This window comes from Ciconia boyciana, chromosome 19 (genome assembly GCF_034638445.1).
Source record: "Ciconia boyciana chromosome 19, ASM3463844v1, whole genome shotgun sequence".
Lineage (NCBI taxonomy): Eukaryota > Metazoa > Chordata > Aves > Ciconiiformes > Ciconiidae > Ciconia > Ciconia boyciana.
The window spans coordinates 6162811-6232423 of record NC_132952.1 but is presented as its reverse complement, the minus strand read 5'-3'; the positions used below and the strand labels follow the sequence as shown (position 1 = coordinate 6232423).

The following is a 69613-nucleotide window of genomic DNA, read 5'->3' as shown; positions in this document are numbered from 1 at the left end:
CATTGCTGTAACGTTGTCTTTGTTGGTTTAATTTTCTAATAACATATTTCATCGAGCGATGCAGCCAGACTGGAGCCATAACGCAGAACAGCAGCTGGCATGAAAAACTCTACTGTATTTCTGACACTAGGGTCTTTTATAGCCAGGGTATGATGGTTTCAGCACCAGTGCAATTGCAACCGAGTATTAAATATCCCAATTAGCGCAATTCGCAGTTATCGACAACACTGTTTTCTTTCCAACATTCCCCAAGGACAAGAAAATGTTCTGTGTGAACCTGAAAGCTTCAGAAAGAGGAGGCGTTCATCAGTAGGCTGCTGCAGTGTTTAACATATGGATCTCCAGAGCTGATTTGGGGCTGGGCAGAGGTAACACATGAGCTTTCTTAGGCAGCCAAGGTAAAATAGACTCAACAGCCCTAATCCACCATGGAATGGGGGCATCCATGGAGGAACAGGCATTGTAGCAAATGGCATTTGTTGGACTCTTGCTTGCAAACAGCAGAGCTGAGGAACAAGAAGACGGTAGGCCTGAACTAGAACACATTTGCCCAGCAGAAGTCTGTATTGCTCCAGCATCTGCACAAGCCTCCAAACACAGGCATTTATTTTGCATTTCCACCTGCTTTGCGGAAATGAGAAGAAGAAAGCTCTGAAAGATAGTCTTTGTAGCCACAAAACGTTCAAGGGCAAAGCACAATAATATTAAAAGTTTCTCCAGTTCAGACTGTCAATCCAGGTGCGTTTCTGGCTGTGCTCTTGAGGGCTCTAGTCCCTGCCAAACTTGTGCTACCATCTTCCATTGACTGTTACCCAATACAGCTACATTAAAATGCTGTTTGCCCAAGCTCATTTCACTAGTTTGTTCTAGATCTGCCCAGGAAAAAAAAGGGAAAAAAACCCATTCCTCACATTTCCTTCCCTCTGACCTGGCTATCTAATGTCATTCACAAATAAGGGCACGATCCTCTGAATGCAGGTGTGTGCACTCGTATTAAGCACCCAGTGCCAGTGAAATGCAGGATTGACTTCTGCAGGACTGACTCCCACGAATCAATGAGCACTAAATGATCATTTTATCCCAGTTTCTATCTTTAATTATTTTGTTTTCAGTGTCTTGCTCTGTAAAGCCAGAGAGGGAAACAACACAGCTGCAGAAAGATGCTGGATTTCAAGAGTTAAAAAATGACATTAAAAAAAAAATCATAACTGCCTTTTAAATAAACATCAGTGTTACTGATCCAGTTGTTTATGACTCTCTGTTCCAGCCCATTTCACTGACAAAAGCCAACTGAAATTAGTGTTTGATGCCTGAAAAGAAATGGAAAGCCATAGGCCTCACATGAAAGGGGAAGCAGTGAAGTAAACAAACTCTGATTACATGGAAGAGGTTGCGTGTTTGCTTAGAAAGAAATCAGTGAATCACAGGTTGTTTTCAGTCAGGAGGAGAAAGAACACATTCTGAATAATTCAAGGAATGGGGACACTGAGACACTTCAAGACCTCGGTGCTGCTGCGCAGCCTAAGGACAGATGCCACAGCAGCTTGGGGACCGAGTAGGACCGCAAAAACATGGCCCAGTTCTTTGATTTTGCTCCTGACCAGCAGCAAGTCCCTTGTGCTCTGTTAACTCTTGGGGCTGGGAGTCTGAGCTGATCATCTTGAGTTCAGCATCATGCTAACATGGGTATAATGTCTTCCTGAGGCAGCTGCCTTCTATCCTGCTTGTAGAGTAGGAGACCAAGCTTGGATCTGAGGGATGATGTATAGTTGTCATCTTGGTCTCCCTGTGCCTCAGCTCCCCTCTGAAATTACTCCATAGCACTAGCCTTTTCAGTAGAGATACTGTGAGGATAGGTCGAGCCTGGGAAGTTCTCTGGTAATGGGAGCCCCATTTCGTATCGGAGCTAAATGGAAGTAGCTCCCTTCAGCTCCTAGTGTTCACAGAAGAACTGGCCTAGCACTTCTAATCCTGTCTGCAAGGACAGCACCTTCCAACTAGCTTCATACTGGTTTAGTAATATCTCTGAACCTGTCTGTGTTCTTGACTCTTAATAATCCTACTCGAACTGCTGCTAACTCAGCCTCTTACAATTCCCCAATCAAGGAATCTGCAGCCACTTCCAACCTGCTCCTGGCTTGTGCCTGTTCTTTTGCTAGGGGTTCTTCAAAACTGCACTTCCCATGCCATGAAGAAATCCCTGGTCATTATGAACCCTAGCCTGAACGTTGAAGAGGAATGCAGTGGGAGGGAAGGAAATTAGGGCCTTTGATCTCTTATTTCATCTGCAAGGCATTGAGAGCCAAATGCTCTGGAATAAACAAGCTGTCAGAGGTAGGGAGTGAACGGATCCACATGGATTGGGTGGGGTGCTCTCTGCACGAGCCGACGTGAAACTGATGTAAGGCAAGTGATGGGATGTTTCCCAAGCATTCTCCTGCCTGGTGATGTAATCTCTCATTTGTCATGTGCCCTGGCTAAGGCTGATCTCTACGCATGCCAAGGATGAGTGGAGGCAGACTTGCTGTCAATCCTAGGATAATTAACGTTGGAAGAGACCTCTGGAGGTCTCTAGTCCAATCTACTGCTCAAAGTGGGGTCAGCTTTGGGGGCAGACCAGGTTACTCAGGGCTTTATCCAGTTGGGTTTTGCAAACCTCCATAGTTGGAGACTGCACAACCTCTCTGGGCAAGATGTTCCAATAATTGACTGTTTGCGTGATGAAAAAAAATTTCTTTTAATCCAGTTTGAACCTCTCTTATTTCAACATGCCCATTGTCTCTTGTCCTCCTGCCATACACCAGCATGCAGAGCCTGGATATGTCTCCTTGCTAACTTCTCACAGGTACTGTAAGCTTGCTATTAGCCTCCCCACAACTTTTCTTCTCCAGGCTACACAAGTCCAGCTCCCTGGGCCCTTGACCATATTGCTTCTCAGTAGCTTGTGTTTGGAAAGAGGCAGCTGAAGGCATGCCCCGCTTCCTTGGTGGTGCAGGGAGTGTGTTCTGGGGTCCTCAGACAAGGATATATAGGCCTATGGGCAGGTTAAGGCAACTACAATGGGTGATCAATGCACCAAACAAGAAGTAGAGGAAGGAATTCTCAAACCAGGGCACCCATTTGCATGACCCGCAGGTGGCCGGGTGCTGTGTAGCACCCAGGAATTGCACAGCTCATAACATAGGAAGTGGGCTTCTGAGATCACATTGCCTTTAGTCACTAGCCTTCCTTCTTCTTCCCAGGGTAAGTACCTCCTGCCAGCCAAATAAACATAATTCTCCCCCACTCCCAATCCCGCCATGTCCCTGCCAGGATCATGCAAAATTTACCCCTACTAGTCTCACTAGTCTTCACCCTGGTGATCTTTGACGTTATCTGTATAGCTCACTTGGAACCACTGCCTGGGGATCAGGTCCCCAGCTGGGAGACGCTGCCTTCACTCTGGCATTGCCCACTTCTACAGGCTCCTACCCATCACCCCAGAGCAACTCCCTGGCCTAAACATGGCTCTGGGTCTTTTGCGGTTGTGCCCTGCTCTTTTCCAAAAGCAGATGGAGCAGAGAGCTGTTGCTGGTGCACTGTAGTGAGGATAAAGTTCCTCTTGTCACAGCTGGAATTAAAATCAAGATCATTTTACCCCTCCAAGTTCCTCCTTTTCATCTCAGTCCTTTCCCAAACAGGCATCTGTCTCTTCTTTAGTGACCCCAGCACTTAGGACAACTGGGACAGGACATCCCTGCCTAGTGGCTGATTCCACCCAGTTGCAATATTTATGTATTTCTTGCTGTCTCTCGCTCTTAGGGACCCTGCAGCTTCCTGATCACTGCATTTCATTTGTCTCAGGTTTTAGAATTTATTTCGGTGACTCCAGTCCTGATGTCTGAGACTGGCTGAAAATAGTAACTCAGTCTGATCTTATCTGCAGCCATTAGAGACTTCAATTATATCCTCCCGGGACTATCTGTTACTCCTAAGAAATTAGATCTTGGTTATTGTTTTCTTACCCCTCTCCCTGTCCTCATAAACCTTCCAGCTACGGGTTTTGCTTTGATGAAGCTTTTCAGGAGCCAGATTGGACTTTCACAAAGTGTAAAATAATCAGGCACTTCCCTAAGTCCAGCCATGCCTGGATCCCAAAGGCCTTTGATAGCTTCACTTCACAATGCCCGGAGAAGAGGTAACGTTATCATCAGTTTACTGAGGGAGAAACTGAGGCATGGAGTAGTTATTCGTTTCATTTTAAGAACTGTTTCCACTGGATTCTGTTGGAATAATGGATGCACAGCACATTAAGAACTCAGGGCGTTGCAGACCATGGTTTGGCAGGCCTGCCCATGGCTACAGACTAATCTGATGGTAGGCTCCAGGAGCCCTGACTACAATTAATTTTTCAGTTCTTCCTTTTATAATGAAAAGGTGACCAGCCTTGCAGGCTGCATTAACCAATGTTCAGCACCAATATCTTACTGCTCCAGCACTCAAGAGCAGATGTTACTTTGCAATTCCAGGAGGAAGAGGGTTCCAGGAGTAACTGCATCTTCCAGCACCGGGTTAAGGAGCTGGCTAACCTACTCTTTAAATCTGAAAGTGTGGAGCAGGCTGTCCTCTCCAGTCACAGTGCATCGCCAGTAGCTCTTCTCCCTTTTGCCAATGCCAGTGCCTCTTGCTAACGCACCCTTTGCCATTCAGTCACGTCTCCTTGAGGGAATCTCTCCTCTCTGTCTCTCTACAGCCTTCCACTGCCCTGGCGAGCCATCCATTGCTCGCTGCTATAGGGCAAGAAGAAGCAGCTGAGTGACCCACCACCCTGACAAGCTTTGCAGAATAGTATGCTAGAAGGCCAGTCAGAGAAAAAAGGTAAAACCCCACCAAACATCTTACTAGCCAGGAGTCCCTGTGAAATCAGGGATTAGGAATGGTAAAGAAAGCCAGAATAGCTAGAACTTTTCTAATTTCCTGTGTGCAGCACCTCATATTTGGGAAAATCCCTGTATGGCTGAAGATTCCCCTAACGTTCTTTGCAGCCAAACTCAGCAAGATTTATTTTTAGGAAGGGACACGGCGTAGCATTCACAGAGAAGCCACTTGCTAGGGACTGTGAGAGACGAGCTGCAAATTAAGGCAGAGACAGCTGAGAAAATTGTATGCACAAGTGCGCAACGTGTAAACATCTGAGGAACTACAAAAGATACCGAAATTAATCTAAGTCTGGGTTACCTCCTGGCCTCCTTGATCTTAGCGGAGCCATAGATTCAGGCCTGGAGCTCAGCACAGCACATTTATAGGGACGGTTTTTCCAGTGCGTAGAACGCTTGTTTTATTGAGGTCAAGGCATGGAAAGAAAGACAAATATATTAGACAAGATAAGATCAGAAAGATTAGACCCAAAACTCCGGCTCTTAGCACCTCAATTGCTGGTATGTTTGCAATCAAGATCTACTATCTCTGGCTTGAGTCCTTCCCTAAAGTAAATATATAAAGTAAATATTTGTAACTCTTGTGGCTAGGATCTGTTCTGGATAAATGTTTTTGCAGTGTCTTGCGCTATGATGCTTCAAAGCCAACTGGAGCCATTTGGCACTATCCCAAGCCAATTGATCACTGGCAACAACAACAACCTTTTCCTTTATTTAAAAAAGACAGTGTTATTAATTTTCCAGTCCCCTCTGTTGCTTACGCGTGGTGCACTTTGCACTAGAGGCTCTTTGTGTGGAGCTTCTCTACTTGTCCAACACTTTAGATTGCAATACTGCACATCAGCCTGCTGCCTGGAAAATAAACAGATGCTGTAACAGGACTGGCATTCCCTGGGTCTTGGCTGTCAAGCAAAGCAGGGAATGACATGGGCCACCAGAAGGTGGGGCTTGTGGCCTTAAATGACTAGACGTTCTTTGCCCTCCCTGCCAACTTGCTAAAGCACGCTGCTGAGCCGGGCAGAGGCGATTGCCTTGGCATCTCCAGAAATCAGGGCCAGAGCGATCATCAAATAGCGGGCAGCAGGGAGTGGATGTGCGGGCTTGTGGCTTTTTGGGTTTTCATCAAAACATGAATCAGTGTCTAGATTTTTCCACATTTTTTTCCATGTTTTCATTGAAACCGATAATAAAAAAAAAGAGAGAAAGAGGAGAGGATGTGGAAAGTATGGCTGAAGTTTGGATTTTACGCAATGTTTGTGACCTGGGTATAAAAGCATAAGGCTATGACAGCTCGACAACAGTGCAGGAACGAGGCCAGAGCTGTACCACTCCATACCCACTGAGACAGAAATAAGTATCCCTGCAGTACGGCCTGCACGGACAGAAACCCTGGCTGGTGCGAGCGGGACCCTAGGCAGTGCTAGAACCACGTTGGGACACTGCGTGGAACCCCACCGTGGCTCCACTTTGCCTGGCGTGCTCCAGAGTTCACATATCCACGCAGCAGCATAGGCAAGTCCGGAGACAGGGCCCGATTCTCAGAGCTGCTCGGTATTTCCCTGGAAGTGCTGTTGCGCTCACAGGGGAATTGTTTTACCGAGGGGGGGCTGTTCAGAATTAATAAAGCCTTTGGAATCTGACTCAGAAAAAAATATCTATTTCCCCTGCAATAACACCTAAGTATTGATAACTCATTCCTTAACTCCGCTTTTCCAAAATTCTTTTTACACTCCCTAAATTTCAGCATCAAATGCCAGGTGAATGCCTTAATCAAAGATCATGAGTAATTAGCTCCCTATCCCACAAAAGACTTACCTGAGATGCTCCTAGATTCGATCAGTGTGCTGATAATTTTTAATAGGTCTCATTTCTACATATTCTTTAATCAATCCAAAAGTTCAAGGAGTCATACATAGACGTTTTTTGGAACTGAATTCTTCTTTGAATATTTTTTTTTTGGGGGGGGGGGGTCCCTTAAGAAAACTAAATTTGACAACTCAAATCAATTGTATTTTCAGCTCATGGAACCACAGAAAAACTTGACTGAAGGTGTGGGGGGGGGGAGCGCAGGGGGACTGGAGGTTTTGGTTTGTTTTGGCTCGTTCTATAAAAAATGTCCACTTCATTGAAAAGTTATTTTTCTTCTGCCTGCCAACCCTCCCCCAACAACAACAAAGTCCTTTGATGTCAAATTTGTGGCCAGTTTTACCACAAACATACACAGACAATAAAAAGTCATCCAAAGATTTTGGCAAATCATAGCTGCATTTTTTTCCATAACAGGCGCGGTTAGTTATCTTTCCATAATCCCGAGTTATTGTAGCTCCCAAATGGTGTCTGAACTTCATTGTCGTACTGACCAAAATGCGGCTCATCATTTTTAGTTAATTTGCTTTCTCCATTTTGGGGGGCTTTGTGGGCTTCTACAAAGGTTTGTTTTTGAAATCTGGGTATGCATTACCGATCACTAATTACATGGAACAATCTGCTGGCTCCATCCTCAATAATTCCTTCAGAATTCCATGTCTGAATTGGAAAACTTTTTTTTCCTTTTCTCCCCGATCATCCACTTGAGTCTGTGTTAAACAGCGGATATTTATTAGAGAACATAGCAAGATTTTAGTCATAAACAACTGTCAACACTGCTTAGGTTCCTGCTTTGATGCTTTTTAAAGTGCTCGGAAGGGCACAGGGTGACATCTAGTGACTGAATTCTAGAGGGCAAGCGAACGGGAGGGCTGCAAATGGCTTCCCTTGCTTCAAAAGTCTGCTTCAGTAACAAATGTGAAAGTTATTTTGAATTATTTATGAAAAAAAAAAGGAAGAAAAGTCTTATTTTAAATCTTCGTGGCAAAGATGCAAAAAGAAGTGAGTTCACTATATGTGCGTGAAAGGTTTTAATTTGGATGAAAATGCATTTTTAAAAAATGGCAATACGCATTTTAGTAGTATCAGGGAAAACGGACAATTTTCCTTTGTGGAAAATTGTGGAAAATGGACTTTGCACAATTTTCCTTTGTGGAAAATGGACTTTCCCTCCTAGTGTCAGGAAGATGGACAATACCCACGTGGGGATGTCCCCTTACAATAGTTGGGCCAATCTGCATCTGTAGCTGATTTGTTGCTTCCCAGCTGATTCCCTGAGGTCAATAATAAGGTGAAGACCAACTGGTCTTCATAAAAGCAGCGAGAATAGCCCTGTGGGGTTTTTTGGTGTGGGCTGTGATAATGGACATCATCCTGTGGAAGTCACGTTGGGTAAGTGGCTTTTATTTGCAATCTTCCTGGAAAAAAGGTAAGGTAGATAGTTGAAAGGCTTGTTTTGGCTTTCGGGCAGAAGGTCTTTGAACAGTGCTCCTCTAACAATAGTTGGGCTGTTGCAAAAGAGGGGTTTGGATTTAGAGGAGAGGTAATGTATTGCTTGTCTATTCTGGAGTCCTGTGTTATGGGGGAAAAAAAACCTTTCATGCTTCTCTGAAAACTTACATTGAGTAGCTGGTGTTGTGCATTAACTGCAAACCTGCAGCTGATGAGACTGATTTAGCCCTATCTTGCTTGCTTCTCTTTTGCTATGTAAGAACTTGCTTTGGGGTTAATAATCCCAGCACTTGATGAAAAGCCATCCGAAGGGCTAATCTGTTTAGATTTAAAGGCTGGCAATTACTACTGTAACTCATTGCAATCTGCTACGAGTGCCTAGATATCCCCAACTTGGGGAAGTTACAGATGGAAACAAAACTGATGATAAAAACAAGGGACAGTTAGATGGCTTAGTTCTGTTGTCACAAACAGGATGAAAATCTGTCAGATTTGTATGGTTCTGGCACGTTTCTTTTGAAAGGAAGAATTTATGATTAGCTTGTGTGTAAGATTTGGGATGCTATCATCAGCTTTCTCCTTAGTGAGAGGAGGGCGTTAGCCTGACAGCACCAATGACTAGCTTCTAGCTTCTGATCTGTTGCCAGCTTCCCATGCAATCTTGGACAAGTCACTTCACCTCTGAGCAGACTTGTTTTCACTGTAAAACTGAAACACTGTGTGCCCTTGGACACTGATCGTCTCTGTATTTTTCTATAATCCATGAATTCTATTTTTAGGCAACTTGCTTGGTTGCTGGCAGAAATTTTTATATATATCTTCTTTGGTTGATGACCTGAGCAGCCTGTTTTGAATTAGCTCCCTTGACTTCCATTATTTGTCAGTCTTCTCCTTATGCTATCCTTAAATAGCAATTGGATCATTTGTGTTGGAACTAAAACATCTAACATCATGTAGCAAAATAACTCATCTTAGATTCAAGGTCTTATACACGTGCTTTTATTTACTTTAGATTGCTTGGCCTTGGAATAATTTCTGAACTAGCGTTCTTTGGAATTGGATGACTGAGTTTGAAATAAGATTCGAGCACTGAAAACTTGCTGTGTCCCTGTTGTGGTTTAGCCCCAGCCGGCAACTAAGCCCCACCAGCCGCTTGCTCACTCCCCCCCGGTGGGATGGGGGAGAGAATCGGAAGAGTAAAAGTGAGAAAACGCATGGGTTGAGATAAAGACAGTTCAATAGGGAAAGCAAAAGCCGCGCACGCAAGCAAAGCAAAGCAAGGCATTCCTTCACCCCTTCCCATGGGCAGGCAGGGGTTCAGCCATCTCCAGGACAGCAGGGCTCCATCACGCGTAACGGTGACTTGGGAAGACAAACGCCATCACTCCGAACATCTCCCCCTTCCTTCTTCTTCCCCAGTTTCTATGCTGAGCACGACGCCCTATGGTATGGAATGTCCCTTTGGGCAGTTGGGGTCAGCTGTCCTGGCTGTGCCCCCTCCCAGCTTCTTGTGCCCCCCAGCCCACTCGCTGGTGGGGTGAGGAGCAGCAAAGGCCTCGACTGTGTGTAAGCACTGCTCAGCAGGAACGAAAACAGCGCTGGGTTATCAACGCTGTTTCCAGCACAAATCCAAAACGTAGCCCCATACTAGCTACTGTGGAGAAAATTAACTCTATCCCAGCCAAAACCAGCACAGTCCCAGAGACAATAATTTAAAGATATAGGGTGGCTAGGTCCTAAGTAGAGCAAATGATGCATAATTCATGGTGCCTCCGGCAACCTTGGGTGTAGGGAGAAAAGGAACAAAACCAACAAATCTGGTCCAATCCACTTGCTCTGGTTTCTTCAGAAACTTGTAGGAATTGATAGGGACTGATAATGAAAGATTATTCTTTTACTATGACTCTAGGCACCAAGTGGGGTGAATACATAGCTCAGAAAAGGAGAATAAAAAGTTTTGTCCTGACCTTGAGTTGGGGTCAAAAGCTCATTTCCCTGTTCTTGCACTGATGTGGCCGTCTCCTTGCTACTTAAGAAGCGGCAGAAGAAATACTGATGGCTCGAAGTCTAGATTCTGTTTGAGGTACACCACCCCTTCATCCCAGCGCAGTGGCAAAGCAAGGGTAAGGGGTGTTGTATGGCCCTCTCTCCCTGGGGCATGCTGGCACAGCAGGACTGAACACACTTTTACTTCCATTAGGAATATCCTCCTCAGTACTCTGCTCTGCTCTCCCTCTTTCACGGCTGAGAAACCGCTGAGGTAGAGGAATAATAAGAGTTTCCCACTGAATGTTTTTTTAGTTTTACCTAAGAGTATGCTTGGGCACTTTGTGACCATAGTGCTTAGCTGGATGTGATTATTGCAAAGACTCTGACTAGGGTGCAGTATTGCTGAAGGCAAATTTCCTTATGCCCTCTTACTGATACATAAATTGCTTTTTGTCCAAATGTAGATTAAAGCTGAGTTTGTATTGTGACCTAGACATTCCAAACCATGTACAGATTAGGAGTAAACTGGGAGGAGAATCCAGCACCATTTCTGTGGCTCTGGTTTTCTCCTACCTTAGATACTGCTGGGGAGCAGGAGCACTACTGGTGACAGAGCCTTTAAAATGATACTGCGTCTGATTAACTAGGTGTAGAAGGGGACTATTTTACTATGGTAGCCCAGAAAAAAGGGGAAACCCTGAGATACATGACGAGCCAGATTGAAATAGCTGTCTTGTTGACTTGTTTAAAACAGATTCTTCTCTTCTCTGTACTCTGCTAATTAGTAGACCAATATCCCTGCCATGGCTAGAGCAGAACCAACACACTTAAATTGCTTCTCTGGCTGTGCATGGAAGTATTAACTACGTTGAATCCTTTGGTGTTTTCAGTATCTTGCATATAACCAGAAAATAACTTTTCTTTATATTGTAACAGGCTACATGGTATGATCTCTTGCAAGCTATTAGTGATGTCTTGTTTTTCAAATACTCTAAGGAATTGCAAAAAAAAAAAAGATTGAAACCACTTCAGTACAAAGTCGCTACATGAGTAAAAAAGTAATACGGCATCTGCTGACTTATATTTGTTGGCCCCAAAGTCTATGTAGTGTACCCAGGGTTACTAATGAGGACAGGTTAGAGCTGTTCAAGTGTGGTTTTAATGTTTAACCTCGGCATTTGTAATTGACAAGAGCTCTTTAACTTGATTTACCATCGGCCTTACTGTTTCAGTAAAAGAGGAGACTGCATGTAGTATTTGGCAATCGTAGTGCTTTATGAATTTTAATTAAAGCTCAATACCACTGCTGCTGGAATGAGGCGCGTATGAAATTTTGAATTTAATTATGGCCTACGGGCCAGGGTGCAAGCATGGAATCCAAACCCCCTGCTCCGTATGGTCACTTGGCTGGTCTTAAAAATTCCAGAGCATTGAAATACTTCCTTGTTCCAGCCTCTGTAGATGAGGAATTTCAGACTTGCACTTCTCTTCTTAAAATGAACATGCATGCATTTACCTAGCACCATCTCTATAAATACCTTACAAGACACAAATCTCACTATTTGGCTTACCACAGTGCTGAATTCTACTACGTGCATCCAACAACACCCGTTACTCTAAATGAGAACGCTCCTACTGCCTGCAACTTCAGTGCTCCGTTTCAAGGGAACGGTACTCTGGATACTTCCTCTCCTCACTTAAACTACTGAGATACGGCTTTTCAGCTATGCCGTATCTTCTCCTACCTTCTGCAGAAAGAACATCAGGGATGACACCTAGACACTTGAAAAAGGCTGGTGTTTCTCACAGGCTTCCGCACAGTGGAAAAATACAAATCATAAGCTGCTTAAGATGTGCTAATTTTAGAGGTTAGATGCATCCTTACTGTGAATTTCTAAGTATGTGGACCCCGAGATGTCTTTGATTTCAGTGAAACAGCAGCAAAAACATTGCGTTGCAATCTTAATTCTAGTTTAAATAAATCTTCATCAGACCTTAGTGTCTTTAAATTACTAATGCACTGGAGAAGTGTTTTTATTATTACTTCTCTGTGCCTCAGCAAATACAGCAATATAAATACTTAATACAAATGTCAGTGAGCAGGTGAGTTAAATGCTCACGATGGGCTAGGTAAGAAGCGTACCTTTTGCTCTTCACTTAGGAACTAATCAATGCGGCTAGCCATGTATTAAATTTGCCAAAGCTTTCCATGTGTCAGAGGTGACTGTGACGCTTTGAGATCATAGTATTAAAAGGGAAAATTACTGCTGGTTTTCTGGTTAGAGTGTACTTTGTTACAAACACCTCCAAGAAAAATCTTAATAGGTAATTGAAGAACTGCTAGTGAGAACCATGACACTTCTGATCCGAAGTAACAACTTGCTCTTACTCAAGAATCGTTTTGTGCTTCTGGGTTCAAATAGATTGGTTTATTTAGCTAAAAACAGAGGTGTTTCTCTGGGCTAGAGCCCAAAATGTGCTTCCAAGGTTTTGGCAGAAGAAGCAGCAGCAAGAACATACTAATTTTAAAGAGAATGGACTAGCTACTTCATTGGCAGAAAGTTCGTGTTATTTAAACTGCTCGAAGTGTTGAAATGATTTAAACAGACGTTATATTGAAAATATTTTTGTTTCTTTGTCAGAATGTTGCTAGTATTTTGGGTTTTTAACATAAAACAGGACTATAGCCAACGGTGTTTATGAATGTCTAACTGCTTAAAATACTTCTTAGCTGAGACTAGAATCAATACACTTTTTAGTCAGGGAAACTCTTTTTCTGACTATATTACAGTTTAAGTCCTGCCCTATATTGCTACCAATGTAAAATTAGGATGAACAGGTACACGTATTTATGTATACACGTGCGGCCCAGTGGCATTCCTTCCAGGCCACTAGCTACGTCAGGGTTCTGGTGTGCTGTTCAGTCATTATTACTGACATTATCAGAAGCATTTTTGTGCAATTGCTGAAGACTGAGCCAATCCTCTGTGCCTCTCAGTGGCATAATAAAACAAAAATAACCACACTTGTATCTTTTCTTACATAGAACAAGCAATCGCCTGTACAGCAAAAGTCTTTTAATAAAAATCACAGCACACTGATCCTTTGGCCAATAAAGGCATACATGAAAGGACATAAATACATTTACAATACGCTTACGCAATTACCAAGAGTTTTCATCATCGGATAGCTTCAGGTTTCTAGCAGTTTATTTCCTATACAAATGCTGAGCAAATAAACTGTGTGCCACCCCCACCCCCCCAATGGTAAAGTTATGTGGCTGCAAAAAATGTGCAATTTCATTCAGTTGTTTAAAACATACTCAGCACAGTTCCCCACGCTAATTCTGTTTCATAAAGGCACACTTATGTAGTATCCTTCAGCTTCAGATAGGCTATAAGCAACAGACTGATCTGTTTCCAAGATTTACTAGACATTACCTAAATAGTCTGTATTAGAAAGTAATAACTGGCACATTACGTTGGCATAAAGTAGTTCCAGTTCCAAGGTAACAGCATATCTTACACAGGTACATGTAGCAACAGATTTGAGTCTTGCAGGCAGTGTGTTCTAAATAAAATAGAGAGTAGTGTAGGTGTTGACAGTTTGTCAGGCATACAGCAACACCAAAAACATATTTCAGCTCTGATGCTGGAGCTGAACAGAAACCAACAGAAATGCAACTCTTAATCACCTTCCCGTGCTGCCGGGCTTTTAATCAAATCTGCAAAGCTAACATCTTGGCCCCCAACACATTAGCGTTAACAGATATGAACTACAAATTTAAATGCTCAAAAATGAGGCATTTCAACTACAGAAAATGTACTATTTGGCAAAAGTATGACACATAGAAGCTGTATTTGAGCAAACTTCACATGAACAAGGCTAGACATTCAGAAAAGAAAGTATTCAGTTCTAGGAATAGTAATTTCTAAGTTGGGTTTGGTTTTTTAAAAATCTTGAACTGACTATAGGAATTGTTGGAAGCTTGAGGGTTTTTCACGGGGAACTGTTAGTTATTTAGTATGGCAATTAATGTTTTAGCTATTTTTACACACTAAAGTAAGTCATGTTGCACATAACTTAAAAATCACTGGAAAATAAAATCAACTTTCTAGTTGAGTTTATGCCATTGTCAGCTTTAAATACTTCAGTATCAAGTCTTAGCTATGATCATGGAGAGGACACGTCATGAACAATTAATTTCTCTGCTGCATTTATTAGCTCTGGTAGAATGCTAAATACCTGATTTAAAAAATAATTTTTAAAAAAAGCTGTAAATAATAACAGAAAGCTCAACAGTGTTACAGATCAACTCAATGGTAGTTCTGAATGGATCCTAACATAAGCTTATAGATGACACAGTTGCCTAATTTATAGTGCGTAACACACTGATATCTAGAAAAGCTAAGGTGATAATTTTTCCCCATACTAACAATAATATTAAAAATGCAAAGTATTTATGAAGGGAAACTTGGAAACCAGCAGAAACACTATTTAAAAAAATAAAAAGCCCAACATATTGCTAACCTATTGCCACTAAGAATGGCTACAAAAAATAAGATAAATCTGTTCCTGGACAGTTTTGTTTTCACTAAGGCCCACAACAAAACTTTCCACTCTAATATAGCTGCTAAAAAGACCAAAACCCGCTTATTTCTCAGCAGCACTTAAACATCCTCCCAAATGCTGGACCCACTGGAGTCAGACTTCTCGCCCTGACTTTCGAGAGAGAAAGATTAACATTGTGGTTTTCAGGTATAAAACCATCATATACTAGACTTCTGAGATGATGTCAGGAAATATGGAACCTGTTCCTGAGAAGGTATGAAAGATAGCCTTTAATTACTACTTTTAAAATATTCAATTCCTATGTTGTTCAAAATGTGCTTTACATTTTGCTTTAGAAAAACTGGGCTCAAAAATGAACTGTGGACTGAAACTTTAAGTTTTAAAACTTCTGTGACTCACTCATGCAATACACAGATGTTTCTTGATTATTCAAAATAACATCAAAAGGTCTTTCACATGCAAATTCTTTCTAGTAAAATATATATTAAAAAAACCCTGTACTAGTTAATGTTTTTCTGGGGTTTTCCACACAAGATGTGGGATGTCTGCTCTCTCCCAAATGATTCAATTTGCTTTTAAAATACCAAAAAAGTCTAAAATCTTCATCTCTTACTTTTGTGGAATTTCCCAGTTAATTGGGATTGAAATCGAAGCGCTCTATTTGCAGTAAGGGGGCGTCTACTAAGAAAACTAAAACCACTTACCAAAGGACAAGAATCTGTCAAGCCTTCCATGTTAATTTGTTTTGCAACTAGGGCAAAACATGGGTAACCTTAACAGAAAAGGGTATAACAAAACTGTGTCAGACCCAGATATCAAGAATGTAAGAGCGGTCACCATTGTTTCTGAGCTTCACCTTGCAAGTGTGCACCTAGGCAGGCAACGGGCAGCGCTCCTGTCAAGAGATCTGCTCTGCTAGGTACGTCAGGGTGCACGCTGTATTCCTGACACTTGCGTAAGAAACTCTTCCAAGAGTATATCTTAACTATTAAGTATTTGTATGCATAATGCCTTCCATGGGGTCAGATATCAGATCGAGGTCCAGCATTTCTCTGCCATTAATTTTGCCAGCAATGAAAAATGGTTTTTTTATTTTGGGGGGGTGGGGATGGGGGTTGTGGGCAGGGAGAGTCAAAGTCAATAATGTAAACAACTTCCATGAACACAGTTATTGGTAGAAATGGATTAACAGTACATTCTTACTAGCTTGAGAGACATGCAGCAGACTTTTGATCTGCAGTTCGGATCCCAGTACTTTAAATAATGGCTTGTACACCAATAAATTCAAGCACTGCTTGATATGTAATTCTCATGGATGTTACAGTACCTCCTTAAACAAATTTAAAATTACATTTAACTACCCTATTTTTCCTATACATAATACATTTTCAATAATTATAAATAAATACTCACATTACAAGCATTTAATCACATATATACACACAATACTGGGGAACCCCAAATGGCAAATAGATTTTTTTTTTTAAATGCTAAAACCAATTTAAATTTCCTGCAATCTTGTTAAATTCTTGTTTTGGAATAGTATACCTTGCTGAAAAGCACATCTGCCTATCTGGCAGTACATAAGCATGCATTAGAACGGACACATGCTAAAATAACTTTTTTTTTCAGTATCTTAATTTAACTTTGTTTTAGAAGGAAGTCAAAGATTTGTTCATATTTTCAAAATAGAGAATTATTAGCCTCTGCAGAAGACTCTTCTTAATCCTCAATAATTTAATCAAAACAAGAGAAGAATAACAAAAAAATCATACTGGATTCCTTTGGTATGAATTGCTAACTTGCTAATTTAAGAAGCAAAAAATACAGAGATACTGGCACCTTTTTTTTTTTTCTTTGCCATTTGTCTCTTCCTGCAGGTGGGAACAGACACTGATCTAGGGAGAGGAGGAAATGAAATTGTATGAAAGTGCAGTGTGCAACAAACAGTAAAACTGATAATTAAGAATGCCCTTCAGGCATAAAAGTAAAAACTCTGTTTATACTGAAAGATCTGTAGCTGACAAAGGTTACTGGAAGTCAGTAGCTCTGTACTAGTACTGGAAAAAAAGTATTTCTGTGTATTAGAGCACCTGCCATTCAAAAAATGTTTGATTAACAGGTTTACCTAAAGGTTTGAAGTAACACGGTGAAATTGTGTAAGTGATCTGTTCCACGGCCAAGAACGTCCTGTCTGCATTTACTGTTCAATACTGCATCTGATGCTGACAAGCTCTGTCAGTACTAGAATTATTTGTAGTGTAGACAGGACTAAGGGACATAATCCCATTTAGTGACATATCACTTGAACAATTAACTTAGACCGCCTGTAAAATTATTTTTAGTTCCACTACAAGGTGCTATTGGAGAGGAGGGAATCCACAGTCTATCTTCGGGCATCTAAATGTGACTGTTGGGGGATTAGTCTCCTTAGATTGCAATATAGCTCCTGAAAAGAGAGACAAGGTTCTCCTCAAACAGGAATTTGCGGGGTGGAGGAACCTATTTCTCTTGACTACACACAGAGTTTACTTTCTTAGCTGAGGTACCCATGTGAGGGCAATCTTGTTTGAACTCTGAATAGCTTCCACTGATCTAATCCTGCTAATTTACATTTTACAGAATTAATCCAGAACAATATAAATCTGAAGCCTACAATGTCTGACCTTGTAGTAGTCAGTGAGATTACTTACTGTTGGGAGGGGAAATGTTTCTTCATACAGTGTGTTTGGAGGATAAGCTAAGAACAACACCTATGCCTAACAAATGAAGGCTAGCTTTGTAGCATAACTATTTGCCCCCAAAATAATATATTCTATATCTGCCAAATACCATAACTCATCCACCTTTCTAAATATAGACTTACTCCGTAGCTGCCAGATAACTTATGTACACGATGTCCTTAAAACAACAAAAAGCTTAGAGACAAGTTACACAGAAAGTCTAATAATTCCATTCTTGTAATTCAGAGCACTTGCCAAAGAACATACTCTTTCTCCCTCCTCTAACGTGAACATCCTAGGTAAAATTGTTCCCTTTACTTGACTGCTTGTGTCAATAACCAGCCACCTGTTCCCACTGGCAACAGCAACTGATTGGCGGCCCCATTAGAATCTTCAAACCTTGCCAAACTGACACTTGTTCTGTGCCAAGAAATAAACAGCAGATGCTAGTTTCACAATCTTATAGATAGCATAAAGGCCTGTCATGATCTTTAGCAAATAAATCTTAGAAGCTGTTAAAAATCTTCCAGCAACTTTTCATCCAAGTTCTCCCCCCCAAATTTTCTGTACTATCTGTATTTTGCAACCTATTATTTGCCTTCAATCCTGTCATATGAGCCTTTCCATGCTTTTTGTCATCTATTTCTTTTTTTTTTTTAAACACCTCTACATCATGCCACACCAGTAGCTCTTAGGAGTTTCAGGGTTTCATTGATTGTGACATAATGAATCGTGCAAAATCTTTTGAGTAATTTTTAAGCCCTAGTTACTGGGATTCTTCCCAAGTAGCAGTAACCAAGCTCAGAGAGTCTATCAACATTCTGCCTTTTCCTTCCTCAGACTTTCATGGGATGCCATCCTTCCTTTGGCAACACTGTGAAGGAGGCACTCCCCAGTCATACATGTAGGAAAGCCTGAGCTTAACCTCCTCCTTACAGAGCTTTCCTTCTTTAGCCAGGGTCTGGTGCTTTTCCAGCATGTCCTCAATGCTTTGCTTATGAGTTACTATGTACTTATTGTTGCAACCTCGGGACTTGTACTCAGTGTCAAAACGAGGGTCGTGCACTCTCTTCACATCGATGGGAGCCAGCCACACCCCCAGGGAGACATCTTCACTCTGCCACATGTTCAGGTAGTCTCTGCTAAGACGCAAATAGTGCACCAGATCTGCAGAAATCACATAACCACCACCCAGAGCATATGGTAGATAGTAGTCACAGAGCACCCAGGCGCTCTCTTTCCATTTGCCGCCAGATTTCACTCGACCGCGGCCAGAAAAGAAGCCCCAATAGAGGCGACGCGGCTCCTTGGCTCTCAGCTCTTCCACGAGCACATCCAAGCGTACGAAGGTATCGTCATCGGCCTTCAGGGCAAACTGGAAGTCCAGGTGCAGATCCAGCCAGACGTACGTGGCCAGGACTTTAGCAGTCAGGTTCTCGTAGGAATCCCGCAGCTCTGGCAGAAGGAGGAGGTCTCTGTGGCGGCTCTGCTCTAGCTCCAGGCTACGAAGCTCCTCTGCCCCGAGCCCGCTTGTGCCGATCACGAAGCGGCTCCAGATGTCATCGTGAGGGCTGCGCCCGGCGGCCGAGAGCCACGTGCTGCGGATGATGCTGCGACGCTCGCTGTACTTGGGGCCGCTCGTGATGAGCACGGCCAGGAAGGCGGTCTCCTCAGGGGAGGGTGGCGGGGCCGCTGGGGGATGCGGCCCCCTGGCACCCCGCGGCAGCAGGGCCGCAGGCTGGTTGTGCGGCAGCCCGTGGGGGGCTGGCAGGGGCCGGAGGCCCTCGGAGGTGCACTTGGCCAGGTAAAGCAGGACCACGGCGAAGAGCGACAGGCCGCCCAGGCCCAGGGCCGTCTTGTGGCGGCACAGCAGGCGCAGCAGCTTCATGGCCGCGGGGCCTCGACGGGGCGAGCGGGCCCGGCCGGAGCCCCCTCCCTTCCAGGCCGCGAGGCCCCGCCCCTCGAAGATTTAGGCGGGAACGGCAGGAGTCCCGCCCCCAGAGGTTGGAACGGCTTACGGCCGCCGAGAGGGGACAAGCTTCCTGTGGGAACCCTCACCGCGCTTCGCCGTCCCTCAAAGGTGGTTTCATGTCTCCTTGCTGCCTTTCCTCCTTCTCCTCCGGGAAGCGCCGGCTCGGGCCGGGAGAAGGAGCGGCTCCGTCCCTGCCGACCTGCTGGGCCTCCGGCGCGGCCCCGCTGTGTGCAGCGGCCGCCGCTTCGCTCGCCGCCTGCCTTGTGGGGGAAGGGGCAGGAGGAGTGGCCGCGCCCTGCACCACCTGACCGCACACGACGGCGCCTTGCGGCGGCCATCTTGCAGCAGGGCATGCGAAGCCGAGGCGCCGCCATTTTGGTTGCGGGCGTGCCGGCCGCTGTTACGGGTCAGGGCAAGGGAAGCCGCGCAAGTGGGCGGAGGGCCCTTGAGCCGAGCGAGGGCCGGCGGCTGGGCTGGCTGCGCTTCCAGCCCCAATGGAAGCTGTGGTGCACGGCGGTGCCGCCTCGTTGTGGCACAGCAGAGCACGTAGTCTTGTGAAAGTAGTCGCGTTAGCTAGCTGTTGTGATTTCATAAGGATTGCTAGCGGCGTGTTACGTACAAAAGGCAGCATTTTAAGGGCTCCCAAGCAAAACAGATGAATCATAAGCACAAAGCTAGAGATGTACGTATAGCCAGGAGAAGGGACCTGACAGGGAGTTTTCCCGACAGGGAAAAAAGGTTCCTTCACGCTTAGAGGAAGTCTGCTTTATTATTAATTGAGGTAAGGAAGAGCACGTGAGCAAATACGTTCAAATTTTTAGCACCCGGAGTTTTGTCTCCCCTTTTCAGCGGGTCACGGCACCTGCACGGCGCTGCCAGCTGCGACGAGTCCGCAAGGACCCGCTCTGAGGGAAAATGGCTGCCGCGAGCGGCACAGGGCGCCTTCCTGCCCTACTCCAAGATGGCCGCTCCCCGCCCCTCACGCACGCACTGCGTTTTGACGACATTCCTACGCAGCGCTGGCTCGCCTCGGTCTCCTCCCTCCGGCTGTGCCTCTGGGGCGGGAGTGGGCCCGGGGTCCTCCGCGCCGCCTGACGTCTTTCCGTGAGGAGCCGCCGTGGCCCGCACAGGGAGCGGGGCGAGGGGCAGCGAGGCTGAGGCTGGGGCCTCCCCGCGGCCTGTCACGGTTCTGGGAGGCTGCGTCCCTCTCCTGAGCGGGAAGGAGTACCGCGAGTGCCCCGCAGCTCTCGGTGAGTGCCTGTGGCCTTTCCTGGAGCGGGGTCGGGACCGCCACTGCCCTTCGAGTCGGGCAAGGGCAGGGCAGCCCCGGCCCGGCTCCCCCCGCTCTGCGGTGGAGAGTTAGCCCTCGCCGCTGGGTCTGTGACTCCTGCCGCGAGCTGGGCGGGTTCTCCCCGCCCCAGGCTCCGCTGTGCCTCGCGGGGCTGTGGATTTTGTGCTCCTCGACGCCCTGTCTGTCGGGCTGTGGTCCTTTTCCCTGTCCCTGCGGTCTGCGAACTAGTCTGTGGCAGCGATTTTCACTCCCCAGCAAGCAGGTGACAGGTCCGCCCCTGGGGTTGCTTTTCCTGCCGGCTGTTTCCTGTGTGTTTCCAGCTCCGCTTTATGCGATGGTGTTTGTAATTGTTTTTCCCGCAGTCATCTCTTTCCAAAAAGACCTTTAAGTCTTTCAGCTTTTCTAAAGAGGTGGTATGTTGAGATCTCTGGTAAACTGTTGTGCTGTCGTGGCTTTTTCTGCAGCTCGCTGGGAAGTGCAGTGCTAGTTGTAGGGACATTGCCACAGCTGAGCTTGGGCTGCACGTTGGGACAGTTGATGGGTTGACTTCTCAGTAGAGAAGTCCTCTACTGAGTCCTCTACTGAGTCAAGCACTCAGAGAAACTGAATGCTTGGGTTTCAGTTGTCAGGTCAGCTCACGCCATAACCCCTGAAGACAGTTTTCGGAGCAGAACTAGGCCACTTAAAGGATGTTATCATCCAGAATCCTCTGACAGAGATTACAATTGTGCAGACTGAAAACTAAGACAAATTAATTTCTTGTCATGTATTTATTATTTAACAGGCTTTTCTATTCTTTCACAGCAAATACTTGTGTGTGTGTGTAGGTTCTTCTGAATTTTAGAAGATGTTTTATTAGTGACATAATGTTCTAGAGTTTAATTTGCATGTGTGTTTTTCTTTTTGTTTTTAGAATATTTAATCCATCCACAGTAATTCGATCAGCCAATATTTTGAATAAAAAGGAAAAAATGATGTCAAGACAGGCCTTTCTCTGCAGTTTGGGATCTCTGTATTTGTTCCTCCTGTTTGTATTTCTTCTAATGGATGTTTATGCAAGGCCTGCAAATAATTCAGCCCTCAAAGAAAAACCAGCTGACAGTAAAGATGAGAATGAGATCTTGCCGCCAGATCACTTGAATGGGGTCAAAATGGAGATGGATGGACACCTTAACAAAGAATTTCATCAAGAAGTCTTTCTAGGAAAAGATATGGAAGAGTTTGAGGAAGATTCAGAACCCAGAAAAAATAGAAAGAAGCTCATGGTCATCTTTTCAAAGTAAGTTATGTACATTGCCAAGAACAGTGCAGCCTCTTTCTCTGATCTTCAGAGTAAAACTTTTCTGTAATATTTAAAAATTGCAATGATGACGGGGAAAGCATCATGCTATAAGCACTGTGTTTGTGTTATTAAGGTATTAACATACCTGTATAAACCATTCTCAGGAGTGAGAATGCATATGTTGAGAGTCATGATCAGTATACAGGGTTGGTGCTGTGGTCTAGTAAAATTTATGACAAAACATAGTGTTTCTATGTGAAAAAACCTACGTAGCCTCTCGAGGTATGAAAATTAACATTACTTTTCCCTGGTTTCCTGGCTCAATGAATAATCACACTTGTATTTTAGATCAAGGAATTAGTAAGGAAGGGCTGGATGCCCATGCAATGAATTGGGAGGGTGGGAGTTTGTTCCAGTTTTGTTCTAGCAGTAGTATGCTCTATTGCTTTGCTGTAAGTTTGGTTTCAATTGGCAATGTAAGTTTCTTATTTATTGTTTGGTCTTATATTCCATATGGATCTTGGTTTTGTTTCTATTGTGACTTCCGCAAATAAGTGCGGAGGAAAAACACTGAAAAGTCAGTAGTAAAGGCAGAAGGGAAGAAAAGGGACGGACAAACAATGGGGTAAGAGTGTGGTAGACAAACTAGCAGTTGCTTTCTGTTCATAAAACTTTCTAGTAGATGCTAGGTGTCTAAAATTTGAGTGTTTCAAATGAAATACATGAAGGTTAAAAATAATTATGCCTAACTGCAGGTACCAAGAATTCAGAAACTGACATGATAGTTAGCTGTGTTGTTACCAAAACATTTACTTCCTGGGAGTTTAGAAAAAGAGAATGAGAATAGGAAGATTAAATTTTTCTTGTGTAGCCTTTTTGAAAACTTCATCTAGCTCTTTACCTGGTGTAAAAATATTAACTTTACTTTTAGACATTAAAGCATTTTTCCTTTTATAAAGCACTTCTTGTGCTAGATAAGGTTTGTGTCAGCTAATAAACTGTCAGTAAACATGATGGAAATGAAAATCAGTGCATACTTTTAGACACTGGGCGGCAGAATTGGCTTTAGTTGCATTTTTGCAATGGAGGATTAATTTTATGAGAACAGCTTAAATTACATTGGTGCTCTTAATGCTGATGATGGTGTGGGGATGCGCATATACTTGAGATAAAATGACAAGGCTTAACAAAGCTTTTTTTTCTGCAAACTTTTCATTAACAGGGAAAAAATATCAATAATAACATTGGATTTTTTTCCTGGTGTTCTCCTGAGTAAAGGTAGCTAAAGCAAATAGGCAAACCAGGGTGCCTGTTTCATTTAGGGTAGAATCCTTTTTATTACTGTGTCTGCTATTCAGACCACTCACTTCATTGGTAGGATACATACAAATATTAAGATTGTGCTTAGAAGGTTTCATTTTCTTTATTACTATATGTTTATTGCAAATGTTCAACTGGTGGTTAGTAAATTGTCATTCACAAATTGCCTGTTTGTTATGAAAGAGGTTGTCTTATGATGCTTAAAGCAATTGGATTGAAGATCAACTTCACTCAGATACTTGCTTAAAATTACATTCCGTCAGATGATCAGATCAGAAATGTAGAAAAGCATTCTGAGGAATTTGGTTGCTTTCTAGACATACTCTTAAAGGCTGAGGCAAAAGAGAAATACTATGAACTTCTGTGAAAAGCTAGTAAGTCACAGGCTTCCAGATGCTTTGGAAATATTTTCTTTGAAGACATAAAGAAAACGCACAATGTGTTTTTAATTAATGAAAGCTGAGATTCTGTGGTGTTGCCAGTATGAGATAAAGTAGTCAATTCAAAGCATAAATTCTTGTCTAATAGGATTACTGAAAATAAAGTTGAAACATGGAAGAAAAGCTCCCAAATGATGTTTTTCTAGGCAAGCAAGCTATATGTGACTGAAGAAACAAGTGGCATTTCATAATTCTGTATTTCAGTTTCTGAAGTCACTCTTTAGTGGGAGGACAAGCCTCACTTGTCTACAGAAGTGGTTTTTTACAAGTTAACCAGTACTTCCACTTTGCCCTGTGAAATTAGGGCATGGTGCGAAAATCCTGGGTGCATCTTTTTAGTCTTCATTTCCTGCCAAGCCTAAGTGTTCAGGTACCTTCAGGTCAAGAACATTTGTGAGAGGGGCTTACTTGACATCCTTCCTTCTTGTACTTCTCATAATTGCAAAAAACCCCATTTGCTGTAGTATCCATGTAAATAGTTTAAATTTAAGCACTACTTAGCAACAACTAAAACATCAGTGTGTTATCACATTATTCTCATTCTAAACCCAAAACACAGCACTATACCAGCTACTAGGAGGAAAATTAACTCTATCCCAGCCCAAACCAGGACAATTACAGATTCGTATTATTCAGTTAAAAAACAGTTCATGCTGCATGCCATTGGAAGGTTTTAAGTAGCGTGTGCACCCTGATTTGTGTTTTTCCTAATCTGTACATCTAAATATACATCTAAGAAATTTTGCATGCCTCCTACTGTGTAAAGCAGAGCTTTGCTTTGGTTTCTGTTATTAAAAATTGTTTTCTGGATCTGTTTTTCATTATTTGGGTGAAACGGAAACCAGCTCTAAAGTGATGTGCATTACGTGCTCAAGGAAATGGTTATCTTTAGTCCTTTAGGTAAGAACTGCCTTCCTGCTCCTTCCAGTAGCTCAGGCAGCATTGCAGTGCTGTGATTTAGGAACCTGAAAACATGAAACTGAAAACCTAAGTGGCCAGTGTTTATTGATAATATTTTCAGATGTGGACCTTTTGAAAGGTGGCCACAAAAATTTATTTTTAATGGCTTGTGGTTGAGAAACTGGGCTGAAGCATTTAAAACCTGTTCTTCCAGGCTTCACGTCTATGTTCAATGCAGCCCTTACTATAGGCTTTTGTTAAGGAAAAATTTACAATTATCCTACAAAGTAGCATACATCCTTGTTTCTTACTCAAAGGTAGTATTAACACTTAGGCTGTGAATAGATAATGAAATATAGTTTGAATAGTCAGTGAAGAGTTAACTTTGAACTTAAACATTATAAGGAGCTGTTACATCTGATGCTGCCCATAACTGAAATGTATTAATACTAATGGTATTTATCACATTGCATCAACTGTCTGGGCTGTGGTGTATCTATAATTTTCTTTGTATGAGACAGGTCAGAAGTAAGGTAAGTTGCTCTCTGTAGTCTGTTTTTTAATTCAAATTTACGCTAACAGTAGTCCCTGCTTTTACAAAAACTTTCTTTGCTGTCAGTTCAGGAAGTACTACATCATATACCTAAGTTTCTACAAATCTGAGGTAGCACTCTCTAGCAGAAAACTATGCTTCTTGTAGAAAAAGAGCAATCAATCAAGTGTTGGTTTTTTTTTTTTTTTTTTTGAGCTGGTATGTGATGACGTTTGAGAAATCGTCACAAGATTTCTATATACAGATTGCCAAGGAAGGTTTGAGCAAAGCTGTAATCTGGGATGATATTATTGCTTGGATTCATCTTGTTTTCTTGAACTTAAATTCTTTCTTGCCAGTACTTGTTCTTTGGCAATTTTTTAAAGTGCGTTAGAATGTACCACTCTTTACTAACATCTTTTGAGTCTTCAGGCTTATCTGCCTCAGAAAACTGATTGCTGATCACCGTGTTATAAAATCAGTTTTCTGTGACTTACCAGTATTAGGATGTTTGGCAACACATAATTATCTAAGCTGGTCATTATTAGTGGAAATGTTTTCAGTAGTCCATTCTGAATGAGATAGTTACCTAAGGAAGCATGGGCAGTCTTTTTTGTTTATCGCCTTAGGTGATAACCTCACAGCAGGACCCTATCTTACACTTCATACAGTTGTAAATATTCCTCTCAGAAGCGGAAGTGCTGTTTATGGACACTGAGAGGATTTCAGCTCACCCTGCACAGGGGATGCCAGCTAGTTCATGAAAATCTGAGTCATTGGAGACTTCTTCTGAACTGTGGTAGCAGAACAAAGGTGTACTTTTGTGAGCTAGAAGAGCAATAAATGGGATGTTTGTTACCTTTCTCCCTAGTTACAGTGTGATTTAGATGGAAAGTACAGCTTGGAAGTAGTAAGTTTGATAGCTTTGATCTAAAGAAACTAGAATGTTAAATGTTGAGGGGAAAATGCTCTATTTTTCCTTCTCATTTTTGATAGTACCTATTCCATATCAAAACCCACATTTGTTCACCTGGTAAGTCCAAGGTGGCGTGAATGGAACATGACCATTTTACTGGTCTTGCCATTGATACAGAACAGTTGCTAATACTGAGCCTGTGCATATATATGTGGAAAGTTGTGACACTATTTAAAACCACTAATACTGCATTTATTAATACAGCTAAGTGTTGTAGAAGATTAGGTGCTAGAGTTGTTATTTTGCTTAAGCTTTTAACATTTAGTTGACATTTAAAGGCAAATCACATATTTAATAACTTGAGTTTCAGTGATAACAGTTCAGTACTGTTAAGACAGTGATACAAACAGATAAAAACGTTACAGTCAAGCTGGGGGTTTTTGTTGTGTTTTTTTTGTTGTTGTTGGTTGTTTTTTTTTTTAATTGAACAAGAGTTGTTTTGGTATGCTTTGAATAGAATCTTGCCTCCTAAATGTTAGTGATGTCTTTTCAGTTTTAAATATTGTTATATCCTTTTTGAATAAATACTTAATGATATGCTCAAAAAACCTTAGAGTGGCATGTTATTTTTTTTGTATTTGTTCTTCAACTGAATTTTTATATTAACTGCTTTTTAATGAAATAAGTATTAACGGAATTGATGGTATGGCAGTGTATCTTAATACAATAAAGCAGTATTGGTAGTACATTAAGGAGAACAGTGGATTGTCAGATTGGATGTTTACTGATAATTTTAGTCAGGTAGAAAAAGTTTAGTTCCATAGCTCAATAGCACTGAGCACAGGCATATCCTTTGACAAAGCAAAGCGAGCCTGAAACTCAGAAACCTAATGGAGAACAAATGTATGTGCAGAACTTTTAAATGTGTTAAAAATTAAAAACTGTTAGCTGTTACGTGTTACCAGAGATCAAGGTATAATAGAGGAAACTTGGTTTGTTTGGGTTTTTTTCCCCTGCTTACAAGTACTACAGTCAAAGTATTAAACAGTTTGAAAGTCCTTGCACCAAGTTTATGCACATTATGTTTTCATTGTTTTTATTGGTCACGACAGTTCTGATGTGATCTAGGCAGACACAGAGAGGCAGCTGATCAGTAAACTTCAGAGATCTTGGAAGATCAAGGTAAAAAGGACTTGGAACGATAAATTGAGAGGCAGTTAATGGTTTGAGAGAATGTTACAGAAGAAATATTTCAAAGTAGTGAAAGTCTGCAGCAGCTGGCAGTTGACAATTCTGAACCAATAGGAAATGAGCTTATATGCCATGAGTGGTGTTTGTGGTTTTCTCTACTTTAAAAATTTACTCAAAAACATAATATTGAAGTGAGTTAACTTACAGCAAAGTGAAGTATGGCTGAATGTTTTTCACTGAGTAGTAACCTAGATGTTGTAGCTACTTAAATTTAATTATGAAATAAATGGCCAACTTGCTACTTGTTTATTCTGTAGTTCAAAGAATGTACAACTTCTCAGAGAGGGTTGTAAGTACACTCTTTTCTGTAGCAACCTATGTTTGTTATTGTTGAATAAAGTAATTAATTTAGAATCTAAAAATATACCACAATTCCTCCCCATCCCCAAATCTAAATCTTGTTTGCTATTCATCCATAGGGTGGATATAAATAATGATAAAAAGATAGGTGCGAAAGAGATGCAGCGCTGGATCATGGAAAAGACAGCTGAACATTTCCAGGAAGCTGTGGAAGAGAATAAAATGCACTTCCGAGCTGTGGACCCTGATGGTGACGGTAAGATGAACGATTCCTCCATCTCCTGATGACATCTTAAGTCAGTTGCTAGTAGCCAAAGCTACTGGCTGCTCTTCAGATGTGCTGTGGCAAAATCCAAGTTCCTTTGGACTGCATGTAATCACAACGGTTTTGATCCATACGGAAGACAATAGAGCAAAGAAGTAATGTGCTTCAGTCAGCATTGTAGTTCTGTGTTGACTGCTATGTTATTTCACTTGTGGTCATAGGAAATTGTAACAAGTTAAGTGGCTCTGCCAGGCATGAGGTGAGGACGGAGACATAAATAGGTTATTTTCACAATGCCTGTCTGGGCTAAAGAAACATAAAAGTGAATCAGGTGATAGTTTTCATATTGCCTTTCATAAGGTTAGTGTGATGGTTATAGTGCTGAACCAAAAGATTTTAGCACATACTGTTTTAAGTAATGAGACCAAAAGTTCATAGTTTAAGCATACTATGTCATGTCTGAGATACGGCTCTTTCTTACAGGCCATGTGTCCTGGGATGAATATAAAATTAAATTTTTGGCAAGCAAGGGCTTTAATGAAAAAGAGATTGCAGAGAAGATCAGAAACAATGAAGAGTTGAAAATAGATGAAGAAAGTAAGTGCAGACCGTTGGTGTGTGTCAGTTTTTCTTTAACTTTCCTAAAACCTGAATGTCAAAACTGTTCTTAATATAACATGAATGTTTTAGTTGTTCTTCTGCTTCTACACAATGTAGAATGTGTATGTCATAAGACAGAAATACTAGATTTGTTTCCAACTCAAATCTGCCTTCCCAGTGCTCTTGATGTAAATATTTAACACTGAAAAATCTTGGTTGCGTATTTGTTACTGCCTGTTTGAATAGTTTTCAGTTATTTATGTTTAACAGTCTGCTAAAATTTGTCAGAGTTGTGTTGCCTGTGGACCATTGGATTGTTAATGCGGGAACCAGGTCCCCTGTTGCTCCAAATAAAAGGGACCTGCTATACCTGACTCCTGTTCTAAAATGGAGGAGGGGTGTATGTGCTACCAAACAGCGTTGTGTTTAAATAGGTACGTGCTTAGGCACTGCGAAGCATACTAGAAGTTCATAGCAGAAGGTTGCCTAACAATTGTTCCATGTTTCATCTAAGTCCTCTGTAGAGAGAGATTGGTACTTTAGGTTAGTGAGATTGATCATTTCTTCCTTATTACTTTTGAAACTTTCATTTGAATCTGGCTTGGTATAAACATGGCAACTCTTAACAGAGTAAACTCCCTGCTCTGCCCCATCTAAAAATGTTTAACTTTACTGTTAAGTAAAACACGAAGCCTTAGCCTTTCCTTGCAGGAATTAGTCATTTAAAAGTGGGTTATGTTATATTTTCCATTTATCAAAAAGCAACTAAAATGCAAATGGACCTTTGAATTTTATGGCAGGGAAAACACCTGTGCAGCGTGTTCTATGGCAGTGTGGTTAACTACAGTTTACAGGAATGCTCATCAGATAAAAGATTTGCTGAATAAGGGAAGTGTGTACATAATCATTTTTCTACCTAGGTAACAAGCCTTGTTTGGGAAAATCAAATTAGTTATCTACTGCTTCTTGAGGATGATAGGCAAAACTTATTTTCATATTCTAGTGCAGTGTAAAAATAGTCTTTTTTTTTTGGTCTATATAATAAAAAATAACTGAATGTGTGGATCTTAAGGCATGTTCTGAGTCTTGCGCAGAAGCACACTATGGTTTGGATGCCAGGCCAAAACTAGGGACACAACTTTATTTAGCTTATGCAGCTAATGACAGTTTCAACTGATGACTGACAGTTGAGTTTCATTTAAGACTAAAAGGTAGGCAAAGGGAGATGGACTTGTGACTTCTAACATTTGGGGCTGGCTAGTGCACATTAAAAATACACTGGAAAACCATAAGCAAGTGATTTGATTATTCTGTGTTTACTTGTGTCCTTGATATAACTAAAACTTGCAAACTTGCCCAACTCCTACAAACTTGCCCTAAAATTCATGTTAAGACTCTGAAGGATTTCTTTACTCTTCACAAAAAAACATTCACTGAAGACTTAATTGCAACTAGCAGTTCAAAAATGTTAATGTGACTGTTGGTTTGGTTTTTTTTTTTCCCTCTTGTAACTCAACAACCAAAAGCATGCAGGGGCTATTTAAGAAAGTTTATTAAATTTAAAAAAAAAGTTTATTGTCTGAAGACTGTAGTCTTTCAGAGTGTTTTAAACTTGTGAAAAGCAAATGCTTCAGATTTGTGTGTGTTAGTGTATTTTGCAGATAGCAGTGTGTGCTGCAGGCAGTATTTTTTCCAGTGTGTCATTTAGAAAATGCCTACACCAGAAAAAGAATACTCTATGCAGGTATTTTTTTCCTGTTTGGTTACGTTCAGGACCACTAGGTGCACATAATACTCATGTTGTGTGTTGCAGGGTGTTTTTTTCTTCAAATCAGATGCATGGTTTTAGCGGAAACTCATGTACAAATTATGATTCTCAGTTGAGTTTAGGAGAAATCACTTAAAAAGTGCTTGTCTGCATGGTGTAAGATGAAACGAAAGAAGTGGAAATGTAAAGTGATTTTGGTGCTGATGTATGTTAGTACACGTGTACTTCAACTTGTGTTTGCTCCTTGCAGCAAAAGTATTTCCTTTATTAAATTATAGTGATAACTAAAACATATGCAGGGTTTAGGTCTGAAGTCAGAATGCTTTCTGATATAGTATAGACAAGGTAGCTAAAAGGAATAATAAGTACTTGTATCCTTAAGTAACTGAAAACTAAATGCATTTCTTGGTGCTTAGCTTAGCATCTGTTCTTGATGTTTCCAAACTTTCTTTTGTAGAGCTACCCTCTTAAATCTCTCATAGTTCCAACAAATCACATTTTTAGGCTGAAATACTGGATGATGTATCTGAGTCTAAGGATATAAGTTCTCTCTGGGTAGACGATTCTTTTAAATTCTGAGCGTTTGACAGGGTAATGGAAGAAGGGAGGAGCAGAGGCAGGGCTGAAGTCTCTTCATAGCTTTCCTAGTCCTCTGCTTTATGGCTTTGCTTATACTGCCTTTTCAGTTAGATGCTTTGTAAAGAACAGCTGTCCATTGAAATGTTTTGTTGATTGCTGTAAAAACTAGGCTTTGATTTTTTTTTTTTCTTTTTTATAATCTGTTTAATACAATTCTTAAGCTTAATTCATATATGTAGTTTTGTGGAGGGTGAGGGTGCTATCTGGAATTGCGGTGTGACTGGAGAAAAAATCTCTGCACTTAATGTGCACTAGCACAATGGTGCGTCCCCTCAGCACCCGCTTTCCCTGGGAGTTGAACTGTAAAATAACTGGTTCATAGGTCATCCTTGTTTAAACAATTAAATAACAGGGGAAGGTATATTCTAAGAACTTTAAAAATGTGATAGCTTAAATATTTTTCTTAAATTTCTAGCACAGGAAGTTTTAGATAACCTGAAGGATCGGTGGTACCAAGCTGACAACCCACCTCCTGATCTGTTGTTGAATGAAGAAGAATTCTTGTCCTTTCTTCATCCAGAGCATAGTAGGGCAATGCTGAAGTTCATGGTGAAAGAAATCATCCGAGATTTGGGTATGCCATTTTGAAACACGTTTTCTGGGAGTCGTTTACTTGCAAACCATTTTATTGGGTAGATGTTGTTAGGTCATTGCACTGTCATGGGTCAATGTGAAATTTTGGCACATCTTGTTTGCTCTGTTCTACACGTCTTCCAGTGTGATGAGTAAGAAAAACAAACTGTTAGCACAAATGCTGGCATCTCTATGTAGACATCTCTATGTCTGTGCAGCTCTCGAGACTAAATTTAGTCTCTGGTTGTTAAAGAACAGCACAATGTTACATGTTAGAAAGATACTCTGAGTACTTCATACAAAGAAGATCAGCTGACACTACTTCATGCTGAAGTGCTGCTGCATTGTAGGGTTACTGTAGCAATAGGAGGAAAGGTTTGATGAATAGTAAAATACTATAAAATACATTGATGTGAATGTTCCGTGAGGAGGGCATTAACTGCTTTGTACTTCCCCAGTACAGCAGCCATGTAAGAATCGTGACGTATGGTCATGAAAGTGGAAATAAATGGTTGAGGTTTCTAAGAAAATAAATTTTTTTTTAATTCATAAGTATTGGCACACACGTTTTTGTCTATTGAGTCAATAGTAATGCATATTTAAAACTGCTAGAACACCTGGATTAAAAAAGAAGATAACTATGACTTTGCTAGTTGTTAGCTTAATAAATATGAAGAGTTTTCAGTTATACTTGAGCGTGTGACACATTCAGACAGAACAACTCCAGTACGCGGTCTTTTGAGGGTTAATTTACCTGAATGCTAATACAAGGGGAGACTGGATACCGCTGTAAGAAAATTTCTGTTGCAGAAGCTTGTTGAAAAAATAAACAGCAACAATTAAAAAAAAAAAAAAGCCCAGCTTGCCAGCTGGTGTGTCTTTCAGGACCAGTAAAATTGTTTTTGTTTAGTATATTGATGAGTGTACATTTTTTAGCCTTCTAAAACATTGTGTGTACCATAATAACAGCGAGTATTTGGCTAACAAAAGATATAAATGGTAGCTATTCTTCTCTGCTAGCGTCAGGATTGTGGACTGCTGAAATCAGGCAGACTGTACCAGTGACGTGTCTGACATGAAGGAATTTCTCATTTTTAATGGGCATTAAGCAAATACTTTTCAGTTACTATGTACTTCTGTTGTAGATCAAGATGGAGATAAGAAACTTACTCTTTCGGAGTTCATTTCGTTACCTGTTGGTACTGTAGAGAACCAGCAAGCTCAAGATATTGATGATGACTGGGTGAAAGACAGAAGGAAGGAATTTCAGGAGGTCATTGATGCTAACCACGATGGTATTGTCACAATGGAAGAGCTGCAGGTAAGTCTTCCTCCGATAGTTCATTCTAGTGTTTTTAAAACCAATAGTTTGTTTTTAAATACAGGATTGAAACTGCTTGAGAGAATATGAAGTAATTAAAAAATATTTGAATTAACAGTACGGTGTGTGTGTGTCTGCTTTACATAACTTTGAATTATAGTATTGTTCTGTAGTGCTTGCAGATAGTGTTGTTACGCTTTTTGTTAAAGAGGAGGGGGAGTTTTCCTAGCATAACTGTTGTTCATAGGTATGCTTTTAGGGGTTTTTGTCACATAGACACTTGTATGGATATGGAGTGCATGAAAGCAAGTCACAGACTTCATTAGGTGCACTGGTTAATGGGACAATGAGTCATATTTTCAGTTGCAAAAGGAGTAACTGGCAACCTATATATTCATTAAAAAAAAAAACAAACCCAAACCAAAAAAACCCAACGACCAACAAACCCTGGGGCCCCAGTAGCCTAGAAAATAGCAGAGTTCTCTTGACTTTCAGCGTGTTTTTCTTTTTTTTTTAAAAAAACCCAAATTATTATTTTTAAGTGTGCATTCTAGTTTGTGGCCTTTTTGGACTTTGGTTTGCAGATGTAAGGCTTTCTTCTAATAATTCTGTCTGCAGAAGAGTCTACCAAACAAGATGAAATATTTTGCACCCTATAGTTGTTGCAGTTTTGTGGCCAATGGAAGAGGCTCATGGGTCATTTCTGTTTTTTTTTTTTTTTTTCCTTTCTGGATGTAAGAATGTACTTTGACTAGCAAATTCAAACTGCAGCATAGGCAGTGTGAAAGGAGAACCTCTAAAATGTTGGCCTTCTCCCCGAGACAGGATGAATGTTAAAGCTCCTACCTTCTTAGTATGCAAATATGCGGGTCTGAACAATAGTGGATAAACAGTTATATTGTGACATAGACAATGGCCTTTTTACTGAGAATTTTCTTTTAAAAATAGCCGTTTTATCTGTGAAATCTTTGTATACGTATACACACAAAGGTGCACGCTCATATATGTCACATCTTCTGGGAAAAATTGGAAGATAATCTTGAGTCTTCTATGTCATGAACTAAAGTGCGCTGCTTGGAAAGTTTTAATCTATTTCAAGTTAGGTGAAGGAGCAAAAGGCTTTGTTTCTGAGACTTCTGACCTCTGTAATGTCTGCCTGGTGGTTTAAAATGGAATAAGAAAGTTCTAAATTGAACATGTTCTAAAAAGATTATCTCAGAAGCAAGAAAATTTAGGTCATACAGATCAATAGTGTGCCACTTTTTAATTTTGAATTGATATTTCTTCACAAAAAGCACCAGATTTGATAGTGAGTTTAGTTTGCAACCAAAATGTCAAAAATATTTTTATTGTAGACACTGGCAGAAGCTGAGAAAATCTGGATTTCTGTTAGAACAGCCAAGGAAGCAGTGAATGGAAAAATAGCTAGGGGAGAGATGTAAGCCTGTTAAAAAGATGTGCTAACACCTTTTTCCATGACTTATGTTCACTTCTGGATGGCTTATGTTGGTCTCATAATTGCTGAAGCTTTCATAATTCTGATATGTGAAAATATGTGCTTAGTGATTGAAAATTATTTTCTTACTTGTTTTAGGAATATATGGATCCTATGAATGAATACAATGCCCTAAATGAAGCGAAGCAAATGATAGCAGTAGCAGATGAAAATCAAAACCATCACTTAGAGCTGGAGGAGATCCTGAAATATAGTGAATACTTCACAGGGAGCAAGCTTATGGATTATGCACGTAACGTCCATGAGGAGTTCTGATCCTGCTCACTTTTCCAGAGCTCTGAAGCACTTTCTTGCTTTCAAAAAAAAAAGAAAAAAAGAAAAAAAAATCCAACCCCCAAACAGACAGGAAGTTACTTTGCTGCTATCTGTGTTGTATGCCTACAGTGTGTTGTCCTAGACTTAAAAAAAAACTTCCGTCCATACATAAGATCTACAGCTCTGTTGCCTTCGGTATGAGGGGGGGAAAAAAAAGGTCCATAAATAATGGACAGTTACTGGACTACATCAGTTCACCCTGATTTGTACAGTTAATTGAGCTGAAGTTTCAGCTGCTTTTGGCTAATCATATTTGGAGGCTTCTTAAATATTTAACTCTTCTTGTTGCCCTCATAGCTGCTGATCCATGGAAATCACAAATAACACTGAAAGATGTTGGCTTTTGTAAAGGGGATTGTGGTTCAAATACGTGTGTTCTGACCTCATGAGAATATTCATACATAGACTGATTGGCTAATCTTCCAGTATTTTTCTCAATGCATCTCAACCTACTTATGTATTGTTGAGAATTTAATGCAAGTTCTCCCTCCACTGCTGAACTATTTTCACGAGCTGTGGGGAAGAACTTATTCTAAATGTTATAGAGAAACTCTTCTGCATCTACTTCAAAAAGAAAACTGGTTATAGTGTGACAGGTTTGTGTTTGCAGCTGCACTGGGAATGTGAGAGACTTGAGATTGCTTATGTCTTAAAAAAATCAAATTTCATTCTAAAATGAAACAATGAGGAAGGTTTCTTTGTGGACTTAAAGATGTTGGACAGAACAGTGGGATTTACCTAGGTGTATGGTTACTACTTAGCTGAAATTCATTGTTAAAACTAGTATAATTACTTGCCTCTGTGCGAAGTAAAGATGCTGATGAACTCATGAATGATGAAGCTGGAGGAAATACAGGCTTTGCTTTTGAACTGCTTTTACCAGAGCAATGTACAGTCAGCACTTGGGAAGCTTTTTTTATCAGTCTGGTTTTGGGTAATCTCTGAAAGCATCTTGCAACACAAGGGTCATATCCACTACTGTCTAAAATAGAAAACTTATTTTTACTCTGGTTCCATCTTTACTGTAAAAACCCCTCTTTCTGAAGGGTTGCCTGAAAATCCAAGTGAGATGTTATATTTGATTAAATTTATTCTCTTAATATAATGTAAATATAAGTATTGCTGTCTGTTTCTGTTCAGTATTCCCCCTCTCCTTTTTTTTTTTTTTTGTTAAATGGCTTGTATCAGAGTCTCTTTATATACATATATCTTTTTTCATTAAATATTTTTCTCCATGCTTTGGAAATGTTGCTGTTTTTAGGTTTGCCAGTGAGTGGGAAAAATTGAAACTCTTAAGAGGACAGACAAAGTGAAATAGGATTTTGAAAGAACTGTAAGAGAGGGATAAATTCAATTGATAATCTCATGTTAAAATGAGCTTAGAATGTCTGCCACGTTAGCCCCCACTCCCTTCCACCCCCTACCAACGTCCCACATGTATTTGATTGCAGCGTAGTGAGCTTTTAATAGGGCTAGAATCTGGAGATGTTCAAAACAAAATCCCATGTCTAAAAATGTGGTGCTTAGCCGAAGTGATAGGTATGGCTGTTTTAGATTGGCTGGCAAAAGGTCTAGGTTTTGCTTTGCTGTTGTTTTAACTAAGGCTTCATAAATATGCAATGACTGGCACTTTGAACTAACACAAAATTATACATGTAAACATACAGTTTTGCAATGTGGTTGTTCTCAGTCTAGTTAAGACAAAAGTTTTAGCAATATTAGTTGATAATTGTATAAATGTCCTGACTGCATTCTTGTATTATACTCTAGTTGTTTGTACAATTCAATTATTTAGATATAATTTGAGTGGACAAGTTCTATCTTGTCACACCTCATGCTCAGAAAGCAACTGCTAATTTGCAGAGGGGTTCTTGAGCAGCTGAAATACGATGATGAAATTTGGAACTTTATCTATCAATAGAGGCAGAGATTATGCATACACAGTCTTAGTTTAATCTTCTGATAATGTGAGCATGGAATCCCTTGAAAATTACGAGGTAACACAGTATTTAGCTAGCACCTGCAAGAATATTCAAGTCTGTACTGTTGTTGCAGTATTTGCCACACACCTGATAAATCTGAAACTTGACGAACAACTGCAAAAAATTCACTTTTAATGTATGGATGGAATTCTGCACCTTAATGCATTTTGTTTTTCTCTGCCAGAAATCAGGATCATGTGTTAACTAACAGCTGTAAGGATAAAGTGGACTGCATGGTGAGATTTGGACATACATGAGATTATTCCTGTCTTGGAATTTTAGCAGTTCAAACTATTCTAGTTTGTCCATAGACTTATTTATTTTTAAAAATTCTTCAAGTATTTTATATGCACTCAATCTTTCTCAGATTTTGTAGGTCCTTTCCCATAGGGGAACCTTTACTTGCCTGTAATCCCTAAGGAATCTAGTGACTTTTTCTTTAAAGCCTTTTATTAAGCACTGGTTTTGAGTTCCATGTTCTTTTGTTTGTGTGGGTTTTTTTGTTTTTTTTTTTTCTTCCCCATGTACACAAGCAATCTGCCTGTTAACAGGACTTGGTATCTGAGTACTACTATCTCATGGACATGTTTCATCTTTCCAGAATTGAAAACTTTGGATAGAATATCTAGGATAAGCATCTGTAGTAAAAAATGATACATGTATATTAAATAAAAGCAGAACGGGGTCTTATTTCTGACCCATAGCATGGCTCAACTCACCACTCTGAAGCTCTCCTCTCCTATTACAACCGGAGTAGCTGCATCCAGGCTGTTTTTTGGGAGCAGCCTGTGGCACCTGCGATCCCCACGGCAATGCCAAGCAGCACTTGGGAGAGGTTAATTTGTGTTGGTGAAAATCCAGCCAAGGAGTGTGCTAGCTGCGAAATGCTATGGGATAATTGCTCTGTTCTCTCCCTGTTCTATTTACTTGCATAATATGGCCACGTAAAGGAACCTGGCAATGTCGAGCCTGGTAACACTTAAGGATGCCATCCATAAAAGTTGAATTCTCAAGATGGTATATGAAGTTTGTGTGCTAACTGCTTTTATTAATTGAGCATTTAATTTGTATTAAAGTATCCTTAACAAGAATATCAATGCTTCATCATCACTGCTCTAGTAATTTGGGAGTTTTCAGTTTAAATGTATGTAGCAGAATTTTAACCTTACCTTGTTCGTGAGCATCATAGGAATTTGCATTGTCAGGTTCTTACTGAATAATAATTGACTTAGTGAATAGGTAAAGTCTGCTACTGTTTGTGAGAGAGAATGGGGGAAAAAATATCTGGCTAAATATTGCTGAGGGAACGACTGAGTCATGAGGCATAAAGCCACTTAAATGGCATTGAGTGTGATGCTACAGTGGGAAGAGATTTGGATATTTCCTGCATGCAGGTACTGAGTGTGAAGGTAGTTGAAGTTCAGCTGGTATGGGGTTTACTTGCTCTGTCAGCTTTGCTCCCTTTTGGAAAGAATGGCTTTAAGGTATAACTTCTTTTCCATAGTGGTTGTTTTCCAGAATACTTGGAAAATAGGAGAAGTAGAAAAATAGTTACTATTTTACCTCACTTTTGTCTCCCCTTCCACTCTTAAACAGTCTTACAGAAATTTAAGAAATGGAAAGCAGCAGTTCTGAGTAAAACATGCCACGATACTGCTGTTCAGTCCTCCCAAGTACTGCAGGGTAATTGGGATGCCAAATGTACTTCTGTTCCAGTCAAATCTCCTTTTGCATTTAGATGTAAATTGACTGTAGATCTGCTTTGTCTGGGAAGTCTGGCTATGTTTTTTAACTAACATAAATAAAACATCTTTGATTACTGTAGGACGTCTTGTTTACTTGGGCCTTTGCATAAGAGTTGCTCAAGTCTCTTAGAACTGGAAGACCTAAAATTTAGATCCTAGATCAAGAAGATCAAATCAGCAAAATTCTAATAGTGAGCCTGGAAAGTTAAACCCACTAATTCCTTAATGTGATCACTTTTTTCTCTACATGCTTGTGTTAGGTGAGGGCAGGACTGCAATGCCAGTGTGCTATTCAGCCTTCTCCATTGCTGTCCTGTTGTTGCTGGCTTGCACAGTTGGATGGAGAAGCCTTCTGAGGGTTTGGATTCCAGAGTTAACATCCTTCTGTGGAATAAAATAGGCATCAAAAGTAGCTGGTACGTGAATATTGCATCCTTTGCTTTCACAGAGCGCGCCTCTGGTGGAAGCTTTTGTTTCCATGGGAGCAAATGGTAGGGGTAACACAAAGTCTGTTTTGCAGTCAGGAGCTTACTTTTCTTCAATGGCAATGCAAGGAGTCTGATATTAAGAGTTGAAATGGAGACTGCAAATGCTTCTCATCCATAGCTTTTGCTAGTTCCTGAGGGCGGTAACAAGATGACTGATTTGTGATTTCGCACTCTCCCTGAGAAGAGAAACTTATTAACAACATTGGTTTTTATGCAGCAATAAAAGTTACGGGTCTACCGTTACCGTGAGACCAAGGGGAGAGGATCTGTCTGCACTTTGCCTTTTAACGAGCAAGCCTACGTGGGCTATGTTTCATTTTACCTATGGCTCTCATCCGTAAAGGTTTTCAAGCATTACCTCTGTATTGCTTTAATACTCCTCTTTGCAATAACAAGGATCATCTCTTCTAGTTCTCCTGGCATTCAAGGCCTGTGCTTTAATACTATGTAAAGAGGTATGTACCTGGCTGGAGGCACTCTGTTTTAAGGCTATGAATAGAAATCTTTTCATAACGCTGTTCAGCGTGCTGTCTTTCTGCCTATGAATACTTTAGTTGTGAACTGCAAAAAATAGGTTTGTTGGGTGCAGGAAAAAGGATGGGGGCGTGGAGCACATGCTGGGAATTTCCCAGCAGCTGACATATGAATTTATTCTGGTAACCAGTGGTTTAGAATCACTTCTCCAAGAGTTTGCCCTACTGAAATTTTGCTGGAACAGTAGGGCTGCATTATGGTAGCTGTAGGTTTTTATTCACATTTTTCTGCTGTTTTGTTCTTGCTGCTGGCAGTCACTATTAGCCATTGCTTGGGTTTGAAATGCAAAGAACATCAATATCCTTTCGGTGAAAAATGCTGCAAGGACTGTCCCCCTGGTAAGTAATTTTCACTGGATGTTGGTTATACCTGCTCGATGTAATATCTATTGGTTAATAACCCACAGGTGGTAGAAAATAGCTTGATGGAAATATCATTCAAATGTAGGAAGCATAACATGGAGAAAAAGCATTTGATGAGGAGACTTTCATATCAGTCTAGACTGACAAAGATTATTTCTAAATTTAGGAATCCTCCTCTTTGAAGGAGTTACGTGTTCTTTAACTTTTTTTGTGTGGCTCAGCTTCCTTAATGTGTCCGTCTGGTGCATTTTCATTGTGGGAGTATTAGCTGAGAAAAGATGGTAGCATTTATGTTGCTCTCCTTTACCTATTGCATAAAGAAGCTCAGAAATCTTGCATAATAATGGGAAACTTTAGGTAACTAATTCTGTTGCTTAAGATGTTTTTTAAGCTTTCTTTTGTAGCAAGGTTTATACTACTTAAGATTTGGTGGGTTTTTTAAGGAAAATGATATGCTGGATTCATAGAGAGAGGTTAGCAAAGTGTAACTTGACAGGAAATGTTTGTTTCCTCCTCTCTTATTGTAAAAACTGAATGAGTCTGAATTCTGGGTTTTGCATGCATATGTGTGGTTTTTCCACAATCTGAGTATCTCTGAAGGCAACGCAGTATTGAGAAGCACAAATGCCAAATATCAAACCTCAAATACTTTAATAGTTGGGATTTTATTATAGAAATGATTTAGTGATGAAGAGGAACAACAATTAACAGGTAATATTGCTGTTTAAGAGGCAATCCCCTTAACAGAAGGGATTATTTTTAGTACATTCAACATCGACTGTACTAGAAGGGTACATCTGCACGTCTAGAGGGAGCGTAGATCATGTCTGTAAATGCAGTTGCAACTTAAAATCGTGCATATGGTTTTATGTGCATCTTTCAGAATAGTTACTTTCTCTCTTTATAATTAAGTCTACTACACAAAATGGTTATGGTATGAACTGATGCAGTAGTAGTATCTTCAGAGATGCTCATTGGAATGAATTCAGCCTTTAAGACTTGAGGCAGTTTATTGCATTATTCTCAAAACTATTTAAATCTGAGTGTTTTTGAACTCAATTTAAAGAAAGGCATACTTGTATGCAGATACAGCTAATCCTTTCTCTCTGAAGTTTTTTGTTCCTCCTTAGGCTGAAATAACTTTTATCAGGTTTTTTTGCGTTGTTAGCCAATCTGCTGCTGTTGGGGAACCATTTCATAGTCTCTTCCTGATTGCGTAGATGGTAAAAATGTAGAAGTGTATTGCATGTATTATAGTCACTGAAAATCTCCTGTATTTTGCCACTGATAGCACTCAATAAAATGCAGAGAAAATTAGAGTGAGCGAGAGACTTTGGTGCTCAGTGTTCACCTACAGAACGGGAAAATGAAGAACCAAAATGAAAGAAACGGTCTGTGACAATAAGGACATATTTAAGCTCAACTGTAAAAACCCTAGTCATTAAAGCGGTGTATAGTTCCTGCAGCCTGTGCTGTATGGAGAGAAGCTAGTGAGACAGAAGGAACATGTCTGACTCCTTTTCCAAAATCCACTGTTAACTTGCTGTTTCAGTTTGGGCGACTCGCTTTGCTCACAAACCCTGTCATCCTAGCGCATCAATCTGAGCTTCTGTGTAAGTACTGTGTATCATACAGGTTGGAATTTGTGGTTGCAAGCATGCAGAGCTTGTTTCTAAATGCAACGTGTGATACGCACATACTGTTTGGAATAGTAACAAATGCCCGCCTTGCATCTTGCGCTGTGTCTCACTGTTTATGAAATGGAGCTAGTAGCATCCTTGTTGTTGGGTGCCGATACAGATGCATGCCAAAATAAAACCGCGTTCTTTCATGCCTAGTGGGCTTTCAGAACGCCAACAGAAAGATACTACAAACATTTGTTCTTGACTGCTTCACTAATGAATTTTCTGCAAACCTGAGCAGTCCCTTGCCATCTCTTGTACCTGTTTGGGATTACTTTGGGTTGAATTGCATGGTTTGCCTCATAAGGGAAGGCAGGATCTGTCATAAAGCCATTGTATTACACCAGAGATTTGCTATGCTAAAACCCTGCTTTTTTTCCTAATTGGCTGCAAACTGTGATGTCTGCAGAAAAGGTGGTCTGGAGAAGTGGTATTTGGAATCCACTGGGAGAATCGTTTTGGGCATTGCCTCAATGCTCAGCAAATCATCAGGCCCCTACTAGTCCATTTTAGCTGCTTAACTTAGTGATGCTATGGGTCAAAACTTTTAGGGATTCTGGCATGGCTATATCTGCTGAATGTTTTCAGCCAGAGTTGTAAGTGGAACTGTCACTTTCTGGGTACTCTAATTCGAATGCATGAAATGAAGAGGGTTTCCTTCTGATAACAATCAGCTCCTCCTTCTACATGGTCTTTGTTTTAGGTGAAAGAATGAGAAGCCGCTGCACAGCAACAACGGACACAGTCTGTGCCCCCTGTCAAGACAAATACTTTAGCAGTGAGCACAGCCACAACTTCTGCAAGAGTTGTACAATCTGCAACACTAGTAAGTCAGCTGTATAGTGGTAATGTCTTGATACAAATTTGGGAGGCAATCAGTCTTCATGTGCTTTCTTTACCTTTGTGTGCTCCTCAAAGGCTGATGTCGTAAAGCCTGTCACTTGAGAGGACCAAGTCCAAAAACCAGGTTGTTATTTCAATAGCTGATATCTTCTGGTTGGTACTGGTGGTAAAGCCTTCAAAGGGGAGCAGGCTTGCACTGCCTGAAAACTGGTGTCTTCAGAATTGTTAATAAACTCTGTTCTCTCTGGTTGTTTCCACACACAACAGATAGGCACTGAGTAATTAATTTTTTTTCTTTCTTAGCTGATTTCTTGTCTCTCACTTGCCCTTTATTCTGTTGTTGCTAGGGAAGGGGAGCATGGAAGTGAAGCAGTGTGAGAAGACCTCTGACAGAATTTGCACGTGTATTGCAGGTTACATGCCGGATGTCAGATACACGCTGGGAAGCGGTAAGCTAGCGATGTGTCAGACTCTCCAAACTCTTGCCTCCGCTTCAGATGACATGGCTGTTATTTCTAGTGTAAAAGCTGTTGTTATTTGTCCCATTGATATCTCCACACAAGTGTTATAGCAGGGTACTTGTGCAAACTGTTGCTCTGTGATTCCTGGGCTGTCAGAAATCTTAATGCTCTCCTTGTTAATATCCGTAATTAGCCAGTAGAGAAAACAGGAAACCTTGCCAGCTGCAGACTGAAATGAACCACTGAGCATGTTGTGTTACTTCTGCCCCAATGACTGTGGCTTTTGGGGGGTTAGTGGGTTTCGCTGGGTCTGTTCTGTAAGCTAGACTACTAGCATAAGCTGTTAGTGTAATTACTTTGTAGCTGTCATGCAGTTATGTTGCTAACTGAACTCAAATTCTGCCTCTTCTTTTTTTTTTTCCCAGTATGCTTACCATGTCCTGAAGGGTCTTATTCCATAGGGGGAAATGAAAACTGTCGACCTTGGACCAAGTATGTATCACTGACCCAAACATGTTCAGAGCAACATTTTGGGTTTACTTCTTTAGCAGTTGATGCCCAAATGATGGTGTGAAGAGTAAACCTGCAGTAGGTGCAATGAAACAGTGTTCCTCATGACTCTCAGGAGCCTTGAGGAGTCTGTGTACTGATTTGAAGCATCCGTCTGCCCTCTGCCCTTTCTCTCTCCACCTATGGCAACAACAGTATTCTCAGCCTTTGGGTGGTTTTTTTTTTTTTTTTTTAAAGGTCTGGATGTTTTGTGTCTGTAGCAAAAGGTTCCCTTGCCAAATGCAGCTATGCTTCAAGGTTGTTACATGCACAGATGCTAAGAAAAACAGAATGTCAGGTTTTTTCCAGTAATAACTTTGCTTAGCTTAGTTGTTCTTCACATATCTGTACAATCTAGGAAAGGTGAAGCTTGAGTTTGTATTGATAAAACAAGGATTGTAATGTTCACTCACTTGTTCCATGGAGATCACTTATAAAGTCATTACTTCCACTGTTTGAAAAACTATGCTAATTTATTTTACATCTCTAGCTGCAGCATTCTTGGGAAGGATACTCTTCGACAAGGGACAAAAACAGATGATGCTGTTTGCAGCAACCATGTCACTTCTCAGAGTGCAACACCTGCTTTGAATCTTTCCACCACTGATCACAAGAATAATACATCGACTGCAGTGTTCTCACCGTCCAGACCCAGTGTGATTCCTTTCATTTGCCCAGATATGAACAGCCCCTCAGAGACTAACTGGGGTAAGGAGAGGGAATGACCAAGTCTAGTCTCTCTCTGTACTAGAGCTGGTCAGGAATTTTCACCTGAAACTGGTTTCATTGGAAATCACACTTTTTCTCAGAAGCCATATCTGTATTTTACACGCTCTTTCAGTGAGAGACACACAGGATTCTAGACTTCTTCCTAGTCTGCTTGGCAGCTGGGACTTTTAAGCTTTGTGGTTCAGGGGTATTTCTGGCGTTCTAGGTTCCTTCGTTTGAAGCTGGAAAGCCATGGAAGCTCCAGCTAGATCCATGAATCTTTTTTAGCGTATTCTTCTTCTGTTTTTCTTTCAGGGTCTTTATCACTTATCCTTGTTTGTCTGATACTGCTAATGGTGAGTGGAATGTCCATCCTCCTGTTGATTATCCAAGCAGCCAAAAAAGAGACCAAGAGGAAACAACCTTGTAGAAACAACCATCACAGTGAGTTTCTTTTTACGGGGAAAAATGTATAGGAAAGAGAATAATCAGGGCCCCCTATTTGAACTTTGATAATTGTTTCAATCATATTGAAGTCTACCTGGCTAAGTAGCACAGTGTCATCTACAGTTAATACCAGTGGTTGATCCCCTGTTTAGTCCTGGTGCACTGGAGGTCACAGTGTCTTAAGTTTGCATTCTTACAGAGCACAGATTCCCCTGCTTGTTGCCATGCAGAAGGATTCTCTCTCTCTCTCTCTTTCTGATTTTAACTCCTCCTAGCTTTTTCCTCCCTTAGTTTCTGCAAAACTGATGTAATGATTTTGTGCAGGGAATTCTGAACAGAGGGGATCCAGAATCAACAGTCTTTTAAAGAGTATATTGTGAACTTTTTTGCCTAAATAGAAGTGTCTTGAAGTGTCTCCTGCAAACACAGGAAAGGTTTGACTGAGAAGAGATGAACGCTATATTCAGAATTAAGTGGCAGCCTGGCTCTTGAGTCAGCCCACAGCTGCCTCATGTTCCATTTATAGAGCAATGGTAAAGTGTATTTTCACTGTTCCCTACACTTGGTGTTTCCTAGCACTGGCTGGAAAGACAAGCACCAACCCAGATGTCACTCATAGGTGCCTAGTCAGCCATGAAACTAGAAAAGTCCCTGGCTTCCCTTTTCCTGCCCCTTCTACTCTGTACAGTATTTTTTTTTTTATTATCTGTCTTTCAGAAGAAAGGAGCTTTCGAATTCCTATCCAGGAAGAACAAATTGACTCCAATTCTAGTCTCATCAAAAACTGACTCCACGTTACGTTACTGTTTCCTGCATTTCTGAGCCAATCGATTGTAACAAGTAATGTGACAGAGCATTCTGTGGCTGTATGTGTGACTGTGTGTAACTGTTTAATTGCACTTCGGTTCCTTTGGGTCTCGTTGAGCGGCCCCTTTGGCATTAGGACCCATGGGAGTAGCTGTTCTTGGTGGAATCGTGATTCTTTCTGCTAGGCAGATCCTGTGCACAGCACCCCTGTGTCCAGGACTGAGTTGATACAGTCCTCTGTGCATTTCTAGCCAATTCTGTATGTTGTGATGGGCAGTTGTCTTTGGACTGAAGAAGTGTTTATGAAGCTGTAAGAGCTGATCATTGAGCAGACAGAAAAACAGGGAAATCAAAAGACCTGCTTTATAACTGACTTGATATCATGTCTTACAATTCTGAGATGCTAAGCAGAGCATGTCTCTCTCTTCTCAGTGCAGCTATCTCCAGTGTTTCAGTCTAGTTCCCCAATTAACTCTCCTTGCTTTAGGTGGAGAATCTCCCCGATGAACCTAGCCGGCTTCCTTTGTGCTTCCGTCTTTTCAAGTTATTCTTCTTGGTCAAGCTGAGTGGTATATGTCAGCTGTGCCTCCAGAGACAGTCGTCATTGCTGGTAACTCTCATGCTGGCTGTGCACCGGAATAGCACCAGAATTCTGGTGCTAGCTGTTAAGTGACTGTGGAGAGATGGCTATTCAATGCCACTTCTCTTTTCTGCATTTCATCAAACATACCTGTTGATAAAATGTCATGTTGACATATTGAGCAGTATCCCCATTGTCAGGCCAACAAATGGAATTACTCATGATCACCAGGCAGCTCCAGATCTCCACGTGTTTGGAAATCTCCATGGGGATCTTCATGTGTGTGCAAAGTAGAGTATGTGGATTGCCAGAAGGCAAAGGGAATGGTAATTTCTGATTAGAACATTAGTGGAAAATGTAGTTCAAAACAGGGGGAAAGGTAGAGTACCACTTGTCTGCACTGTAAACTTTAGTAGCTGCCATGTATAATGAATGTTTTATCTATAAGCCCTGTGCAACCGACACGCTGCGTGCTTCCTCTTGGTGGACAGTCTGGTGTGTCTATTGTCAGCAAGGCTGCTTCAGTTAAGCTTGGACATCTCCACGGTAAAACTGTTGAGCTTAAACCGCTTTTGTGGGACTTGATTGCGTGCTGTGGGTGTAGGGAGAAACCCACAAGCAAGTTTGGTTCCAGACAGTGCTCTGGATTTGGGGAAAGTCTGTTGATGTCTTTGGTTTAGGAGCATGTACATGGACATTTAGAGTTCTGCTGCTGCTGAATGATAATTTGTGATGGTTTAGAAAAGAGTAACTCCTTAGATGTTCTCTGTTGCTAAGAGGCAAGAGCTGAACTCTTAACACAGTACTGACTCTCTGGGCATTGAAGGGTTGCATTTTAGCAAAGACGTGCAACGATCCTGTAACAGTGGATAGATGCCTAAACTATGCTCTGACCCTTCATCTGGATGATCGCCTTGTGTGTGCTGTCAGTGGAACCCACATTCAGAACTGAAGAAGCGTTCTTGATCTGGTCTCTGTGCAGTTAAAATACCTGGTTGTTTGCCTGTACACTGTGTGAAACTAATTTTACTTCTGTAATGTTTTACCACAAGTTAATCAGTCTGTAGTTTTGGAGAGCATTCAAATTTTAGGTAGCAAGTTCAAAATCTGAAGTGTCTGAGAGAGACCTGAAGTGTTATTGTCGATTAGCTTTTGATGTAATTCAAATACCTCAATGTAAAAGTTCAAGAAGAAGCAAACCTGAAAGTTAAATAATTCAGAAGTGTTTTTCACTTCAAATATAACTCCTCAGTAGATAACTCCATTAGATAGGTATTTTATATACACAGTACCGAAGCATATACCAAAATATGCAACAGGAAATGTATTCAAGAATACAACTCATGTCTAGAAACATGTTTTTAAACATATGTTTTCTTATATGTTATACATATGGTGTACTTAGCAGTTATTTCCTATTTTGAAATGCATATACAATGTATATAAACATTTGTATTACATACGAAGTGTGATAGTGACTTTTTGAAATAAATTGTGGTAGGAGGTACCTGCGCATGTATGATGTGTATGATTGGAGCATACAAATGAGCAAAATGTTGTTCCGGTGTGTGTCATTCTCACAGAAAGCAGGATCACCAAGTGGTCAATCCTGTGGCTTAGCGGGCTTTGAGTTTGCATGCTGCCTTGTCCCTGGCTTTCTCTGTGACTTGAGAAAGCTCCGTGTAGTGTTTCTTCTCTGTAAATCTGGCCTGGCAGCAGTTCTGACCTGAAAGTTGCTGGGACGTTCAAGATGATACGGCTCAGCCCCTTCAAAAACATGGAGCCCCTGTTGTGAATGTAGAGGTCTTTTGAGAGTGTGCTGTGGCCTGAATGCTGTCATCTTGCAGTGAATTGGATGGCAAAGTGCAATGGATGAATCTGAGAAATGCATTCCTAACAAATTCTCAGAAATGATGCTTATCAAGTTTGTCAGCCGCGCTTCAGAGGCAATAAAGCAAGTACCGTGTTTCCACGTAACTGAGCAAAGTGCAGATAACTAATGAGCTACCTGAGGTTGTGGGTTATATGGTGAAAACACAGCCCGTAGGAACAGATAAGCTGTTGGCTTGACAAAAATGCTGCTGTGGCAGCAGAGCTCCACGTCTTTCCGTGAATCTTGTTTTCTGCCCTCTGGCTCAGCTGCCCAGGAAGACGCCGGCGTGCACTGTGTTCTCGTGCCTTCCTACAGCCTCCTGATCAGGCTAGGGCATGGGTTCCCTCTGGCTGAAGAAGGAGCTCAGACTGGCCCTGGAAGCGCACAGCAGAGGGAGGGCAGCGGAGGACAAGTTGCGTTTGCTCATCAACATTTGGAAAACTGAAGACAGACAATTAGGCCTGTGATAGCAAGCCCTTGCGGGCTGTAGTTGCTGGCTTTTGTGCTAATGCGTACCTGTGAGCCAGGCTGGGCTGGCTGTGCTGCTGTAGAACTGTATCCAGTCACTGTGCCGAGACGTAGAACCCTATCAGAAGAGTAAAGCCATAATAACGTTTGATAGGATTGGAGGCATCTGTGATCCTTTTTTTTTGAGGATTTGGGTGTTGGTAGACTGCCCATTTAAATAAACTAATGCAGATATTTCACTTTAAATAAAGGAATAACAGGTTTTTTTAATTGCCATGTTCAGTCTTGTCACTCTTCTGTGAAAAACTTGCTTGGATTTTTTTTTTTGTTCCAATCCTCCATAAAATGGCAGAAAGTAGTTAAAAATAGGTAGAGAATCTTGAACAAATTCGTGCCGCTTTCTGCCCACGCCTGTCTTCCTACGTGCCAGAAATGAAACTTTCCCTTCTCAAATGTATGGGCCTCTGTCAGAAAGTAAGTTCCTGTTTTTCAACCATTCAGATTTCCCCATTTTCAGACACTTTAGAGAGACGCAGTCTTCAGTTGTGCAACTTCATCTAAGCTGATGAAGATAGGGCTGCACTGGAAATTTTTCCCCGTGTAATGCAGTAAGCTGTGGTGTCAGTTCTTTTATTCTGCAAACCAATGCTAACTCTGGTTTTAGTGTGAACTCTGTTGGCAGTTAGAGTACTTGGTAAGCCTATATGATTTGTAAATTAAATGCATCTTGATTGCCATAGAGCCGTGATTCAGGAAGTCACTTAAGCATGTGCAAAACTGTCTGCATGAATGTTGTCAGTAAAATTTGGCTCTTGATTGTTTTAAGAACCATCTGTAAAACTGACTAATAATTCCTATAATTTTGTGTTTTGGGGTGAGAATAACGCCATTTTTTCATGAATAATTTAACTTCTTTTCAACTGCACTAGCCATGAGTTACAGGCCACATGGCCAGCCCCTTAGCCCCTTACTTTTTTTTTTTTGGTAATTAGCTACAGACAGAGGTTAGGTCAGATTGCTACAAAAAAACCTGGAGGAAAACCAAACAAAACCCAACCCCTCTTGTCTTCGGGACTTCTATCTACAATATTTTTTTCTCTGACATGGGAGGCTATCCCATATAGCTGCCTGGAGTTTTAACAAGGCTATTTGTTTAAAATGGAGGTTTCTTTTGCTTATTGTGTTGCTGCATTCAGTTTTGGAGAAGCATTAGGACAAGAACAGATGGTATTTGAGAGCCACGTTGGGAAAAATTTATATAAATGAGCTGGGTTTTGCAGGTCTTGAATGCTCCTTTCGGATTTTGCAGGTCTTAAACGCTCCTTTCTGACTGCAGATTTGGCAGTTAACATATGTATTTCATGTTTCAGTAGTTAAAAAAAAAAAACAACAAACCACAGGTCCATAAGTTTATGCTTTTTATGTTCACTTCCTCCTTTGTCTCTTTTTTTTTTTTTGTTTTCCCCTACAAATATATGACAAGTTTCTGCTACTGTGGCTACCCCAGATCCTTTATCTCCTGCGTTTTCTCTTCACATTCTCCTGTGACTTTGAAGTGCATCAAAGTGACTCAGGTTTGCCATGAGAGACTTAAGAAAGGTCACATCTGCTGATACATGCCATGCCAGGTGCTAAGCTGGAAAGGAAATACACAGCTTGGTAATGTCAGGGACTTGGGGTTTTTGCCTCTGTCTGGTTTGGTTTTCCCTCTATGAAATGTCAGCTGTGTCACTACCTGGCCTCTGCTCCATTGGGATCATCTGCAAGGAGTCACCACTTTTGGCAGCCGGGCCCAGCAAACAACCCAGAGAAGTGACTGTGGGACTCGCTGCACAGGCTGAGGCAGAGCTCTGATGAGTGCGTGCTGCAGGGTCCTTAGTGCTGCTCGAAGGAAGGATCCAGGGGTCTTTGCAAAGCCCTAATTGTTTCGGGGTGAGAATTTAACTTGCCTCGGGAACCCGCGTGTGGCACTACATGAATCACGCGTGCTTCTGTCATATTGACTCCCGTGCCCTCAGCCTTAGCTGTTAGGTTTGCAGGGCAGTAATTCTCCCTGTGTGCCAAAAGAGGGCAGGCATTAGACAGGCACTGCAAATACCCCGAGATCTGGAAAACCCCAGGGCAGCCAGTCCTAGTCACTGCAAAAATCTCAAGGCTGGCCTAGAGGTCAGCAGAGCTGAAAGGAACACAACAATTTCATCTTGTAGTTTCAGGTCGCAGAGAAATTATTTGTCCTTAAGCTTTTTTTTTTTTTTTAACCCCAGTCTTTGGACAGTACTACGTGAGCTGTCACTACTCACACGGTATCCTTCTGGGGAGGTGATGTCCCCGTGCCACCACGTGCTTGCTGCAGTACTGACCTGCACCCCGTGCACTGACTGTTCCTCTACGCTTTCTGCAGCCCATCAGAACTGCTGTTCAACCGCAGGTTCCCTGGTGTGGCAAGTCACTTCGCCTCCTGTGAGTAACATCTCATAGCTGTCATGACGTAGGGCTCTTTATCATGACGTAGGGCTCTTTAAGTAAAGGCTGGCTGACGGTTGTTTCCCAAGAGCATAGACAAGTTCTGTACAACAGAGTGTGAATCCTGCAGCTAGCAACGGAGTTTTTTACAGTGGGATGAAAACAACTTATGAGATGGTGCTTACAAGGCAATTTATAGATCGGTCTAACAAATATCATTAGTCATTTAGAAATTACGTAGATTTCATGTGAACAACCTCTTACTTGTAGGAGAACTGTGTGGCTTCCCTAGTCACCCGTTATGGGTAATCAGCAAAATATAAATGTCAGGAAACTAAATACTCTCCCTGATAACAATACTATCTCATTGAGGACGTGAAGTCCAAGGAGTGTCAGTAAAGCTACTGGACTTGCAAGAGCTAATCATGTGTTTGAGAAGTGGTTATGCTCTTTTTTTTGTTCTTTCCAGAAGGGTAGTAATTTGGACAGTTCAGCAAATTAGTGGCTCTAGTGGCCCCAAGCAAAAAGGAAACTGTAAAATGAGGCTCCTGGCGATGTGTATAATGTTCAGCTCATGGCTGGATATCCTTAAGGTGGGCAAAAGTAGAATTCACAGCCAGTTCTGTAAATACTTGTAGGAATGTGTGCCCTGAAGACAGAGGTACAAGTTGCCACATCGGTGCACTTCAGTGGGCGGAAGAATCCACTGGTTCTTCCTTCACATCTCATCCTTGAGCCCTCCTAGTGTTATGTGTGCGGGTCATGGTAGCACAGAGGAGGGAGAAGGGATTAGGAGATCTGTAACATCTTTTCTTCTGGTCCATCCCTGTGCGCGCTTATGTTCAGCCTTAATCTATATATGGGTATGGGCAGGTGCGGCTGGAAGAGAGTCCTTTCTTCTGTGGAGGTCAGGGCAGGAAAGTGTGCCACTGCATTTGGGGTCTTCTTCCACGTGTGTTTCTGTGCCTCCCTTCCTTTGCTGAAGGAAGGAGAAGCAATCCATCTTCCCCAGGTCTCCTGACATAGTGAGGCCCTACAGTCAGAACTGAGGATCATTTCTTGGAGACAGTCATAAAAGATTAAGACCTTTTCATCGCAGACTGAGGAACTAGAGCCTGGCACGCAGCAGACACTTTGGTTCAAACTCCAGCACAAGCCCTTGCAGAGTCTGTCTTCCGAGGGACAGTAGCAGCAGCATTTGGATGCTCCTTTTTAGTGGCAACTGGGAACTCTGAACCCTGAGGTATTTCTGATCATCTTGGCCCCTAGCTTCTTCTCTTTGCTTGTTCGAGACTGTGCTATGACTTCCTGTTTTGTGCAAAGGAGAAGGCACTGCAAGATATACATGCTCAGACAACCCCGAAGGCCACATTTCTTCCAACGGCCTTTTAATCCTTGGGACTATAATTTTGAACATAGGTCACATGGATTGAAAGAAACTCTGCAGGCCACAGAACCTCTGCTTGTGTGTGAATCACAGAATCACAGAATCGTATAGGTTGGAAAAGCCCTTTAAGATCGTCGAGTCCAACTGTAAACCTAACACTGCCAAGCCCCCCACTACACCCTGTCCCTAAGCACCTCATCCAAACGGCTTTTAAATCCCTCCAGGGATGGCGACTCAACCCCTTCCCTGGGCAGCCTGTCCCAGTGCTGGACAACCCTTTCAGTGAAGTAAAATTTCCTGATATCCAGTCTAAACCTCCCCTGGCACAACTTGAGGCCATTTCCTCTCGTCCTGTCACTTGTGACCTGGGAGAAGAGACCGACCCCACCTCTCTCCAGCCTCCTTTCAGGCAGTTGTAGAGAGCGATGAGGTCTCCCCTCTTAGCTCCTTTTCTCCAGGCTGAACAACCCCAGGTCCCTCAGCCGCTCCCCATCAGCCTTGTGCTCCAGACCCTTCCCCAGCTCCGTTGCCCTTCTCTGGACACGCTCCAGCCCCTCAATGTCTCTCTTGGAGTGAGGGGCCCAAAGCTGAACACAGCATTCGAGGTGCGGCCTCACCAGTGCCGAGTACAGGGGCACGATCACTGCCCTAGTCCTGCTGGCCACACTATTTCTGATACAAGCCAGGATGCCATTGGCCTTCTTGGCCACCTGGGCACACTGCTGGCTCATCTTCAGGCGGCTGTTGACCAACACCCCCAGGTCCTTTTCCACCAGGCAGCTTTCCAGCCACTCTTCCCCAAGCCTGTAGTGTTGCATGGGGTTGCTGTGACCCAAGGGCAGGACCCAGCACTGAGCCTTGTTGAACCTCGTACAATTGGCCCCAGCCCATCGATCCAGCCTGTCCAGGTCCCTCTGCAGAGCCTTCCTGCCCTCCAGCAGATCAACACTCCTGCACAACTTGGTGTCATCTGCAAACTGACTGAGGGTGCACTCGATCCCTTCGTCCAGATCATTGATAAAGATATTAAACAGAACTGGACCAACACAGAGCCCTGGGGAACACCACTTTGTGACCGGCTGCCAACTGGAGTAAACTCCATTCACTGCCGCTCTTTGGGCCTGGCCATCCAGCCAGTTCTTTACCCAGCAAAGAGTACACCCGTCCAAGCCATGAGCAGCCAGTTTCTCCAGGAGAATGCTGTGGGAAACCGTGTCAAAGGCTTTACTGAAGTCCAGATAGACAACATCCACAGCCTGCCCCTCATCAACTAAGCGGTTCACCTTGTCGTAGAAGGAGATCAGGTTGGTCAAGCAGGACCTGCCTTTCCTGAACCCGTGCTGGCTGGGCTTGATCCCTTGGTTATCCTCTACATGCCGTGTGATGGCACTCAGGATGATCTGCTCCATCAGCTTCCCCGGCACCGAGGTCAGGCTGACAGGCCTGTAGTTCTCCGGGTCCTCCTTCTGGCCCTTCTTGTAGACGGGTGTCACATTCTCTAATCTCCAGTCAACTGGGACCTCCCCAGTTAGCCAGGACTGCTGGTAAATGATGGAAAGGGGCTTGGTGAGCACTTCTGCCAGTTCCTTCAGCACTCTCGGGTGGATCTCATCAGGCCCCATAGACTTGTGAGTGTCTAAGTGGTGCAGCAGGTCACTAACCATTTCCCCCTGGATTATGGGGGCTCCATTCTGGTCCCCGTCCCTATCTTCCAACTCGGGGGGCTGGGTACCCGGAGAACAATTGGCCCCGCTATTAAAGACTGAGGCAAAGAAGGCGTTAAGTACCTCAGCCTTTTCCTCATCCTTTGTCACTGTGTTCCCTCCCCCGTCTACTAGGGGCTGGAGATTCTCCTTAGCTCTCCTTTTGCTGCTAATGGATTTGAAGAAGTATGTTTTGTTGCCTTTAACGGCAGTAGCCAGATTGAGCTCTAGCTCAGCTTTGGCCCTTCTAATGTTCTCCCTGCACAATCTCACTACACCTTTGTAGTCCTCTTGACTTGCCTGCCCCTTCTTCCAAAGACTGTAAGGATTCCTAATTTCTGAAAGGTCTCCGTCAAATATGGTCTAGTTAATCCTGTAGCTGCTGCAGAATAAAACCACCGAACAGTCAGGTGATGAGGAGTGAGAACTACTGCTTATTGATGAGTGAAATAGGCATTTGTTCTATCAATAGGTGCAGAGAGAGCTGGAAACCCTACCGGATCAGGCAGCAGCATGGAACCCAGCAGCACTGACATACATCATATACAGGACTGAGCAAGAAAGGGATTGACAGATGAAATGTCACTATCTTAAATTAGAGACAGGTAAGATTAGCTTTAGAAAACCCCCAAAGATTTTAAAGCCAGATAGTCAAGTTGTCTCTGAAAGGTCACTGCTGACTCTAGAGATTTAGACTTGGCATGTACAACTATTGTCTGTGATCTGACTGTAAATGTTCCATCATCTGGCCGTATCTGTGCACGACTGTAATGCTTGAACAAGAATGAAAACACGTAGAGACCAATTCAGAAAAAAACAACACTCAAAAAAGATAGAGGGAAATAAATTATTAGTTCCTATTCTGATAAACACCAGGTATCAGATATCACATACGCTCACTGCCTGCCTGCAACCTTTGCCAGGGTTAGGGTTCCCTTGTGTACCACCCGCCAGTTGTCTTGGTAGGACCCTTGGAGGTCCCCTCTCTATTGCTGTGTTTATGACGCTGAGCAAAAGTCTGATTAACGTTCATATTTGGTATTTAGGCAGTGCTGGTTATTAGTGTCCATCTCTGAGCTTCAGGGGAATGGCCAATTCCTCCATCTGGAACCACTGCGCTGTCCTTGTCCTGTCTGATAGACATGCTCAAGTCTGTTGCTATGCTATACTTCTTCTAAAGATGAAGAAAGTAAGGCATCAGGAGACTAGGTGTGCTGCCTAACTTAGAGACCTGGTCTTCTACCACTCAAGTCTTTCTGTTAGTTACAAAATTACCCATCCCAGCTGCTGCTGGAAGTGACAGTTCTTCCTGTTGGTTATTCAGCAGCATTAGTTGTTGGTGACTGGTGTGCCAGATATTCTAGGGTATGGCCTTGAGACGTAACTTCCAGAAAGTGAGGCTAAAAGACTCTCAGCTCCTCAGGACCCCAGCTCTGGCATCAGAACAAGTGTCAGGGTCCTAACAGGGTTTGTCTCCTCCACATCGGTATCGACGGTGGGACTCCACCCAGGGTACAGCTACACATAACAAAGCCTCAGGGAGTTTCTGGGGAGCCTGAGCTGCACCCCTGGGCAAATCTCTCAGCAACACACAGAGCTGATCCCATCTCTCCTATTCCTGACTTACATTTTTCTCTGCACACCTCATGAATAAACGATTTGGCAGGGTTGCTCCTAAGACCATTTGTGACATGTGCCACAGTTTCTATCAGTGTTGGCAGCTAGTGTAAGAGGGTTTGCAGCCCTTTTATGTTTGTAGGGAGCCTACACGCTATCTTTAATGAAACTGGAAGCACCTGACCTCAAAGGTGGGTGCTGCTGGGACAATGAAGAAATCTTGATTTCGAGAAGTTTGGCTTTCCTTCATGGGTCTTTTGTTCTTGCTTTATTCATGCAGGTGTGACTAAATACCTCTTTTACAGACTCTGAGAAAGACTTGTAGAGCCAGGGAAAGCGTTGGGCTGAATGGGAAGGTGTATCCCCTCCTGTCCACAATCTCTTTATGGATGCGGTGAGGAGCCTCTAAAAGTTGCTGGTGCCACATTTCCCCACGGTATCAGCCTGTGCTGGGGACAGGGCAAAGGGTAGGAGGAGGAGGAAGGGAGAGTTTGGCTAGCACGCTGTTTACAAGAGCGGAGGCTGTACTTGTTCTCAGGGCAGATGTGGGCTGCTTTGCGCCCAGGAATCCTGGCTGCAGCCGCAGTAAGGTGGAGGGGCTTGGTGTGCTCCGGGTATTCCTTGCTCTATTCCGCGAGGAGGAGTATTTTCAAATAGTATCGCAGCCAGCATGCCCTGGGGTGAATCTTAACGTAACCACACAGTAAGGATTTTGAAACAAGTTCTCCTTATTATTAACCTATTCTTATAAGAGCCAGGGATAATAAAAATATCCTCAGAGTTGGTCAGGGCTTGTGTGCAATTTAGAAATGGTCATAACCGATTGGTCTGCAGACTATATTGCTGCAGCGTCCAAGTGCTTTGCCTAATAACTTGTCTCCATCATAAGACTATGCAGAGTTCTGAAGAGGGTGAGACAAAGTTTTGTATGACCAGAACCTGTAAACCGTCCCCGTCTCTGTTGCCCAAGCATTGTGGCTGTGCTGTTTGGAGGAGCTGGTGAAAGGAATCCTGACCTGGGGGACTGAACCCCAGAACTGTGGTGTCCGGGGCCCTCCGTGGCCAGCAGCTGCAGCAGGCAGCGTGTCTGTTCCCAGCATAGCCTGAGTGGCACAGGCTGTGACAAGTGTGAGGAGCAGTGCTGTGTGGGAAGAGGAGGGGATCTCCTGTGTGGCAGATGTACGAAGTGGGAGGCTTTTCGTTTCTGAAACGTAACGGTTGGCCTTCTAGGGGCATTATGTAGGAAAAACTGACAGCAGAGACCTGTGTCTTTGGCCTGCTTGCAGCTAGTTTGGATATCATCTTTTGATGGGAAGGTTTCACCTAGCACGTTTAAAAGTACAGGCAGCTTTGCAGTGTAAATTTTTAAAACTAGAAGGGTCTGTTGCATATCAAACCTATCTGATTGTTTCCAACCCATGACAGGAACACAAGTAGATCCCTGAATAGACCAAAGGCTAAGTGAAAAGTGTGTCGACCGACCTACTCTTTGAGATCCATAGGATCTTCAGGAAGAAGGTGTAGAACATGCTGAAGGAAGAGTGATGGTGTCTGTGTGGGAAGTTTGTTCAGGCTTCATTGGCTGTGTATTAAACTAAGGAATTAACAGGGCAAATGTCAAATGCTGTAGGCATGGCATTTTCTAGAGGCACTCATCTCTCTACACAGGTCTGACTCTCCCTTGCCTTGACCTATTTGTCATCACATGCAATGTGGAAAAGAATCTGTTAAAAACTGCTTCTGCATCAGAATTCATCTGTTCAGTTGAGAATGAGGTTGGATTTTAAAAACTATCTTCACTGGGCACACATAAAAGCAACCACAAGCTACAGGGATAGAAGCAAACCCTAGCGTACAGTGGAAATAGAAAGTGGGGGGGGCAAAGCAAGCAAGCTGTCTACACGCAAAGCAGAGATGGAAGTTTGCATACACGTTTGTATAAGGCAAGACATTTTGGAATTGCAGCCCAGCGGCAGGTGATGATTACAGGCAACATGTCTGTGCCTATGTACAATTTTGCTGAGCGGCTGTCTTTCGTCACCTAAATCCCAGGGGTCTGGGGGTCAGAGGAGCTGTACGTGTCTCTCAGAAGCCCATTGCAGCTCTTTTCAGTTTTCGTACCAGGGCTGATCTTGCAGCCTGTGGGGAAGACAGTATTTTTTCTCTTGGTTTCGTGGTATCCATATGGAGTTACATCAGCTCTGGAAAATAATTCAAGAATCTCCTGATCCAGAGTGAAGGAAGTTGAAAACAATTAACAGAATCAGAAAATCTGAGTGGGTGGACAGACTCAGTATACATTGCAATCTGATAGTTAAATCCTTGAAGGTTTCTAAATTAATTAGGAACTCTAAGTCAGAATGAAATAGTCTGAGGGTGCTGAAGTTCACACACTGATTTAATTTGCATTAATTTTCAATTGTATATCAACTTGCAAAATACTTGGAAAATCAAATTACATGATGCTATATCTTGCTCCTAACCTGCTGCTCTCTTAATGCAGTCACGGGGGCATGGTTGCTTTGCCCTGCTTTTTTAAGAATTTGAATGACGTAAAATAAAATCTTTTCCCCGCCCTGAAATAAATAGGAAGAGTGCAGCCACAAAAAGCGCAGTGCCTTCCCACAGTGCCTTTAGGGGAAAGAGTACTGTTGCAGAAAAGTCCTGAAACAAGTCTACTCTAGTGTGCTTTTGAGTTGTGTAGCTCAAGACATGACCGAACAGACAAGTGAAGTCTGTCGCCTCAAGGTTCGAGCTTGCTTGCTGCTGGTGGTGTGCCTATGGCAATGGACACAGCAAACTCTGGCAACACCGTGTCACGATGGCGAACTGAGAATAATCGGTAAAGATGAAAAGAAATGCTGCCCCAAATGCAGCTTAAACACAGGTAAGGGAGTGATGTGTCTGTCTTCTTTCTGTTTGTCAGTGTTGTTTATGTCAGTCAGGGTAATCAGCTGTGGGGAATAGGCGTGTGTGTGTGTGTATGTAAATGTATCTTAGTAACTGTATATGCAAAACAAACTGACAAGGGCTTCCGTCCTGCCCCCTAAATTCATAATGTGCCTTAGCTATAAACTTCAGCGTGGACTCATGTTTCAGATTTTTTATGTGCTTATACTTGTTGTTCTGTAGTGGGAAAGGGAAAGTTAAGTTTCTGTGGATTGGTCTTGCTCACTAAGAAAGAAGATGTTTGCTTAACACCGATTCCAAGCCCTTGCTCCATTCAAACGTGGTTTCAAAGTTTGTCTGTGCTATTCAGACTTCAGAGGGAATGCAGGGAGTGATGCTCTCTGTAAGGCTGTTCTTTGCAATTTGTGGTCCTAAAGACTAGGAAGCATCCCACGTCAGTCCCTCCATTCCGCTGACCTGTGCTTGTCCCAGAAGTAAATGCACAGACAAGCTCTTAGGTGATCATTAGTTTCAACAGCCTGTTCTAACCTGTATCCTTGCCTGATTTTAGGATGGTGGTGCGATGGATGGATGGATTAGGATGGATTCTCACTTGCCTGTAATTTTAAGTCAAGTTAAGGCGCTAGATGCGGAAGAGGCTAACTGCAGGACGTACTGGGTGACATTTCTGTGCCTGTTAGGCTGAAGGACAGAACAGGGGATTCTAATGGCCTCTTCCATGGTCCCAGGAACAATCATGCTATTCTTCCTAATTTAGTGCAGTCCATAACGGTAGCCAGAGCTGAACAGTACAGAACATGCAGCTGTTTGTATGACCTACAGCAGGGAATGCACCTTCCTTTTCTGTTTGTCCCAAAACAGGGTTGCTGGAAGCCTTGTCTAGCCGGTATGGTAATGCTGTTGTCCTGCAGGTCAGCAACAGGACGAGCTGAGAAGTTACATCTTTCATTGGTGCCTAGGTAGGAGTCAGCCTCCCACCCATTAGTAGCTTGAATATCTCTGCCTCAACCGACAACAAGGACACTGAGTTCCCTGTGGAAGGAGTGAGTGGACGCATGGGATTTGTGGGAATGAGCAATAAATAGCTGAAGAGCTCTAGAGTCCTCAGTAGTGTGGAGACCCCAGGGTATTTCCCTTCCCACTGAGAGAAAGTCATTCAGCATGAGGTAGGAGAGTCATTGCTTGGTGGATCAACTCCAGAATCACCCACTAGTAATACACAGAAAGAAGCATCTCCAAGCTGTTTCCTTTTTGCTGCCAGACTTCATTAAGTTTTGAAGGCCAGTAAGAGGAGGCCAGTGGGCAGAGAAAGATGTGGGCCGTTGCCTGGTGGACCTGTACATTCCATCACCAACCTCAGGAAATAATCTTTGCTTGATCTTTGCTACTCACTGTGGGTTTTTAAGCATGCTATTGAACTAGCCAGCATTTCCCTCTATATTTTTTTTTCTTTAAGGTTATACAGCTTCCTGGTTGAACAGCACTGTTCCTCCAACTGGTCTCCAGCTGCCTGAAGGACTGCTTGATACTGTTTACTGATGGCATCAGTATATATGAGCAGTCCTTTGCTTTCATGAACCCAGGAGCCTCTCAGAATTAGAGATGATATTTTTTGAGTGCAAGCAAAGTTCACAACAGAACTCCTCTAGAAGCAGAAGGACAGAGGGTAGGAAGGGTGCTGGTTTTATGGCTTGGATTTAGACCCACTTCTGCCAACAGAGTGTAGGAAGCAGCTGCTGTTGTTAGGAAAGGCATGGAAAAGGAGCTCTAGCTTCACTGGCCAAGGATCTTCTGGGTGTCCCTCCTCTAACATGGCTGGGCCTAACAGAGAAGAGCTCCGGCAGTGTCCTGAGAGCTGACTGGTTGGCTAGTTAATGTCTAGTGCTTCTCTGGGGCACTGGCAGTGCCCTCCTCACCCCACAGGGTCTAAATCTGCACAACGTAGTAAAGCAAACCTGCTGCCTTACTTCTGTCTACCATGACCTACACTGGTATTCCAGGTAAGAGAGAAGGGTGACAGTGGTAAGTCATGCAGTGCTCAGATAACCATGGTGTAAAAATCTGAGTGGTGCTGAATTTGAGTACTCTAAACTTTATCCAGTATGCGTGGGAGTGACATCTTTCTGGTATCCGTTTTTTCCACCACAGCACAGTAAGGAACTATTTCACTTGTGTCAGCCAGTAAGGCTAATGGTTAAGTTACTTTCCAGCCTCTATGACAAAGGCAAGTCTAACTTCTTTCTTCTTGACAGGAGACAACGGCAAATGTCAAGATACTAAGGACCATGACTGCAGATGTCGTCAGGGATACAGCTGTTCTGACAGTGCATGTCTCCACTGCACAAAACTGCCTGAATGCGCAGAGGGCGAGGAGCTCTTTAAGCTTGGTAACTCAAGAAACGCAAATGACTCTAAAAGACGGAGTTCAGTATAAGTGGCTGGCTGAGCAGCAGTTTTCTTCACTTATTAGAACCTGCTTTTGGGAAGGCTCGTTATGCAGAGAGAAATGGCTTTTATACTGTGGCTGTTGTGACTAAAACCCTTGCTTGCCTATTTTATAACTCTTCCCTTCCTAAATTTGAGACTTTCACGCTCAGAATTTCAGTATTACTTTTCTTCCAAGCTGCTAGAACTGTCAGTAGAAGACTGTTTTACTCTGTGTTGCCTCTTAACTTTACACCCTCTGCTGTCAGATCAGACTACTCTGTACCTCTCCTGTAAGGGGTCCACCCATACATTTCCCAAATGCAAAGGTGGCAAGAACTGCTTATGTGTTTCTCCAGGGGGATGATTCATAATGCAGAAAGAGCATAGAGGGAATGCATTGTGCTCTAACCTGTTGTATCATCTTTCAGTAAAGGCGCTGACCACTAATAATTCACGTTCTCTTTTCTTGTAGGCATTTTAGACTTCACATTCAAATGTAAACCATGTGAGACAGGAACCTATTCTAATGTTAAGAATGGCTGGTGCCGTAACTGGACTGAGTATGTATTTATTGATACTTTCCTTCTTTGGCAATATGCATGATAAAATTCTCAAATAATTAATACTTAAATTAGAAAATAAAATTGAATCAAAGATGAGATCACCAATGAGGTTAAATGATGAGGTTTTTAAATTCAGCAATCTATGATATTTCTCTCTCCTTTGGCTTTAGAAATAGTCGGTCTCAAAGCAGAACTCAAGACAAACTGCTGTGTATTCGACTTGCTTCCAAGTCCAGCTTAAACTGATGCAAAATTATTCCAAACATAGACATCACTTGAAACAAAGAGACTAAAAAAAATGTGCACATAAACAATTGTGGTGTAGTGTTATCTTGTTGGGGAACAGCCACAACTTTACCTGCACTGCTACAAAAAGGAAAAAAGGAAACAAGTTGTGGAAAGAGTGGAGGGAAGGAAAGAAGGGAGCCAAGAGAAAGGCTGGAGAGGAATGAAGGGAAAGGCAGGGACATTCTAAATGTGACTCTTATTCTTCTTTTAGTTGTGAAAGTTCTGGCTTTCTAACAATGAAGCAAGGCAACAGTACACATAATGCAATATGTGGTTTCCCTGCTAAAGATTTGGAGCAAGGTACCTTCTCACAATGATTTGTTTCTTTAAGCCTATAACTTTTCTCTACACTTCTTCAGTTGGTGACTTGCTGCGTAGTTATCATCCAGAGCTTGCTATCATGAAAATTTGCTTTGAAAATTACGGTTGTGTTTCTTGCAATATTAATATAGGTAGAATTGTTGACCTGGGCAAAGTTTCCACCATTAAATCACTGTCAGTAATAAAGGTAGAGAAAAGCCCAACAATTGTCCTTGAATAGAGCACACTTATTTGGCAAATTATCAGAGTTTCCCATTGAACTGCTCTTGCCGTTTTGCTAGATTTTCTTAGGAAGACAATAGCTTAGTTAGTCATCCAGTTCCTTTACAACTATTGCTTGAGTCCACAGCACCCACGACTGAAATCTCATGCCTTATCATGGATCAAATTAGATAGGAGTAAGTAGGTACAGGCTTTGCAGGTAGTGAGTATCTTGAAGACAGCGAGCTGCACTGCTCCTGCATTTCCCCCCACCCTTGTCCCTACAATGAATTGGTGCCTTTCAGGTCTGGGCCCTTCATTCAGAGAAGTTGTTAGTTCTGCTGAGACAAATTGCAAAAAGGTGCTACTTTTAACTTCCATGAGGCAGACACAAGTGTGAAAATTTGGCTTTCTGTAGGGAATTCAGGGAAACATTGAAGCCAAATCCGCCCAAAAAGCAAAACTCAAACAGAGTAGATAGAAGAAGTGATAGCTGCAAGAGAGAGAGACTGAACAATGAAGGGATCAGACATGTGGGGTTTTTGCATGAATGCTTCTTACCACACAGTGATCTATTGCACCCTTGACTCAGAGCATCTCAGTTTTATTGTTAATACCTGCACTGGTTTTTTTTCCGTGGAAAATTATTTTCCACAGAAAGAGGAAATTAATCTCTAAATTTCCTTGGAAGAACTGCCTTTCCTTTGACAATAGTCTGGGCACACAATTTCTTAGTCTTTATTAAATATATTTAATTGCAGCTCCTATTGCAAGTGACTCTCTCTATACCACCATCCTGGCCATCCTTACAGCAGTGGCTGTATTTGTTCTCATCTTGCTGACCTTCTTCTTGCATTTCTGCATATGGTCGCTGAAGAAAGAAAAATACCACATGTCTGACGGTAAGTGCACCTTTGTGGACTTCTGCGTAGCTTTTCAGTGGCGAACAATGTCCAGTGATCCAGAGTCAGAATGGAATAAATGAAGTTGAATAAATAGAGCAAATACAGATTTACTCTGTGATTTTGGGCGGGTTGCTTAGTTTCAGTAAGATGCAGTGCATCACCTCTATCTTTGTCCTTTCCTCAGAGAGAGGCTGTATTGGTAAAGGTAACGGGCAGCTAACTGACATGTACGAAGACCTCTTGTATGTGCAGTGCTTTTGCTTATTCTCACTGCAGATCTGGAACATAACTTCCCTAGGCTGCCGATGGCTCCACAAGCATCATACCATGGAGAAGAGACTTACAGCTGCCAGTTTCCAGAAGAAGAACATGGAGACAAAATGCCAGAAGAAAAGCTTTGCTATTTCCACCCTCAGAGTCTACAGTGAAAACAGATAAATCGCAATGTGCTGTGAGAATGGGGAGCTGAGCTCAGCTTTTCAAAAAAGAGAAGGGAGGGGCTGGGTGCATAAAGCATCATTATGTACATAGCAATAAGGAATGGGTTTGGGGGAGTTTCACCTTCTTCTCAACAAACCTAGCATTTGGAAACAGAAAAACTGCTAAGTCAGACTGGCGTTCAGTTCAGCTGCATTGCATTATTGCAAGTTTCCTGGGTTGTTGGTTTTTTTCTTTTTTATTGATGCTCTTTTCAACTTTGTTTGGGACCAGGGACCCTTCTTGTCATTATTCCCCTTTGTGTCTTCTGCACGTGTCTCTGTGGTGCTCCCACAGATCGATACACGCGTAGAAGGCCGGCGTCCTGCCGTCAATCCCTTCAGTGCTACAGGAAATACAGTAGTACCCAGAGGGCACTCACAGCTTTCACGGGCTGTCCGTATTTCCAAGATGTGTCCTGGTGCTCGTATTAAGGGAATAAGGCATCGTGCCTAGCAACCATACCTACTACTCTTCTCTAAGCAGGCAGCGGTTTTCACTCCTGCCAGATTGCCCTGTTATGCAGCAAAGGGCCGCTGTTCTTAATCCATTAACTGCTCACCTCTCCAGTCCCAACAGAAGGTGTTGGTTAGGCCAGTCTCACTGCACAGAGGTGCCGCTGTGAGACTGCCATAGCCACAGCATTTGTGCTTGCAGAGATTTCTCTGTGCAAGGTCTGTGATCCCCTCATTCCCTCCAGGGAAGCTGGGGGTGAAGAAGGTAGTAACATTTATCCTCCTTCTCTTCTATAACTCAGCAATCCTTGGTACCTGGAGTACTGAATTACAAAAGGGAGGCTTCTGAAAGGCTCAAATGAGGATCACGCTGTCTAGAGAAAGACATTTGGTTTAATGCTCTCTTCTCACCTAGTTTATAGAGTAGGAAAGGACAGTGGAAACCAGAGAAAAGCCCAACCTTTGTTCTTGATGTTCTTGATGTTCTTTTTTCCCCACCCCAGAAGGAAGAGAACCAGAGCGTCTGCTGGTGTATACCAGCGTAGCCCCAGTGACTTGATCATCAGCTGAAAGATGTTCTCCTTACTGAAAGCTGTACCATGGAGGATTTTTTTTTTATGTTAGATCAGTGCTCCTCCAGTTTCATAGAGCTCTAACACGGCTAGAATTAATTGTTTTGCCTGAATTTAAAGGGGCAGGGTTTCAGCTGGAGTTTGGTTGCTTTCTGTGAATTGACACTGATTTCAAGTAAGAATCTAGCCTGGGGCTTCAGCTAGTTAAAACTGACGTGTCTTTTTTATGTAATTATTTTTGTGTTATGTGACTGCAATAATGTTTGGCCTTCTGGTGAAAGCTGCTTGGAGCAGACGCTTTTATGACCGAATCAGCTTTGGGCAAAAATGAGTTTTGTCTCAGCCTTTACATGTAAGGTTATAAATAGCTCACAGTACAGCCATTACAGCAGCTTCCTCATGATTTCTTATGGATGACGTAAACAGTACAGGGCTTTTAAATTAAATCCTAACAGAATAATGAAATTTCTGTTAATCACCTTACTAAATACTCAGAGGGGATTATTCCAAGTCTGAATGACATGCTGTTTTAAGTAGGGATCTGTGAGATTACAATAGCTGCGGAGCAGAAGTTATTGCCTCCACAGATGTGTGTTGCAAAAGCACTTGAATGGAGAATCCTAAGAAGTGGGACAGGTTGGTAAGCCTCTGTGCTCCAAGGCAGGCTTGGTGAGACTGGATAACGATCTACCTGTTAGACTTTCGTTGAGGTGACTCCATGACCTCTCTAGGCAATCCAGTCCAGTGACTGATCTCAAATCAGAGAAGGAGAGAGACTTGGTTAGTTAAAATTTATATTATCCATTATGATTATGAGGAAGAATTGACTCTTCAGCATCTTTTTAAGCATTCATAAATTATCATCTCTCCTTGAGTTCTCTAGGCTCTTATCCTACTTCACAGGCTGTGGTTTCTAGACCTCTTAGTCTCTCTCTCTAAGCTCTTTTCAGTTGGTCTTTCTTGAAGCCTTCTCTGGAGGAGGTCTTGGCAAGCTTGAATAAAGCTGAAGGATTATTTTTTTCATTCATGGACATGGTTTTATTGCTGAACATTTCTTCAGTGATTATGTCAAGAGGAGTTATCCTGTCTTTTTTGCTTTTTGCCTTTTTTTTTTGGTGCATTATAGAATCTTGTAACTGGGTGAAATAATTGTAAAGGCAAATGAAGTACAAAGGGTTATCCCTTCACTATAATGTATTCGTCTGTAGTCCTAGTTTTAGTCTTCTGACTTCTCTGTTATTGTGTTTACTGCAGCTGACATACCTTAGAATGAGAGCAGTGATACTTCTCAACCCTAAAAGGATGTTGTGAGATTTAATTAGTACTTTCAATGTATTTTTGCCTTCTTTGATCCTCTTACTGTTAATCTTTGTGTTGCTGAGAATTTTTCCCATAGGTATCCCTATGTGAAATTCACTTAAGAGAGAGTTTTCCTCCATTGCTTTGGGAAATGCGCAGATTCTTAATTGAGGTGAACTGGAGATTCAGCCAAGGAAAGGTGAAAGCATTGGATTGGATTAAATAAGATAACTTTTTTAAAGTGTAAGACTGTCTCTGCCTTGTAAGCCGTTTCGCTGTGAGATTTAATATACTCAGAAGTCTAAACACTGGTTAGTAAAGACACTTCTTAGAGCTCCTTCTATGCTGGCCATGTTTATTCTCAGCTCTGTATTGACCCTTCTTTTTTTTTTTTAATGTTTTCAACAAGATTTCTGATTGTGACCTTTTGTAAAGGTAAAATAAACTTGAAAATTGAATACAGTGCCTATGTGATATAATTGAGGCAAATTGGAAAGGAAGGGTTTTATTCGTTAGGTTGTCCCAGGGTTCTTGAGCGCACTTAGTTTTACTTTCCCATTTCACTTCCCCTCTCTTACAGAACTCTGGCTATTTCAGCAACGAACCCCCAGCCAAACTCTTCCGTCATTGAATTTTAGACTGGTGCACTTGCACTTTTTTCCCTTTTTAAGCAAGTGGTTTAACATTTCCTGGCTGCTAGCTAAACCAGCTTTTCAGCTACCCACTACCAAAATAGCAGGAAACTGTGGCTGACAATTTGTTCCATTCCTGACAATGGTAGAGAAGCAGCAACATTTGGGGCAAACAAAAATTCAACAGAGCTTACTATTTGAGGAATGAAAGATTTGAGTGTCTAGTGGAAGTCTGTGCCTCTGGCAACATGCGGCAAATATTTCTGGGCTGTGGGTGTTGAATAGCCGACACTACTGCCAGTTAATATTGAAACACAATGAACAGAGCCATATTATTCATTGGAAATTTGCAGAGTGGCCCTGTGCGTTTCTATATGCCTACCTTGAAGAAGAGTTCCACTTCCTGCTTACCTAACCACCTGACTTTACGGCTGCTTATTGATGGGAAAAGCAACCAATTTCCTGACTTCTTAAAGCTCCAATTCAGAGGGAAAAACCCAAAGCGTGAATCATTTAAGCCTTGGAGAATTTCAGTAAAAGAGCTGTTCTTTGCATCAAAGGAAATGAAAACCATTGGCGTAGAACAGTGAGCCTGTAAGAAAACACTAGATTTCAGTTTCCATTCAGAAAGAATGATAGCTTTATTTTATCAGTGTGCAATTTCTGTAATATTTGAATCAGATCATGGCTGAATTTTCAGCTCATATCCCAGAGTTTATGGGGTTTTTCAAGTTCTGATTTGAACTGCAGCTTGATTTCTGTATATGGACTGTGGGCTAAAAAAGGCTTCTCCCTCAAATCATTTACATCCAATTAAATGTCTGTAACAATATTTTTTTTTCTTGAATCTCTTTTCAAAAGAGAAAAGAGAATATCCCTGAAAAATATCCCAAAGTTTCTAGAAGCTAAGTCATCAAGCAAATGTAGAAATACAATGTTTCATTAACGTTATTGTCATGAGTAAATAGTTAAAATATGATGTATGGTGATATCTAAAAAACCAAAAAAAAGCTCCTGGACAGTGCTAACAAAAAGGCAAATATGCAGGCTCCAAAACGACAACATCAAATTATGGCTTAACTGAGGACATAATAACTTTTACGCTACATGTAGGTGAAGCTTAAAAAGTATATTTCATGTTTATGGAAAAAAAAGCAATTTTTTGTGGGACAGTTGGTAGCACTTAGTCCTTGTTTTATTAGGAGTTGTCCAGCACTTATCTTAAGCTTGTCTTTGAGTTGTCCTATGAGCTGAGGAATCTAACTGTAATAAAAGTTCTTGAGCTGCCAGCGATGAGTAAAGACTTGTTGCCATTTACAAGTGTTGTTGCCATTTACAAGTCATGAGTAAAGACTTGTTGCCATTGGCAGCCTACGTGTGAGTGAGGACTCTGAAAAGTGGATAGCCCTTAACGAAGAAATTTCTGGAACAATTCTGTTTATATAAAAAGAAGAAGTGGTGGAAGGAGTCTCCTACGTGCTGAAAAGTGTGCCTTTTCATTCTGCTTTCCGTTCTACTCGAGACAGCCTCACAGGCTGCCAGGGCGCGTTGAGTGTCTCAGACCTGGTCAGCAAAATCTTTCACCATCTTAAGAGTCAGCTCTTTTAGCATGTGTGCTTTAATAATACTTAGAAAGGAACACCGCTGACACATTTTAAGAAGCTACTAATATAACGGGTTTGGTGATTTCTTAGAAGCTGACATCCCTTCGCTGGCCCTGAGGCTCCCTCGCGTGCCCCGGCAAAGGGCGAAGAAGTGGCTGGCAGAGTGAGAATTGACACTGGCCTTCAGGAGGAAGCTTCTGCTCGCTCTGAGTTCTGGGATCTTCCAGTGACCTAGCTCTGAAGTCAGCACCAAACTTAGCAGCTTTTCTCTGAGTCGTGTAGATTGTTTTCCTGATGCCAGATCCAGTGTTACCATTTAGCGTTTTGTGCTTCTAATCTGCATCTGTATTCTCGAATTTTGACTTCTAAAATGGAAAAGGTATGATGGCAAAATTTCAGGGCAGGGAAATGGCGCCTAGCAGAGGAGAGGAGTTATCTTTCTATCTTTGTTTTTGTGCACATTCTCCAAAAGTTTAATAAAAACCAAATTATTCTGAATCTACAGCTTTTCAGGATTTTCTCTATGTGTAAATGTTTAAGAAACTTCACACTGTTAAGACAGAGTTTTAAACTTTGTTTAAAACAATGTTCGATGCTTAGAAGTGGCTTGCTGTTCAGAATCAGATAAAGACCTTCCTGTACAGTTTTAGGAAATGCAGGGTAGCAGTTAGCAGAATAAGGTGATACCCTTTTATAGAGTCATTCACTCACACACATAAATAATGATCACGGGAGTTTGGGGCCCCAGTGAGCTCTGGGGATTTCTTCATCTTTCAGCTGCAAAAAAAAGTGAAAGAGTAACAGGATAAGAGAAATGCTTGCGGTATAGAAACAGCTTTTCTCATACTAGAGGTTTTGCTCAAACAGAAGGCGACTAAGGATATGTGCAGACAGTGTTTTGTTATGCTACCATGGCTGCTCACATTTCCTGCAAATTATTAGTTCCGAAACTGAAGAAGGTAAAACAATATTTTCGCGGGACTTCCTGTCCTTAATTCTTTTTGTCTCCTTTCCGAAGGAAAGAGAAAATAAGCAATTGTGTGATTACAGACCTGTTTTTCCAAATAACTTTCCAACTTATTGCCTAGTTTCAGCCCAGCCTGGCAGAGGTGTTCAGTTCTTAAAAGCCTCAGGTAAAGAGACTCATAATTTATGGTGCTTGGGGGCATACCTTTGTTAGATTTTTTTTTTCTTCTAAAATTGTTGATTTTTTTTTTTTTTGCAGTATACGCCACAGCTGTCTGTTTTCTTGATTTACATGTGGCCAGTGTAGGCTGCATAAAGGAAAAATTGGGATAGATCAGGGACCATGGGACCACACAAAGCTTGTTCAGGTGACTTTGCAGCTATACCACGGATGCAGCTGGGATGATTAACCTACCGGTAACTGAGAACTGTTTGAAATTAAATGCTTGGTAGTTTTGGTTTGTAGCAATGCTTCCTTTTCAGTGCTACATATGTGTAGAGTGGGGAAAAAATTCTTAAAGTGTTAAAAATCCAAATGAAATATTTTGAAATCATCAAAATGAATAGATTTGATT

The 69613-nt window shown here is 42.0% G+C and overlaps 4 protein-coding genes across 11 annotated transcripts; 3 read left to right on the top strand and 1 right to left on the bottom strand.

Moving 5' to 3' along the window:
• Positions 1–13294: 13294 nt before the first annotated feature.
• Positions 13295–19758, bottom strand: B3GALT6 (beta-1,3-galactosyltransferase 6). 3 transcript variants are annotated; one of them, XM_072883544.1, is made up of 3 exons: positions 18455–19758; positions 16638–16693; positions 13295–13793 (listed from the first exon to the last, which is right to left on the bottom strand). In XM_072883544.1, the coding sequence occupies exons 1-3, from the start codon at positions 19404–19406 to the stop codon at positions 13653–13655; spliced, it is 1149 nt and encodes a 382-aa protein (XP_072739645.1). In that variant the 5' UTR covers positions 19407–19758; the 3' UTR covers positions 13295–13652. The 3 variants fall into 3 exon arrangements, with proteins under 3 accessions (XP_072739645.1, XP_072739646.1, XP_072739647.1); XM_072883545.1 differs by lacking the exon at positions 13295–13793 and having other exon boundaries at positions 15854–16693; XM_072883546.1 differs by lacking the exon at positions 13295–13793 and having other exon boundaries at positions 15854–19758.
• Positions 19578–37170, top strand: SDF4 (stromal cell derived factor 4). 3 transcript variants are annotated; one of them, XM_072883549.1, is made up of 7 exons: positions 19578–19598; positions 21695–22060; positions 27842–27978; positions 28471–28584; positions 31410–31568; positions 32713–32888; positions 34483–37170. In XM_072883549.1, exons 2-7 carry the CDS (start codon positions 21753–21755, stop codon positions 34657–34659), a joined length of 1071 nt encoding a protein of 356 aa, XP_072739650.1. In that variant the 5' UTR covers positions 19578–19598; positions 21695–21752; the 3' UTR covers positions 34660–37170. The 3 variants fall into 3 exon arrangements, with proteins under 3 accessions (XP_072739650.1, XP_072739649.1, XP_072739648.1); XM_072883548.1 differs by lacking the exon at positions 19578–19598 and adding an exon at positions 19976–20271; XM_072883547.1 differs by lacking the exon at positions 19578–19598 and adding an exon at positions 20472–20740.
• A 4950-nt stretch (positions 37171–42120) lies between these two features.
• Positions 42121–47380, top strand: TNFRSF4 (TNF receptor superfamily member 4). 4 transcript variants are annotated; one of them, XR_012045759.1, is made up of 7 exons: positions 42121–42338; positions 42703–42804; positions 43242–43308; positions 43856–44073; positions 44389–44517; positions 45241–45360; positions 45815–47380. XR_012045759.1 is itself a non-coding variant. In XM_072883551.1 (6 exons), the coding sequence occupies exons 1-6, from the start codon at positions 42200–42202 to the stop codon at positions 45306–45308; spliced, it is 723 nt and encodes a 240-aa protein (XP_072739652.1). In that variant the 5' UTR covers positions 42121–42199; the 3' UTR covers positions 45309–47380. The 4 variants fall into 4 exon arrangements, 2 of the variants coding, with proteins under 2 accessions (XP_072739652.1, XP_072739651.1); XR_012045757.1 differs by having other exon boundaries at positions 42123–42338; positions 45238–45360; XM_072883551.1 differs by having other exon boundaries at positions 45241–47380.
• A 10678-nt stretch (positions 47381–58058) lies between these two features.
• TNFRSF18 (TNF receptor superfamily member 18) lies at positions 58059–63578 on the top strand. The gene is made up of 6 exons (XM_072884089.1): positions 58059–58305; positions 60581–60715; positions 61228–61315; positions 61818–61906; positions 62890–63030; positions 63310–63578. Exons 1-6 carry the CDS (start codon positions 58131–58133, stop codon positions 63459–63461), a joined length of 780 nt encoding a protein of 259 aa, XP_072740190.1. The 5' UTR covers positions 58059–58130; the 3' UTR covers positions 63462–63578.
• Positions 63579–69613: the final 6035 nt, after the last annotated feature.

Bases quoted from the DNA above. Each gene is read 5' to 3' on its own strand.
- TNFRSF4 (XM_072883550.1), top strand. From the start codon at position 42,200: ATGGTCTTTGTTTTAGGTGAAAGAATGAGAAGCCGCTGCACAGCAACA. The intron at 42,339-42,702 runs GTAAGTCAGCTG...TGTTGTTGCTAG, and splicing joins TTGTACAATCTGCAACACTA to GGAAGGGGAGCATGGAAGTG. The intron at 44,074-44,388 runs GTAAGGAGAGGG...TTTTTCTTTCAG, and splicing joins CCCCTCAGAGACTAACTGGG to GGTCTTTATCACTTATCCTT.
- TNFRSF18 (XM_072884089.1), top strand. From the start codon at position 58,131: ATGACCGAACAGACAAGTGAAGTCTGTCGCCTCAAGGTTCGAGCTTGC. The intron at 58,306-60,580 runs GTAAGGGAGTGA...TCTTCTTGACAG, and splicing joins CAAATGCAGCTTAAACACAG to GAGACAACGGCAAATGTCAA. The intron at 60,716-61,227 runs GTAACTCAAGAA...CTTTTCTTGTAG, and splicing joins CGAGGAGCTCTTTAAGCTTG to GCATTTTAGACTTCACATTC.
- SDF4 (XM_072883549.1), top strand. From the start codon at position 21,753: ATGATGTCAAGACAGGCCTTTCTCTGCAGTTTGGGATCTCTGTATTTG. The intron at 27,979-28,470 runs GTAAGATGAACG...TCTTTCTTACAG, and splicing joins TGTGGACCCTGATGGTGACG to GCCATGTGTCCTGGGATGAA. The intron at 31,569-32,712 runs GTATGCCATTTT...CTTCTGTTGTAG, and splicing joins AGAAATCATCCGAGATTTGG to ATCAAGATGGAGATAAGAAA.
- B3GALT6 (XM_072883544.1), bottom strand. From the start codon at position 19,406: ATGAAGCTGCTGCGCCTGCTGTGCCGCCACAAGACGGCCCTGGGCCTG. The intron at 16,694-18,454 runs GTAAGGAGGAGG...TCCTCTCCCTAG, and splicing joins GGCTAAAGAAGGAAAGCTCT to ATCAGTGTCTGTTCCCACCT. The intron at 13,794-16,637 runs GTGCCAGTATCT...TATTTTATTTAG, and splicing joins GGCAAAGAAAAAAAAAAAAG to AACACACTGCCTGCAAGACT.